The 71915-nt window shown below is 42.3% G+C and overlaps 2 protein-coding genes, 1 long non-coding RNA gene and 1 pseudogene across 4 annotated transcripts; 1 reads left to right on the plus strand and 3 right to left on the minus strand.

Annotated features, from left to right (window-relative positions):
• Positions 1–1885: 1885 nt before the first annotated feature.
• Positions 1886–21831, minus strand: CD53 (CD53 molecule). The gene is made up of 8 exons (XM_060622273.3): positions 21700–21831; positions 8755–8834; positions 7496–7672; positions 5958–6032; positions 5350–5445; positions 4742–4822; positions 3572–3655; positions 1886–2755 (listed from the first exon to the last, which is right to left on the minus strand). Exons 2-8 carry the CDS (start codon positions 8815–8817, stop codon positions 2684–2686), a joined length of 648 nt encoding a protein of 215 aa, XP_060478256.1. The 5' UTR covers positions 8818–8834; positions 21700–21831; the 3' UTR covers positions 1886–2683.
• Positions 21832–28140: 6309 nt separating this feature from the next.
• On the minus strand, positions 28141–30119 carry LOC132672931 (uncharacterized). Of its 2 annotated transcripts, XR_013557089.2 has the most exons (4): positions 29887–30119; positions 29629–29792; positions 29296–29352; positions 28141–28559 (listed from the first exon to the last, which is right to left on the minus strand). It is a non-coding gene; the product is annotated as an uncharacterized LOC132672931 (long non-coding RNA). The 2 variants fall into 2 exon arrangements; XR_009607784.3 differs by lacking the exon at positions 29296–29352.
• Positions 30120–32731: 2612 nt separating this feature from the next.
• On the plus strand, positions 32732–33158 carry LOC132673212 (small nuclear ribonucleoprotein G pseudogene; annotated as a pseudogene).
• Positions 33159–58613: 25455 nt separating this feature from the next.
• LOC132670916 (olfactory receptor 11A1-like) lies at positions 58614–59567 on the minus strand. Its single transcript, XM_060621338.1, has one exon. The coding sequence runs from the start codon at positions 59565–59567 to the stop codon at positions 58614–58616; it is 954 nt and encodes a 317-aa protein (XP_060477321.1).
• Between the last annotated feature and the right edge of the window lie 12348 nt (positions 59568–71915).

A 71915-nucleotide genomic window follows, 5' to 3' on the forward strand; every position in this document is an offset into this window, starting at 1 on the left:
AGATGGTTTCTATTATTTTAGACAAATGCTTATAGCAACTACATTTTTTTTCCCACAAAATGATTGGCCTAGATTTTTTTTAATTGTATAGTTTCATGGGCTTTAAAATCTGAACTCTATTTGTGGTTATGGCACAATTTTTATTTATAGTTAATTTTTGCCTTTTCTCTTTCTTTTTCTAACTTGATTAGGCCAATAATTAATAGAGACAAATAAAGAGGAGTTAAAATAGAATGTAATAAGATTTGTGAAGTTTCTATGAGTGCATTATGGAGGTACTCACAAAAGACATTTTGTCAATATTTAAATGGGGAGATGTACATAAAGCTCTTAGCAAGCAGTCTCATACTTGCAAAGACCTCGATAGATATTAAACTTGGTCATACTAGGGAAACCTACCTTAGACAGAGGGTAGGAATTATCCAGACAAAGGGATCATTGGATGAATGGGAGAAATCAGTTTGTATAGATAGAGCCCAGAGCAACTAAGTAAACTTTAATAGAACTAAAGTGTGGAATAAAAGGTAAGTCTGGAGAGCCAAGAGTGGGACATATGTAGGGCCTAGTAGACATAATAAGGAACTTTATCCTAAGAGAAACATAGTATTGGAGGGTTTCGAGCAGGAAAGTATCTTGTTTCTATTTATGTTTTAGAAATATTATTTTTGGCTGCTGTATGGAAGATATCTTAGATGGGGTCACTGATGGATACTAGGAGAACAGATGGTGGACTATTGAAGGAATACAGGCAAGAAATGAAATAGGAAAAACAGATGAATGGGGTATGTGGTAGGTGAACCGTTAGAACTTTATGAATGACTGGATGTTGGAGTGAAGGACAGGCTAGAGTTCAGGACAAAGCCCAGGTTTCTGGCTAGGGCACCTGGGTGGTTGGTGTTATCATTCACTGATATGGGGAACAAAAAAAGAGGAGCCGGTTTGGAAGGTACAATAAGTTTTGTTTTGTACATGTTGAACGTGGGATGCTTTTGATACTTGTGCTCAAAAGAACGTGTCCTCTGTTCCTGGTCTCCCTCAGGAAAGTGTAAAATATGTAGGTTTCCCTATAACTACCACGAAGATGACCAATTTTCCTTAAAGGGAGGCGGGAGATCTTACACAAAACTTCAAGAACAAAAACCCAATTCTTCTGTCCTTTTCTCTACCTTCTCTACATTCGGTTCTGTGCAAAATACGTTCTGATTTTATGCTTTGTAACATATGGTTATTAAATCATTTAATTTAGCTTCTAGACAATATAATTCAGCTTTTCCGGGACCAAAAGACATGATGTTGTTGGCAGCCTCTAAGAGGGCCCCCAGTGATTTCCACTCCCTGGTATTCACATCCTGTATAATCTCCTGCCCTTGAGTGTGGGCTGACCTTTTTGATTCACTTCTAAGGCATATAATATGGCAGGATTGATGCGATGGAACTTCTGAGTTAGATTATAAAGGATTATGGCTTGTTTGGGGTGCTGTATTTCATATTCTCTCATGGCTGTTTTGCAATGGGGGATACCAACTGCAATGTCGTAAAGTAGCCCTGTGGAAAGTTGCAAGTGGCAAAGAACTGAGGCCTACCAAGAGGCATGTGAAAGATCTTGAAAGTACATCCTCTTCCAGTCCAGCCTTCAGATAAATGCAGCCCTGGCTGACATAGTGATTGTAGTCATGTGAGAGACCACGAATCAGACTCACTCAGCTAAGCTGCTCCCAGGTTCACCACTCACCAAAAAGAACGTGAGATAATGTGTCTATGTTCTCAGCCACTAAGTTTGGGAATAATTTGTTATGCAACAATTGATAACTTATCGACTGCTGGGAGGACATTCAGACTGAGTCACAAAAAATATATTTCAGATATAAGAAAAAGAATGTAATGATTGAGATCACAAGCTATTTTGTTTATTGAAGAGTTAAAATAGTACATTAACAAAACCTTATTTGATAGAGAAATAACACCAGAATTCTTATGAATGTGATTATCAGCTAAACCACCAGAGATACTGGTCCTGCTGAGTTCCTCCACAGCTATGTAAATCAAAGGCTGAGATTGGCTGAAGTCAGGATACAAATCACTAGACAGTTTCTTCTGGAAGGACAAAATGAATCAATAAGGCCCGTAATAAGGAAGTTGAAAGAAACCTTACCCTTTGGAGAAAGAGTACTCTGTCATTCCTGTAGCCAAGGCCCAGGCCCAGCCAAAAGGAAGCAGGGGGTTGTAACAGTGATCCAGTGAGTCTGGCCCCAGAACTCCCTTCAGTGTGTCTTTTGCTTGACTTTGGAGAGTGGACAGGGCATCATTTGGAGGCTAGAGAGTTATTTGACAATAAGAAGATGCAAAGATTCAAGTCCCAGACTCATCCTTTGATCTTGAACCATTAGTGCCAGAGGTCTCTTGGCCTCTCGTGTCTGAAAAATGGTCGGTATTAGTGTCACCACCTTGAGGGACATAGGTGCGTCTCCATGAGTGGGTGAATGATTGTTCTGGTGCTTGAGATGGGAAATGACTAGCAAACACATCTCTTCTCTGGTTATATGAGACAGGGACCAAAACAGGGAAGAGATGAGAGGGGGACAAAGACACCAGGCCAAGAGGTGACCATTTAGGGCTTCATGCTATAAATGACTTTGGATTTCCAGAGATGAAATAAGCCTCTCCAGCACAAGGCAGTAGCGTGTCACAACCCTAGGGCCTGGCTGGTTTTATCAATCTGGCAGTTCAAGGTCAGCGCAAAGGACATCCCCAACACCTGAGAAAAGAGTTGGGAAAATATCAGGTCTTCATAGGAGGAGCCATCTCTCCCATAACCCCTGGGATTAGCCCTAGAGAAAAACAAAGTATTCCTCACACTGGAACCACCCTTCCTGCCATCACTTCCAATTCCTTCTCCGTTCCCTTAGTTAGCTTTAGAAAGGCGCGGGAGATGATGGTGCAAAAACAGTAGAGGATAGAGTGTTGGGACATCTTTGTCTCCTTAAGAAGTCACTTGTATAGTCAAGTTCTGCACAAGTCAACGCTGTGCAGTGAGCCATCTCTACACATGCCCTGGGACTCCTTGGTTTCCAAGCAGAGAAAAACTGTTTCCCCCTGAGCTTCTTGATCGATATCTTAGTTATTCTGTGACACACCCAAAACGCTTGTATATAAAAATAGTAGAAATGTCACATAATAAAAAATTTGCCCCTGACTTACCATGCTAAGCAGAGAAACAAGGAGGAAATTGATTGTAACTTTTATCAACTCCTGCTTAGCATACAAGGCCAAATTTTCATATAGAATGTTTATCTATTGCAAGCTTTTCCATCCCAGCTGAGTGAATGACCAAAGTAGGGGTCTGCTTGATGACCTTTAATTTGACTATGAAGCAATCATATCTCTTAGGGATAAGTTGACCTGATAGATCGGGATATTTTCTGTATGCCTCAAATTGGTAATGACATCATTTGCTACGTGACTGGGGAAGCTCATATTTATTGAGCATGTACTATGTACCTGGTAGTGTTTTAAAACCTTACATGGCTTAAATAATTTAATCTTCACGATAGTCCTGTGGTTAAGTTCTTACCTGGATCACACATACACAGATAGTGATGATTCCAACATGCAGGAAATTGGAATGAAACCACTGTTTTGCTTTTGCATAGCAACCCTAGAAAAAAATCACAAGTACAAATGATAACACTATATTATTTGACTTTATCAGGAGGCTAATTTCAGAAGATAGTTTCTATTTTGCCTTATGCCAAGAGACTTAGACCATTTTTATTTTCTTTCTATGGTTGAAGAAACAGGCTTCAAGCAGCAAACATTAAACAGAACCCTTTCTGGTGTTGTTATCATTACAGTGACACCTGATGCAGAAGTCCTAGATCTTTGCACACTGAGTCAAAGTAGCTCCTGAGAGGCACCTCAGCAATAGGTATCCTTAGGTTTTTTTGAACTCTCACTGCTGACTTGAGATTACTAAAAGTGAATATAGCCCGTGGAATTCTAGGTTTGGTTGCATCTCAGCTTCTGCTGAAATGTAAATCTATCATGGCCCTACCAAGCTCCAGGGCAGCTCTCGTTGGTGAGTGTTTCAGTCTTTCTTCACAGACCTAAAAATGTCTGGAGATTTTCAAAAAATCCCAAGGGTGCATAACATGGGGTAACAGGAATTTAGGAACTTGATCTTGAGGGAATATGACCTTGGCTTCTTCTCTGGGCTTAATCTGGAGGTCCGAATTCAGTGGACCGGTTGTTTCAATAGTTCCGCCAACTATCTCTCTCCCCAACTCCTCACTCCTTCACTTATGATTCATTTCACCAAGGGGCTGGGTGATGCCTTTTCCAAGAAAGAAGAGCAGAGAAAGAGGAAGAAGGATAAGGTTTTCTAGCTCACCTTTACAAATTTCTCTTTCAACAATAAGACCTAATTTTTGCTCAAGAAAAATGTAGATCTACCACTGTCATCACATAAACCTTCCCCCCTCTAATGTAATAGTTTAGAGTAGCAAGATTTGTGATGGCCTTCCTAGTCTAAATGAGGCTGTTCCTTTTTTGTTTCTTTTGTCTAGTTGTCTGGACAACTTTTGTCTAGTTTGTTTAGTTACCTGGGTTGTCTCCCTGGCCTCTGTTTTGTCCAAGGTTCCCTGTTTCTGGCGGGGACGATTAAGCTCAGTATGACTGGAGTTTCTAAGACAATTGAAAGTTTAACCAAAGAGATTAATAACAGAAATATTGCTTAAAAAATTACCTGAACTTGTGGACCTTGGGGGCAAGATGCTGGTGGGTGACCGTTCCAATCACTTGTTCCATTGACACCACAACATTGCAGCTAAAAGCCAAACCCCCAAGAATGTGATGGTTAGAAAGTCAACAGAAAGAAAATTGAACCTTGGAGAGAAGGTGGGCCCTTCATATCTGACTCTAGCCAAAAATCCAGAATTACCTGGGCTACTATGGCTCCTGAGAACAAAATACTTTCAAATCCATCATACCATTTCCATCACATAAGGTTGCTTGAAGCAGACAGGGCATATTTAATTTACTCACATTTTACACATGAAAAATTAAACACACAGCGGATTTAGTCTGACATGGTTGAGTCTTCCTTACGTCTCAGTAGGACTTAGATAATAAGCCTACCTGAGAATGGGAAGGATGAGAGAATGTAGACAATTTTGTACCAATCAAACTGATTCCTGTGCTCTCCAGTTTGTGACTGTTAAACATTATTCTGACTTAGGGACTGTGGACCTTAAATTCTGAAACTTTCAAGAAAGGAAGGTCCTTCTAGCTCCCAGGGACTGAGGTTGGAAAATCAAATCTGGTTGAGCTGAGGAGGATTTCATCTACACTCACCAATGACTGGATGGAATCCCACATCTCCCTGGTGCTGTTGTCCGAGCGGTATTTCTGGATGCTGGTAGTCAGGCTCTCAGACACATACTTATTCAGCTGGGCGGGCACATCCCAGCAGAGGAGACATTATAAAAAGCAGGTGAGTTCAAGGAATAAGCAATTTCTAGTATAGGCTAATGGTTCCATTTGCTCCTCCCTTCCAAATGATCTCCTCAGAGCTAAGGGTGTGACAAGAGGGAGTATATATACAGGAAGATGGTGCGTGGTGGTGATCTCTTGCCCTTCCAGAACTCTAGTTTTTCAGAGGAAGAGGGACAACCAAAGCATGGGCTCTCTTAGGCATGGAGACAGACATTTTCTACTGCCAAACATGGAGAAAAGTAAGTAGGAGGAAGATAAGCTTGTTTTTATAGCTCTTCCTATTCATGCTTCAAAGCATGACTCAACGGCAATCTCCTTTAAGAATTTTTTTCCTCTCCCCAATTACAGTTGATTTTTCTTCTTCCATCCCTTTTCCACTTTGCTTCTACCTCTATTATAGGATTTATTTGGGGCCAACTTCTTCCCTACAGCCAGAAATACAACGAGTTGTGCTCTTTGTAGCTTACCTTCTGTTCATACACGAAGAGCAGGATGGCCAAGGTCACCTCCGCAAGGAGGATAATCAGCAGCAGGATAAAGAACTGAAGCAAAGCAGAGAGATGCTCACAGTGCTGATTCCCATTCTTCCCTCACTCCCACGCCACGCTGGAAACATCTAGGTGTGTCTTTGCACATGTGCAGAGGCTCCTGTTCCTGCCCGCTCAGACATTCATAAACCTTCTCTTGCTTTATGAGGGCTGTGTGTCATTTTTCTACAACTAGACCCCAAGTCTCTGGAGGGCAGATCAACTGTCTTGTAACTTTGTTCTCCCCTTCCCATTGTGCCTACCCAATTCCAGGCGCATAATACATATGCAATACTAGTTGTTGAATCAATGAAGCAATTTTGGCATCGGCTTTTTGAAAGCTGAACAAAAGACCAGCAAACTAACCTATGTGCCTTTGGAGTTTGGGGCCTGGTCCTTTCTGCAAGATCAGGGCTAGTTTGGGGTGGGGGCAGGTGATAGTGGAAGTTGAGAGGAGCCCTGTACAGATGGGGAGAAGAGGTATTCTAGTCACCCTCCTAACCCTTATTTATCTCCAACTGGAGAAGCTTGCTCCCTCTATGCTAATCACACACCACGGAAAACACATTTTCACTTCTTCCCTCTCCTTCACCTTTTTATCCCAACACTAATCTTGGCGGCTTTACCTTTTCCCTGTGTCTATCATCTCCCATCTTTTGCCATTAATCTGAGAGCTATCTGAGAACAGGGACTTCTTAATTCTATCTCTTGGCTCCAGTTTGAGTTGATTCATAAAGGAAAAGAGATTGACCAATGACTTAAGGAAGAACCGAGGCAACTGGGAACACTTACTTATGGACGGAATGGCACTGTTACAGCAAGCACTATTCTGGGTCTACTAGAGCAACAAGGAGACTTCCTTCAGAGAGCTTACAAACAAAACCTGAGTCCAAGGGTTCTCCTCAGGATACTTAACTGACAGGGAGCAACTGAAAGGTTCTAGCATCTCTCATGTTAGATCACAATGGCTGCCACCTAGGCCTTCACCTAAGCTGAGTCATCACACTCTAGTGTGCCTTGTGCAGATCTGAGATAGAGAAGCATTTTCTGCCTCCTTTTAGGAAGGCCACAGTACTCAGAAGAATCTAGAGAGTAGATTTTCCACCACTTAGTGACTCTGACTCAGATCCTCAAAATACGTACCAATGTGAAGAGCACTTAGGCAGGTGGATGACACTCGATTTCAACCAGACATGAAGAAATAAAATGCCATAAAGGCAAATTATGATGCGGGTCATTAGTAACATTGTAAAATGAATCCCAAGGAGGATAGCAATGTCCTCTGCCACCCATCCCTGGGATCCCAGTCAGAAACAAAATACTAGTGGTCTAGACAGACTCAGATGGTCTAAAGTGCCAATCTTATGTTCCTATGATTTCCCTGTGACCATAGATTAGCCACCAAGAAATATCTTGCCTGGGGCTTAGGGCATCACGTCCCTCTACCTAGGGTACCACATCTGCTGCAAAGGACTCACCGACATAAGCAGGCACTTGTTCTCCTTGATGGAGCCCATGCATCCCAGGAAGGCAACCACCATGATAATGGAGCCCACGATGACAAGCACATTGCCCAGTGGGAGGAAGGGGAGCAACCAGAGGTTGTTGTGGATCAAGAGATAGATCCCAAAGCCCAAAATGCAGCAGCCACAAAACTGAAAGAAAGAATTCCGCAACACTCTTGAATATCTGCTCACATTCTCACTTCAAATTAGAATCAGCTCTTTCCATTGGTTCTATTTTTTTTTTAATTTTTTTTTAACGTTTATTTATTTTTGAGACAGAGAGAGACAGAGCATGAACGGGGGAAGGGCAGAGAGAGAGGGAGACACAGAATCAGAAGCAGGCTCCAGGCTCTGAGCCATCAGCCCAGAGCCTGACATGGGGCTCGAACTCACAGACTGCGAGATCGTGACCTGAGCTGAAGTCATACGCTCAACCGACTGAGCCACCCAGGCGCCCCTCCATTGCTTCTATTGAGACTGTCATGAGCAACCTCTTTCTCCAGCTTTCCCCATGCATCCAGAAAAGAGGTGACCCTAGCTTCTACCCGTGATGTCCTACTCATGCTTCATCCCACCCATATCAGATAGCAGGGGAAGCTCCTTCCTGTGAGTAATACAGTATCTTCGTGCTTCAGATCCCCCACTCCTCATTCCCACAACGGCTTACACGTGGTCTTCCCTTTGGAAACCACAACCGTTAGAGGGGAGGCCCTGGGTGAGAAGTTTATCTTGCTAGGCAGAAAGCTAGAGAAGCCAAACTTTTAAGAATCTTCTCATAGACACTTGAGTACAAACCGATTCTATATTTGAAGTTCAATTGCTGGATTTGGTACAGTGAAACTTTCCCGAGAAAGGGGACTTCCTTTTCAATCAGCTATTTGTCTAAGGGATTGGGGCGAGGGGAGAGCAAGAAAAAGAGTCATTTATACACAGAACGTAGAGTGTCAGGTTTCTCACCCGTAGATGTCAGCAGTGAGCAGTAGTCGCCTAAAGTCCCCAGAGAGAAACAGCCCGCCTATAAATAACTGCACTGGTACTTTTCAATTGTATAAGCATATCCTATGGCAGGATGGGAAAAGGGGAGGAAATTATTACTCCCTTGTTCTAAGCTGGTTATGTCATTCCAACACGCATCGGTTGCTCTTCGTAGCAGACTCTTCAGTAGAGGACAGAGAAATAGAGTGTAGCCGGGAGGAGGTGAGCTCAGTCATGCTCGGAAGAAACACACTTACCCAAAAGAGCAAGTTGAAGAAAAACAGAACGTACTTCAGCAATTTCAAGCCACTCATGCCCATGCTGGGATATTCTTGCCCTAAAAAGTGAAAGAAAAGAGGAGGTAAGTGACCTGGCACCAGAGAAGAGAGGACACAAATGTTCAGGGTTTAAAATCTCCAGCATCACCATGGGTTTGAGCTGCGACTCTCCTCTGGGAAGTTTCCCCAAACTCCCGGATCTCTCGATCTCTGCATTGAGGTACCAATCGGTTTATCTTGGACACTCACTTTGGCTCCAATTCTGCAAGCCAAGAATGCTTACCGCTGAATTAGATGCTGTAGAAGAAACCCATGGAGCTGCTCTCAGAGGAGAGTGAGTCACAGTGACACCCCTAGGCCAATTCTCAGAGACTAGAGCTTGGGCACTCGCTCAAGAAGGTGACCAGGGTTCAGGCATTAATCAGCTGATTCATCAGCTGTGGAGAAGGTCAGTGACTTGATCAGCCTGTTCCTTAAATGCCCTGAGATGCATGTACATACCACATGTGGTCTATAAACCTCTCCACATGAAAATGGGGGGGGGGGGGGAAACCTATATCTGATTCATTCTTTTATTGAAGCAACGTTTATGATGTTTTCTGTCCTAGATATAGTGAGAGATATAACCATGACTCTCCAGTACCTACCCTCCAGAAGATGTGAATCTTACAGCAGAGGTAAAACTGGCTAACCAATACCCAATGGAGGAATGAAAAGGGATAGAAATTGGAGCTTGATTTTTTTAAAAATATAATTTCATTTCCCAGCAAGGACATTAATGTGCAAAGCCTCATCCTCAGTTCTAGAGATCTGGATACACAGTTGTGAATTTTCTGTCAGACACAATTAGTTTCCCTAGAGTAACTCATATTTTAAAACTGCACATAAGACTGATCCATAAGGCAGAATGTCAATTTATTGGTTTTTTCCCATTAGAACTATGCCTTTTCTAGTATATAGATTGCGTGTATAATCCATTGCTTCTACCCTCTTAACAGCAGCCAGAAATCAGATGGTCTTGAGGGATAGGTCAGTAAGTGAAACCCATGATTATTTAGTCTTAAAGGAACTCTCTGGGAAGGGAGAAATGGAAATATACTATTATAAGGTTCTCATGTGTGTTGTGGTAATGTCACTTGAGGAAAGACTGTGGTGAGTTAGAGATGTAAAGTATAAACCATAAGGCAACCTCTAAAATAACAAAACAAAGAATTGTAATTAATAAGCAAGCAAGGGAAATAAAAAATTATTTTAAACTACTAGATTAATTGAAAGAAACCTAAAAAGAGGAAAAAGGAAACTGCTGTGGTCTGAATGTCTGTGTCCCCACAACATCCACATGTTGAAATCTTAATGCCCAATGTGATAGTGTTAGGAGGTGGAGCCTTTGGGAGGTAGTTAGGTCATGAGAGTAGAACCCTCCTGAATGGGATTAGAGCTCTTCTAAAAGAGACCCCAGAGTGCTTGCTAGCTCCTTCCACCTTGTGAGGACACAACAAAAGGTCTGCAACTCAAGAGTGGCCTCGCCTGACCATGTTAGCATCCTGATCTCAGACTTCCAGGGTTCAAAACTGTGAGAAGTAAATTTCTGTGGTTTGTAAATTACTCTGTCTGTAGTAGTGTGTTATAGCAACCTGCACAGACTAAAAGAAAAACAAAGAACAGATGGGGAAAATAGAAAGCAAATATTCTCAACTCTAGCCATATTAATAGCACAGTAAATGAAATGCTCTAAATATTCCAGGTATGACACAAGATAGCCAATTGGATTAAAGAACATTTAGTAATGAATTATCAGCAAGAGAAGTTAAGAAAACAATCTCATTTAAAATTTCATCAAAAAGAATAAAATGCTGGGGTGCCTGGGTGGCTCAGTCGGTTGAGTGTCCAACTTCCGCTCAGGTCATGATTTCACAGTTCATGGGTTCGAGCCCCACATCAGGCTCTGTGCTGACAGCTCAGAGCCTGGAGCCTGCTTTGGATTGTGTGTCTCCCTCTCTCTCTCTGCCCCTTCCCTGCTTGCACTCTCTCTCTCTCTCTCTCTCTTAAAAAATAAACATTAAAATAAAATAAAATAAAATAAAATGAATAAAATGCTTAGGAATAAGTTTAACCAAAGTGGTAAGAGATCCTGGACACTGAAAACAACAAGAAACTGATGAAAGAAATGTAAGAAGACACAAATAAATGGAAATATATTCTATGCTCTTGGATTGGAAGAATTAATATTGTTCAAATGTCCATACCACCCAGAGTAATCCATGGATTAAATGCAATCCCTATAAAAATTTCAATGGCATTTTTCTCAGATACAAAATAAACAATTCTAAAATTTTTGTGGAACCACAGAAGACCCTGAATAGCCAAAGAAATCTTGAGAAAGAAAAACAAAACTAGAAGCATTATATGTTTTAATTTCAAAATCTATTACAAAGCTATAGTAATTAAAACAGTATGATGTTGGCATAAAAAACAAACACATAAATCAATGGAACAGAATATAAAGCCCAGAAATAAACCCACGCATATGTGGTTAATTTATTTACAGCAAAGGAGCCAAGCACATACAATGGGAAAAGGCAGTCTCTTCAATAAATTGTGTTTGGAAACCTGGACAGCCACATTGCGAATGAATTGAACTGGACCCCTATCTTCCACCAATCACAAAAATAAAATAAAAATGGCATAAAGACTTGAATGTAAGACTTGGAACCACAAAACTCCTAGGAGAAAACATAAAAGGAAAGCTCCTTGACATTTAGTTTTGGCAAGGATTTTTCAGATATGACACCAGAAACAAAGGCAACAAATGCAAAAATAAGCAAATGGTCTGTATCAATCTAAAAAGCTTCTGCACAGTAAAAGAAACCATCAACAAAATGAACAGACAACCTACTTAATGGGAAATAATATTTGCATCATATATCTGGGAAGAGGTTAATATTCACAATATATAAAGAACTCCTACAACTGAATAGCAATAAACAAAAAGTAAAATCTGATTTTAAAATGAGGAGAAGGGGGTGCCTGGCTGGCTCAGTTGGTTAAGCATCTGACTTTAGATTTTGGCTCAGGTCATGATCTCACAATTTGTGAATTCAAGCCTGCCTCAGGCTCCATGCTGACAATGCAGGGCCTGCTTGGGATTCTCTCTCTCCCCCTCTCTCCTTGCTCCTTCCCCACTCTCTCTTTCTTTCTCTCTCTCTCACAGTAAATAAATAAATTTTTTTTAACAAATGGGCAGAGCAAGTGAATGGACATTTTTCTAAAAAAAACACACAGATGGACAACAGGTACAGAAAAAGATGCTCAACATCTAACCATCGGGTTGGGAAATGCAATTCAAAACTGCAATGAGGTATCACCTCATACCTGTTAGAATGGCTATCATCAAAAAAATAAGAGATAACAAGTAGTGAGAGGACATGGAGAAAGACAACCCTCGTTGCACTGTTGGTGGGACTGTAAATTGGTTACAGCCACTATGGAAAACAGTATGGAAGTTTCTAAAAAAAATAAAAAAAATTAAAAATAGAACTACCCTACGATCCAGCAATCCCGCTTCTGGGTATATATCCAAAGGAGAGGAAATCACGGTCTCAAATATCTGCAGCCCCATGTATATTGTAACATTATTGACAATAGCCAAGACAGGAAAACAACCTAGGTCCAAACTTCAATAAAGAAAATGTGGTATAAATATACAAAAGAACATTGTTCAGCCATGAGAAAGAAGAAAATCCTCCCATTTGTGACAACATATTCTCAAAACTCAGAAGACAAAGAGTCCCATTTAAAAATGGACAGGGCGCCTGGGCAGCTCAGTCAGTTAAGCATCCAACTCTTGATTTCGGCTTGGGTCATGATCTCACGGTTGTGAGATCTGAGACTGAGCCCCATGTTGGGCTCCCCACTCAGTGTGGAGCCTGCTTGGGATTCTCTCTCTCCCTCTTCTCTGCCCCTCCCCCTGCTTGCACGCGTGCTCTCTCTCAAAATAAACATTTTTTAAGAATAAAAAAATAAAAACATAAAAATGGACAGAAGTTATGAACAGATAGTTCACCAAAGAAGACACATGGATGGAGAATATGTTCATGAAAAAGTACTCTACTTCATTAATCATTAGGGAAATGTAAATTGGGGAAATGAGATACCCGTACCTCCTAGAGCGGCTAAAATTAAAACAAAAACAAACAAACAACAACAACAAAAACCAAAGACAAAAAACTGACCATACCAGGGACTGATAAGGCTATGGTTTTGGTGAAAATGTAAAATGGTATATCCACTTTGAAAAACATTTTGCCAGTTTTGTGAAAAGCTAAACATACACTTATCATATGATTCAGCCACACCACTCCAAAGAATTTACCAAGAGAACAAAAAGCATATGGTCATACAGACTTATCCAAGAATGTTCACTGCAGCTTTATCTGTAATAGCCCCAAACTGGAAACAACCCAAGGTCCATCAACAGATGAATAGAAAAACAAGTTGATATAGCTATGAAATGGTGCACCACTCTGGAGAAAATAAAAAGTCAACTGTTGATACACAACACAGCGCTGATGAATCTCCAAATAATTATGGTGGATGAACAAAGACAGAAAGAAGATCCATACTGTATGATTCCAGTTCTATACCATTCTGGAAATGAAAACTGATATATAGGAACAGAAAGCAAGCAGATCAGTCATTGGGGACGGACATAGAGGAAAGTGATGGTAGTGGCAGTGTTAGATAAATGAAAGGAGAATAGAGACAGGCAGGAGAAAGGGATTGCAAAAGACCACAAATAATCTTTTGGAAGTGATGAATATGTTACCTTGACTGTTGTGACAGTTTTAGGCATGTACGCATTCGTCAAAAGGCCCTTCCTAATTTGTTCCTGTCCATTTCTCCAAACTTATGGCAACATCTCCTGTCTAGAGAGCAACACTGAGTGCTTGTTTTAATGGCTCCTTCTTTACCTGTGCCCTTTGCTGGAATTTGTCCCTTTCTCTCCCTCTGACCCCTTACTTTGGTTAGCCACTATTCATCCTGACACTCGGCTCCAGTGTCACTCTTCCAGGAAGCCCTCTCTCCTTGTGTCTACCTCTCCACACCCCAGCCGACTCCCCACAAGGAGTGCCTGTAATACCTACACATCTCCATTATTGCCCTAGCCACTTTGTCTTATAATTATCTCTTTCCTCTCTGGAATGTGAGCTCCTTGAGGGTAGGAACTAGTTTATTCATCTTTGAATCCTCGAGATCTTACACAGTCCCCTGATCACACTAAAAAAAAGTGCGATTCTTCAATAAACCTTTGTCCATTAACCCCAAATAAGCTGATGGAGTGCAATAAACGTGACACGGCAGCATCCGAAGCCTTGGGCTTGAGATTTATGCACCAAGAAGCTAAACTTTTGGACGTGGGCCAATAACTTACACAGAAGGTTGGGCCAGATGCCTCCTAAGGTCACCGCTTCCCTAACATCCGGGGATTCTGTGAGACCTGCTTCAGGCCCCCGTAATTGAAGTGTCCACAGAGCACCAACTAATGAGGCAGCCAGAGACCTGCAAATGGCCCTCCTGATTCTTCCCTTCGACAGGAAGAAAAACCTCTTGTTTCTCTTTCCATGATTTTCCACTTGCTGAGACTCCCACCAGTTGAAGGAGAAAAGCTGCCTATTTGGTGGAGATGGTCACTACTTTCACCACACGCAGTGATGGCCCCACTTTTTGTATTAACCCAGATAGAACAGCACTCTGCTCCCCCACCCCCCCACCCCGCTTTCTTCCTTGTGACTGTGCCAGTTATCAGCTCCTGCCCCTTCCGACCCCACTGTCTGGAAGAACTGATATCTCTCTGCAGTCAGAATCTGCTGCCCAGCCCCATGACTCATGGTTCAGTGAAGAAAGTCCCTGACATCAGCTTCCAGGAAACTCCTGTGATGAAACTGCAGTTAGCTGTGGCCATCTCCCACGGCCCGCTGTGTAGGCCAGGGATGAAGCTCACTTTTTAGTTTCTGCCAAGCAATGATCTTGGGCTAGTAAACCATCGTGTGCATTCCTAGTTCTATCCCTCCCCCCTTTTTAAACCCATACTTGCGGGGTCATCAAATCTAGTCTTGAAGCAGTCAAGCTTAGGAATGGCTAAGGTTGGGGGGCACCTGTGTGGCTCAGTCAGTTAAGCGTTCGTCTCTTGGTTTTGGCTCAGGTCGTGATCTCTTGGTTTGTAAGTTTGAGCCCCACCTCGGGCTCTGTGCTGACAGCGTGGAGCCTGCTTGGGATTCTCTCTCTCCCTCTGTCTCTGCTCCTCCCCTGCTCTTGTGTACTCTCTCTCTCTCTCTCTGTCTCAAAAATAAATAAATAAATGAGTAAACAAACAAACTTAAAAAACAAAGAAGTGGCTAAAAACAAACTTAAAAAACAAAAAAGTGGCTAAGGTTGGGACAGAAGCTTCAAGAAGCTATCAATTCAATATAGCCTTATGTGATCCAGTCTTGGAACCACAGTAAGATAGCTTCGGTGTTATGCAGACTGTTATATTTATGAGATGTTAATAAGTGTTCCCCAAACAAAATCAAGCAAACAAAACCATAGGGACTGAAAGGAATCCATGGTCAAATAATTTTGGAAGTAAACAGGATTAAATAAAAATAAAAGAAAAAGCAATAAATAGTTCTTTTAATGAACGACTTCTGAGCAACTTGTCATACATTAATGTACATTGTTACCACACACCTGTTCTTACAAGATTACTTATAATAACTCAAAGGACATAGTGTTCCATGGAACACAGTTTGATAAACACTAGTTAATGGAATCAGATGGACCTCGTTTTGAATTCTGGTAGTGCTGCATGCCAGCAATGTGGCCTGGGGTAAGCTGTGTAACCTCTCTTTCACAACCGTCTCATCTTTAAAATAGTGATATTCACATACGGTTCACAGGGTGTTCAGGGGGTTAGATGAGATAACATTTCCTGGATGGCTCAGCATCAGAGTGCTTGGTTCAGTGAACACTGACTAAAAGATCGTTTATTTATTTATTTTTTGAGTGAAAATGTGTTTTATTTCTCTTTTTTGTGTATTTTATTGTATTTATATTAAATATAATTTATTGTCAAATTGGTTTCCATACAACACCAAGTGCTCATCCCAACAGGTGCCTTCCTCAATGCCCATCATCCACTTTCCTTTCTCCTCCAACCCCATCATTCCTCAGTTTGTTCTCAGTATTTAAGAGTCTGTATGGTTTGCCTCCTTCCCCCTCTGTAACTCCCCCACCCCCAACCACTTTCCTTCCCCCTGGTCTTCAGTTAAGTTTCTCAGGATCCACATATGAGTGAAAGCATATGGTATCTGTCTTTCTCTGCCTGACTTATTTCACTTAGTGTAACACTCTCCAGTTCCATCCACGTTGCTACAAATGGCCAGATTTCATTCTTTCTCATTGCCAAGTAGTATTCCATTGACTATATAAACCACATCTCCTTTATCCATTCGTCAGCTGATAGACATTTAAGCTCTTTACATAATTTGGCTGTTATTGAAAGTGCTGCTATAAACATTGGGGTACAAGTGCCCCTATGCATAAAAGATCAAGTTTAGAGCTTCCCTACCAGTCCATTCCTAAGGGCAACCCCAGGCTTCCTGCTAGATTTTCAGGAATAAAATACATCAGGGACCAGAAGGCCTTTAATAATCCTTTGCTTGATTCATTTTTGGGTAAACACTTAAAAAAAAATCTTTGTTCACCCTCTGCAAAAAAATTCAAACAATAAAGAAAGTACAAGTGTAAAGCATAAAAATCTTCTGAAACCCTATATCCAAAGATAACCACAACTGACATTTTTGGTGAACACCTTCCTAGACATTTTTCTCTATGTGGATCTATTTGACAATTTACACAGAAGGACAAGATATTCATCAAGGTGACTGTTGGCTTCCTATCCCTTTCTACACAGAGACTGTAGAGGTTTGTGGAAAGTGGGGCCTTGATTCACACAAGATTTTTCTAAATAGAAAGAAAATCTGTTCTCGAAGAGGGCCCCCGAGTTCAGGCCAAAATAAATTTAAATAGATGATGGAGTTCACTGAACCCTGTACAATGCCAAGTTCTTCACAAATAAATCTTATTTACTGGTGCAAGGTCACCCAGCTAATGAACAGCAAACATAGGGCACAAGGCAAGGTCTCGCAGCCTCCTAGCCCACCTTCTGCTGCTGCCCCAGGCTCCATGTTGTGTCTCTCACTTCCCAATCCAACTCACAGCCCTGCAGTGTGAGGAGCCCCAGGAGGACTCCTTCCATCCTTCAGCGTGAACCCCTGTGAGCAGTGGCTGCGGAGGAATGGGGGTTCTGCAAGTATGTCTCTTTGAGGAAGTAATAAGCAATTGCAGGGGGAGAGGTGATACTCAAATAAAACCACACCAAACCATCCACGTTGATGCATTAGTTTCCCCTCATTTCTCCGTCACTTTGTCCAAGGAATGTGTTTGTCATCTTAGTTCTCCCCAAAATTGTGGTCTGGTGAAAACTTTTTCCTTTTCAAAGCTGCGATCAGGGAGAGAAATTAGTGATCTGTAGAAGAGAGAAAGAAGGAAGAAGCGAAGAGGAGGGAAAAAATGAGGAAAGACAAATCCAGATGATCTTGGAGGCTCATTTCTTAGAGGTTGTGTTTCCCTTTGCTAAAAGTATGTGGAGGTTTCCTGTGAAGGGTCCCTGTCCTAGAGACCCATCTATGGTGCATTCAGGCAAGCTATGTCCAAAGCAAGCAAGTTTCTCTGTAGGATAATAAAAGCTGCTTATGTGGTATTCCCATCAAAAGTTTGAATAACCTGAATCCAGTAATGAAGAAACAGGAGACAAATATAAAATATAGAGACATTCTATAAAATAGCTTCAAGAATATCAATGTCATGAAATACAAGGAAAGACTCAGAAATTGTTCCAAGCAGAAGGAGACTGAAGAAACAGGACAGTTAAAAGCAATGTGTGATCAGAGATTTCCAGTCTCCATAAAGATACTAATGAGATACTAATTCAGATGCAATCTGAATAAAATCTATAGATTGTTAACAGTATTGCATCAGTGTAAATTGCCTATTTTGATGAATATAAAGTGGTTATGTAAGAAAATGCTTTTGTTTGTAGAAAATACACAGTAAAGTACTCTGTGGGAAAGGATATTAGGCCAGCAATTACCCCCAAAGAGAAAGTCAAGGAAGGATAAAGAAAATGTGATAAAAGGTTACTATTTGGGAAATCTAGGGGAAGGGGGATTCAGAAATTCTTGGTAGTGTTTTTGCAAGTTTTCTTTAAGTCTGAATTTAAAGAGACAGAGAAGGAGTGGAATATGAGTAAATAATCTAAGGAATTCTGATCTTTAAGTCATTACATCACATAATTCCCTAATGGTATAAATACTGAGATTCCACAGGAGCTGTTTTTAGAAGAACAAACCACGGGATGATTCTTTAGAGCCTCTGTTTGCTCCTGATATAGATTATTAAGCCATGAGTCCAAATTTAAAAGACATGAGGTATCAAAATAATTTCCCACCCCCATTCCTCAATCCAGTTCTCCTGAAATATAAAATGTCAAACAAAACTTTGACAAATTAAATATATTTTAAATATTTGATTTGTTAGCATCTTGATGTCAGATCAACTGGATTTATAATTAAGTCATGTTCTTTATGTTTGCTCATGTTAAAGTGTACTGGAGATTTCTTTATGTTTATGAGAAAGTTTATAAGGAAAGAGAGTATAGTGTAATGAGGAGGAAGGAGCATCCCATTGAGAATCAGGAATTACTATTTAATTGTACGATTTTGGACAAGTTTCACCCTACCTGGAAAATAACCAGTTTAGAATGTTACAAGAATAGCTAACATTTCCTGGGCTCTCACTATGAGTTGAACACTTTATTCGAACTTCAATAACCTCTAAATTCCACTGAAGTAACAACATTCTAACACTTGGAAAACAGTGCTCTATTTGGAATGATGACAGCTCTTGGCCATAGTTATGAGGTACTGATGTTACTGCTTGGGTAGGAAGCCTCCTGTGTGCTTGTGACGTGGGGACTGAATAGAGGACTTGCCTCTGTACCCCAACACAGAGGTCTGAACGCTCACCCAATGGCTTTGGAAATGGCTCCCTTCTTCTCAAAGAAGAAAGCTGTGTCCAGACAGCTTTCCCACAGTCACACTCCAGCTGCAATCCTTGCCTCCTCTGGCCCAGCAGCCACCCTGGAGGCCTACTGTGTGTAGCAGTCTTCTCTCTCTGTTTCTTTGCTTCAGGATTTTGTACCTGCAGGGGCTCTTGGGGCCCGGAGCTTCCTGAGTGCAGATACCCAGTCTGTGGGCCCGGGGTGATCTGCACACACTGGGTACTCAGTACAGGAAGTGCTGGGGGAGGACTAATATAAGAACACAAACCAAACCACTGTAACTAAATCAACATAGCGTTTCCTGGAACAGAAGCCAAGAGAGAGAGAGAGAGAGAGAGAGAGGCCATAACCTCGAAAAAAGCTCCTAGCTTCACCCTAATCTGGGGGAAATCGAGATTGAGGAGTAAAAAATCTGCCCCTTCACCCTCATTTCAGGCCACATCCTATCAATACTGACATCTCAGCGTACCCCTAGACCTACTACCCGCCCAGTTGTTTGGTCTTGCTTCTCACTTGCAGGTTCAAGGGTTCTAGATCCAAGGCAGAGAGGGAGATTTCCACTTCCTGTGCTCCTGCAGCCATGGCTTGCACTACAGCCTGACTTGCTTACTCTCATTTCAAATATGTCTGGGGGGTGGGAGGGTCACACTTCTTTAAGTGTGCATATACTGTGCCCTACCTGGAACGCTGTTTACCCCCAGTCTCCATAGCAAAGTCATACTTCTTTGAAAACGACCCAGAGCAGTCACTTCCTTCCCAAGGCACACTCCAACATGCCTACCACATTTTGTGCACTTACCCTCCATTATAGAAAAGATCACATTGTGCTGTATTTGTGTGTGGTCGTGTCTGTGCTCCATAACAGAATCTACAAATGCTTTGAGATTGATAAGCACCAGCTTTCCCTGTCTCCAGCACTTAGCACAACGCTTAGCTGTTCTTATGCTGTGGGCTGGGACTAAGGAAGGGGAACAGGTTTCAGATCTGGTGTCTGAAGCCCTCTGGGTGGTCAGAGGTCAACCAGAGGACACCAGGAATCAAAGACCAATGGAGCTTGATCTTGCCGGTTTGTGCCGGTCAATTACCAAAGGAGAAGTGGCTTAGCAGCCGCAAGTGCACAGGGATGGGCTTTGAATCATTCCCTGTGGGCATAAAGGCGCCCAATCCTTTCATTTAAAGGCTAAGTACTCTTAATTGGCTCACAGGGAAAACAACACAGGAAATCATGCTTCGCTCAGTCTCTGCTCCAAACCAACCGCAATTTCAAAACAGTGCAGATTCTGGTGGAGACTGAGAAGTAAAACTTCTTTGTTCAGCCAGCAGCTACGACTCTGCCTTTGCTCAGTGGTCTTTCCACAGCACTTACACATCTGATATCATACACATACACATACACATCTGATAACATACACATCTGATATCTCTTATCTTCCACAGGAGTTCCTAAAGGGCAGGACTATTTTCAGGACCAATCTCTACCTTGCTACTCTGCCTCCCCACCAGTATCTTCCAGAGCACAGTGCCTGGCTCCAGGAGGCACTGAACATATGATTATTAAATGAATTCATTAAGAAGTCTGGTCTTGGGTGCGTCAGTCAGTAGAGCATGCGACTCTTGATCTCGAGGTTGTAAGTTCGAGCCCCACGCTGGGTGTAGAGATTACTTAAAACAAAATCTTAAACAAATAAAATAAAAATTTTTAAATTTGTGGCTCAGTGGCCCCTGAGGTGCTTTGGGAATCTAAAGCCCTCGGTGGCATTGCTATCCCTCATTGTTAGGTGGGTGGGTATGGTCCTTGAGGACTTTTCTGTCTCCTCCCGGGTATGATCAGTTGAGATTCTTATGGGTCTTGGAAGGAGAAAGCTCTGATATTCAGTGTTTCCTGTGGTCACCTGACATCCAGTAACTATTATGGTGGTCACAGACCACCAGAACCAAAGCTTGGCCATGACTTTCCGAGTCCAGGAGGCCACAGTCATTCGTTACATGGCGTGAATTAGAAATGGTTACAATATCAAGTTTTGTTGGTTGATGCATGTCATATTATGTTTATCAATATTTACATTTTGTATACTGAATGTATACATTTGGCAGGGTTTGGCAGAACCCTGAGGATCACAATGTTCTTTCTGCTATTTGAAAACAATCAATCTAAGCATCTCTTAGGCACATTCAGTTTTTACCTCTTGATATACAGGCAGTGGGCATTCTCTGTGTTCCTGACTCTGAGCTGGGTGTTGTCATTTGTAGCTGTCCTTCTATTTAGTGGCTCTGAGGAATCACAGTGAGATTCATAAAAATTTGTAAAATTAAGAACTGCCATCTTCCGGCTGCCTTTCTTAAGGCTCTGGCTGTTGGCTCTCTCCTCACCTTAAAATCACAAGATCGGTCTTCTAAGAGACCTGAACATGTATGAAATCTCCACAATTTCATGTCACACAGAGGGCTCCAGACATCAGAAATGACTACACACAAAAATTCAAGTTCTGAAGCAACTTAAGCATATAAACGCCCTGACCCAAAGAGGTATCAGATAATGTGAACCAATTAATTGAAAAGTCTTTCTGGCCTGCTTGCCTTTTGAGGGGTGCTAGGATCTTGGTCTTTCTACCTTCATGCACTAAATATCTGTGAAATAGAAGTTGCAGGAGGTTTTAGGCTTACTAGAGAGATCTACGGAGACTCCTAAGAAGATACCTTATCCCACACAATATGGTTCAGGTCTTTGCTCTCAAGTCCAATGAAAATATCACCAATCTTACCTTTTGCAGGCACTTTCGCTCAGTTCTTCAGGCAGGATTGGTGATTACACTTGAAATGGCCACGACAAGGCTGGTAACATGGACGTCCGGGGCTATTTGTGTAAAAGGAGAAGTGAATGGAAAATAAATGTGCTCATGCTGTGACGACAGGAAGCCCAGTTGAAGAGAGGAGGAAGTGAGGCTCTGCCCACCTTCTTGAGCCTCAGAGGTACAGAGATACTCCTTCCCCCGTGGCCTGTTAAACACCTACTCCCACAACCCACACAAATAACTAAACTTGTTTCTATGAAACCCATGAAAAGTCAAAGATCGAGCTGGTCCAGGCACTAATTGGTGAGCACTTGTGGGTTCTAGGGTGATTTGGGCATTGATTTTTGTCTAGAAAAACTCAGTGCTTCTCAATCGAGGTGGCATCTCAGAATTACTTGTGGATCTGCTCAAGAATAAGTATGCCTGGCTCTCCATTTGGTAGACTGAGACTGGAGTAGAACCCAAGAATAATTATTTTTAAAAGTTCTCTAGGACTGAGACAGGAATGTGTCTTAAGGCCCTTGGCCTTCTCCCCACCCTCTCTCCAGCTGCCTTCCAGAAGATCTCTCATCTCCTGTTGAATTGGGCTGTCGTTTCCAGACTTCTGTGTCTCAGAAGTTGGATTTTCCTTGTATAAGGTTATTGTCAAAGGTAAACCCCAAGACACAATCCAAAGGACACTGGTAGAAATGATTTGGTTAGTAAAGGGAGCCACAGATTTAGGACCCAAAGCTCTGGGTTTCAATTCCAGCTTTATCTCTTCCAACTCTGTGGTACAACCTCAGCCTCTCCCCTTCAGTTTATTCATGGTAACATCTAATAATAATCCTTCTAGATATTTACTGTTATATCCCCACTAACAGATGAGAAAACAGAGGTTCAAAAAGTTTAGATATTCGGTTCAAGATTATACAACTAAGAAACACAAGAATTGGATGTTCTTTAACCTCCATGTATTTGTGGTCTTTCCAAATTCTTTCTTGTGGTTGACTTCAAGTTTCATAGCACTGTGATCTGAAAATATGCATGGTATATCCTGATCTTCATGCACTTGTTGAGGGCTGATTTGTGACCCAATATGTGATCTATTCTGGAGAATGTGCCATGTGCCCCCAGGAAGAACATGTATTCTGCTGCTTTAGGATGAGATGTTCTGAATATATTTGTTAAGTCAGTCTGGTCCAGTGTGTCATTTGAAGCCACTGTTTCCTTGTTGATTTTCTGCTTAGATGATCTATCCATTGATGTAAGTGAGGAAATAAAGTCCCCTACTATCATTGTATTATCAATGAGTTTCTTTATGTATATTATTAATTGATTTAGATATCTAGGTGTTTCAGGTTGGGGGCACAAATATTTATAATTGTTAGATCTTCTTGATGTATAGACTCCTTAATTATGATATAATGCCCTTCTTCGTGTTTTGTTCCAGTCTTTGTTTTAACATCTAGTTTCTTTGGTATACGTATGGCTACTCTGGCTTTCTTTCTTTCTTTTTTTTTTTTTTTATTTAAAAAAAATTTTTTAATGTTTATTTATTTTTGACAGAGAGAGAGAGAGAGAGACAGAGCATGAGAGGGGGAGAGGCAGAGAGAGAGGGAGACACAGAATCCGAAGCAGGCTCCAGGCTCTGAGCTGTCAATGCAGAGCCCAATGTGGGGCTCAAACTCACAGACTGCGGGATCATGGCCTGAGCCAAAGTCGGACGTTCAATTGACTGAGCCACCCAGGTGCCCCTCTTTCTTTTTTTTAATGTTTATTTATTGTTGGGAGGGGAGATAGGAGGGACAGAGAGAGAGGGAGACAGAGGATCGGAAGCTGGCTCTGCAGTGATAGCAGAGGGCCTGACTTAGGGCTCAAAGTCACGAACCATTAGATCATGACCTGAACCGAAGTTGGACACTTAACGGACTGAACCACCCAGGTGCCCCATACTCTGGCTTTCTTTTGATGTCCATTAGCATGATAGATCGTTCTCCATCCCCTCACTTTCAATCTGCAGGTGTCTTTAGGTCTAAAATAAGCCTCTTGCAGACAGCATATAGATGGATCTTGTTGTTGTTTTTTTTTAATCCATTTTGATACTCTATGTATTTTGGTTGGACCATTTAGTCCATTTACATTCAGAGTAATTATTGAAAGATACGAATTTAGTGCCATTGTGTTACCTGTAGAGTTGGTGTTTCTGGTGATGTTCTCTGGTCCTTTCTAGTCTTTGTTGCTTTGGTCTTTTTTTTTTTTTTTTTTTAACTCCATTCAGAGTCCGCCTTAAAATTTCTTGCAGAGCTGGTTTAGTGGTCATGAACTCTTAATTTTTGTCTAGAAAACTCTTTATCTCTCCTTCCATTCTGAAAGATGGCCTTGCTGGTTAAAGAAATAGCACAGTTGGGACTCAAATTCAAAGTCACAGAGAATGCTTTTTTAGAAACCCTATGACCGGTTCAGATTTTGAAAATTATACTGCCAGTTTTCCCTCTGCTGTGTCTACTGGGATTGTCTGAGACTGAAACCTTGAGGGACTAAGTGATAAGCCCAATGTATCCCAAGCTGTCAAATGTGTAACCTACCACTGAGATACAATTTTTTACTTTGATAAATGAAGGCGTGGACACTCTCCCTAGGGCTTGACTTAAAAACACGCATCTGGGAAAGGTTAGCTTTCTCTCTCTTCCTTCACCCTGACACATTCAGATTCTGTGAATGTGATTCACAGAATCACCTGTGACCAGGGCTGGCTTGTGAAGAATGCTGCATTAAAGAGGAAATGCATCTTTGCTGCAGAACTTGTCAGCCTTTAATAGTGTCTAGATGAACAGGTTTTTCCAAACTTATTTGATCACGAAATAACATGTATGTGTGCATGTGGCTGTGTGGTTTTTCTCAGGGAACAGATTTTCAGCATAACTGCCCCTTAAGAAATGCTGTCATAAATTCTCCTGTCCCCGTCTGACATCAGTCTGTGGAGGCAGTGCCCCTTACTCAGAGCTGCTGTCATGATGACAGGACCCTGAGGTGAAAGAGCTGAGAAAAGACTTCTTGCTTGACTCACACGTTTTCTGTGGCTTCCATTACTCTCTCTTTGTGCCAGAGATTCACAAAGCTATACGTGGAACCCGAGTTCTCGTTGAGCTCCACGCAAGTGCGTTAAATCTGGGATGCAACATTCAGCTTAGTAACCTGGGCATCCTCCTGCTGAACCTGCTCCTCTCCTGTATTCACCAGCTCGGGGAAAGGCCCACTAACCTCCATGTTGTTCAAGTCAGGCGTCCTAGGCTACCCTCTGTCCCACCTCACAGCATATTATCAACCCCCGTGTCCTATAAATTGTCCCTTTGCCTAAATATTTCTAAAATCAGGCAACTTCTCTCCTACTCCAGAGCCATACACTAGTCCTCATTTCTCACCTGTTTTACTGCATCCCAACCTCCTTCGAGATCAGCTGGGGGTGTTTTCTTGCTCACCCTAGCAAGGAAAGCCTTCTAAAGATGATAATTTAATCGTGTCATTCCCCAGCTTGCAACTCGTCAATGGTTTCCCCTTAGGTTTTTGGTTTGGTTTTGTTTTGGGTAAGTAAGCTCCACACCCAGTGTGGGTGGGGCTCAAACTCAGGACCCTGAGATCAAGAATGGCATGCTCCACTGACTGGGCCAGCCAGGCCCCCTTTAGGTTTTAAGCGGCCCCTATTAACTCTTAGAACTCTCAGCTGGCCTCTCCTCCTCCCCGACCCCCAACACCATGGCCCTGCCACACTTGATGCTGAATTCCTTTGAGTTGCTTGAAACAAGTCTTTATCTCTCTCTCTTTCCCGCTCTCCCTTCCTCTCTCTTTCTAGAATATCCTCTCACCTCTTCACCTAATTCCTACACATTCTCCATATCTCGGTTCCTCCAGGAAGCCCTCAAAGCAGGACTAGGTACTCCTGCTACACGCTCCCATTACCCACACGTATCCCCTTATCACTCATTGTTTTTATAATTGTCTGTCTTCGCTATGAACACAAAGCTCCATAGGTAGGTTCTGTGTTTCTCTAGTGGATGTTGGATGATTGCGTCTGGCAGGCCAGAGGTGTTCTATAAATATTCGAATCGCTTTAGGTAGTGTGAGGCCTGAAAGTTAGGGTAACTGAAGATTTGGGAAGGGAGGAACAAGTATGAGAAAGAGACGTCAGGAGAATGAACATCTGTGGAGGGAGAAGTGGTTATGAGAGAGGGCATTTTAGGATCATCAGAAAGAATGTCTCAAGAGTTGTTTGCAGCAGAAATGGACACTCATTTTAATGTAGAAAACTCTTCCTTTAATGTACCCCTCTCCGGATCCCACTGAGAAGATCTGGTCTAAGTGCCTGACAGTTAGACGTGGCTGTGGTCTGGGAATCAGGTAAGAGAGGAGAATTGTATGCCCACTTAGACCCAAACCTGTAAGATTTTATTGAGAACTAATACTATTTCTGACCATGAGATGTTTACAATCCATTTGGAGAGACAAGGAAAAACCCTGAGAATAAGACAATGTCAGGGCAGACTGTGTTGTTGAATAGTCCAGGAGAATGCTCAAACACTTTGAAAAATGAAATCAGGAAAGAGATAAGCAGAAACTTAGACTCACAGTTTGGTCTTCTCAGTGAGTGGTCTATTGATCAAGCTACATAGGTCACAGTGGTACCTGGGAGAAATCATTGGTCCTCATTTAAGCTCTTTGCTTTTTTTAAAACTTTCTAGGGGAGTGAATTTGTTCTTATTATTAGAAAAAAGTCATTATTGAAATATGAGCGGAAATAAAAAGCCCCAACTTGTTTTTCATCAAGTTACTGAAATACGCAAGAATAATCGAGTTTGGGAGGGGTAGATGCTTGAAAATTGCAAGCCCGTAAGCTCCAGTGGGCGATTGAAGTTAACGAGTAGCACAGTGGATTTTGCTTATGGACTCTGAGGTTAGAGTTTTGAGGAGAGCACAATAGAGTATCATTTGTAAAAAGAAAATTCGTTGTGCAATTTGATCGCTATTATATCTTAGAAATAAATATAGGGCGCTTAAAATTCTAACATTTGGCTTTGTATGTTTTGGATATTTCCAGGGTTCCAAAAAACCATCCATGTTGAGAAATAAATTACAAATCTGGGTTTCAGCAAGTGAGTATTTATTGTCTAGTGCCCATATCATTCTCAGGGTTTAAACTAAGTAGCTATATCACAGACATTATGTAACTGTTTGGCAGTATGGAACTTGGGACAATAGTATCAGTGGGGCACTGCCATAGATGTATGCTTGCCAATCTATGTCTTATTGGACTAAGCAAGGCAATATCATGGTTGGTTATTGTAGCTATGATAAAAAAAAAAAAAACATAGTGTCTTAATCCATTCCGGCTGCTATAACAAAAATACCGTAGACTGGGTGGTTTATAAACATAAACTTATTTCTTACAGCTCTGGAGACTGGGGAAGCTAGGATCAAGGCACCCGACTTGGTGTCTGGTGAGAGGGGGCTTCCTGATCAAGTTCTGTCAGCTAGATAGGAACTAAGCAGATATCACAATCATTAGCTCACTCACTGGTTAGGGAGACGGTCAGTCCCAGGAGGATGCAGAAGAAGTGGTCCCCTTGTGCTGAAGGCTCATGATTTCCACATGGAACTTATGACTCTCTCTTATTAGGGTTCTGTCGTCTTTGAGCTCAAATGGGTGTGGATAAGTAAGAAACCACCAAAATTGCATGACACCGTAGTGCCGACAAAATGGGCTTTCTTGCCCTCCTGCCTGAGCTCAGAGAGCAGAGTGACAGGTCTCTCTGCAAACACAGTTACTCTGTGATGTGGCTATGATCTCCTTTCCTGACCACCCCCCGACCCATCCAGTCTTGACTGTGTGTCTATATCCCCTCTCATTTATCAGCAAAAGACTGCACCACCCTAGGACAAGAATTAAGAACTTATAGGTCATTCTGTAGCATCCCCTTCATTTCTCCTCAAAAGAGATATAAATCTGAGTGACAAAGGGGTCCTTTTGCAGGCCAATTCACTCCTGAGGCTCAAAGAACACATATGTCAGGGTGCGGCCATGCTAACTTGAGGTATCCAGTGCCCCCCAAGGACAGGCATCCTCAGTAAGCCTGGGGATGTCCTTGGCAAGTGTTGCTTTGAGATTCAACTTGTAGACAAGTCAGTTACAGAGATATAGAGGCTTAAAAAATACAGTGCAGGTAAACATCCTTAGAAGGCTGGTAATCCCAGAAGCTGTGGCTCTCTCTAAATACTCTCTCCTTATTCTCCTCTCAGGGCACACCAATTGTCCTTGGCCTTACAGGGCATGAATTGATCCAAATGTGAGCCCCTCATTTTTGTATATCTGTCCAGCAGGGAAAGTAAGGGAAGCTAAAAGGAAAAGGTCTAGTTAAAAAAAAAAAAAAAAAAAAAAGGTCTAGCGTGTGTGAGAGTGTGTGTGTGTGTGTGTGAGTATTCATACATAGCAGCAAAACTCTTTATTCAAATGAAGCTTAAAATGGAACAGCGATAACTAAGAGAGATAAAAGCAGAACTGCTCAGAGAACACAGAGGTGGGGCTCCTCCTCTCCGGCCTTTGGTGGCTTCTTAGGCTTCTCTGCCCAACCCCAAGGAGAGAAAACCACTGGCCGCTAGTTGCCTTGCCAGTGGTGGGGTTTCTGTTCAGTTGTGGGACCAGGGGCTGTGGCTTCTCCCGTCCTTCAGCCCTCACTCGCTTGGAGAAAGACTCCCCAGGCTCCGAGTTTCATTGCCGTGGCTCAGTGGAAATAGGAAGCCAGTCCTACACCCCACAGCTCCTCTTCCCCATTTGGGAGGCTGAGAGTTGTGGCTTCCTGCAGAAAGAATAATGGGGAAATGCTTTTCTCAGCTGACAGCCACAAAACACCCAGAGGCTTCATTACCTCATTGGAGGCTGTGATCTCGTAGGAGGCACAATGTGGGGCTTGGGCCGTCAACAGGCCTGTGAACTGTGACACACTATGCTCTCTCCTAGCCAAGTATAACAAAATGGTAATCCTACCGGCAGTTCTGGCGTACCCAGGGGGAGCTCCTTCTGGTCCCTGGGCAAGGAGAAAAGCCACTGGGTTTTGATAAGTGGTGTGGTGTGGGGGAAAAAGGCCTGGACTCAGAAACAAAAATTCTGGATTCTCGTCATTCTATAATTACCCAGGGAAAGTCCACCCAATCCCCTAAGGGATCACTTCTCTGTGAAAGAAAATAGATAAGGTAATCTGCACATTCTCTCCGGACCTTAAAAATTCAGAACATCTATGACCTTATAATATCGAAAATGAATTCCTAAAAAATAGTAGTTTGGCTAGGATGTGGTGTAGGAGGTGGAGCCTAGAAGCAGAGGTACAACAGCTACCATTTACTGAGCTCTTCCTGTGGTCCAGACAGCACACTCCACATGTTCTTACCTAGTGGCAGTGTGGAATAGGCACGGCATCTCCTCCTTTGCTACAGAAAGGCTAAGACTAGCCTGTTCAGGTAACTTGCCCAAAGCACACTGCTAGAAAGCAGCAGAGCCCAAATGAAAAACTTGCCCATGACCAAAAGACTGCTCACCTTTCCAGCTATCCAGCTTCCTTGGGAGCTAATCTGACAGTCTAATACTTGCTGAACCTGTGGATAATTGAAAGCTGACCAGGTCTACTTTTCCCAGGAGTACCCTAAGGTGATCTCACAATACTTTCCAGGTTTACAGGACGAACAAGAAGAGTGAAATTCTCTCTTCAAAAAGCAAAGCCCAGAGCACTGGGTGGCTCAGTTAGTTAAGTGGTTAAGCACCGAACTTTGGCTCAGGTCATGATATCACGGTTCACGAGTTCGAGCCCAGCATCACTCTCTTTCTCTCTCTCTCTCTCAAAAATAAATAAACATTAAAAAAAGGGGGGGCACCTGGGTGGCTCAGTCGGTTAGGAGTCCAGCTTCAGTTCATGTCATGATGGGTTTGAGCCCCCCATTGGGCTCTGTGATGAACGCTTGCTCGGAGCCTGGAGCCTGCATCAGATTCTCTGTCTCCTTCTCTCTCTGCCCCTCCTCCTCTCGTGTTCTGTCTCACTCTGTCTCTCAAAAATAAATAAATGTTAAAAAAATAAATAAATAAAATAAAAAGCAAAGACTGAGAATGCTTTCAGACACCCAGCACAGACTCACATGTACTGTTTCCAGCCAGGGCTTTGAGTAACCTCCATGAATGAGAAACATAATCTCTTTACTTAACTTAGAAAAAAAAAAAAAAAAAAAAAAAAAAGGCAAGAAAAGTTTGGGCAAGACATATTTGTATCCCCGGCACTGGGGGAGCATAATCTGAGAAGCCAAAGAGGCAAGGAGCATCTGAGTGTGTGTTGCTGAACTCAGCTTTTCTACTCTGAAGTCAACTCAGCTCTTTAGAGTTGCATAGAGCAAAGAACAAACGCATGCCCACCACACCCTGTGTTCCAAGTACAGAGAGCACGTGACGTCAGAAAGGGAGTGACTAGGGGCAAGAGCCTGGCTGAGCGCCCGGGGGGGAGGAGGTGACACTCAACTACAAAGCCCCAGCTTCTAACTGAGCCTGCCCCTACAGCAGGAGGGGAGAAGGAGACCTGTGGATATTGTCGTGGGTCCTCTGCCTAGCCTCGCCTCCCCAAACCTTCACTTCCCACTGTGAAGTTCTCTAGTGCAAGGGATTAGAATATGCTCCGCCTAGACCAAATCCACTCCAGAGGAAGAAACCGGAAGCTCCAAATTCTTGATGGATAATTGATGTCTCATCGTTATTACTATGTTATTTTAAAATAAGTTTATTTTTGGAGCAAAAATGAGCGGAAGGTTCAGAGAGCTCTTATATCTATCTCCTGGCCGATGTGAAAATTAGTAAAAAGAAACCTTGTTTAGCGTGGAGTCGGGAGGCCAGCACGGGGAGCTCTCACACCTTACCGCGCTGTCAACTGCCTCCCCAAGAGGAAGAAATGGACCTGGAGCCTGGATACTATTTCACTATCCCAGCGGAAAGGGTACAGTCTCTCCCTTTTGCCTGGCAACAGCCCACCCAATGAGAGACTATCACAACTCAGCCAATGAAAAGTCACTACACTTCCAACTCCCAGTTTACCCCAATGAATTTTTGGTTTAGAACGTCCTCCCCACGTCCCACTTTTCCTCTACAAAAGAGCCCTCCTCTCCTTTGTTCCCTGGGCTTGCCTGTGGTTTTGCCGTAACCTGCTAGTTGGGAATTGCAATTCTGTGCTACTCTCAAACCCGTTTCTGTTAGCAAGACAGCTGGCGGTTTTATTTTTAAGGTTAACATTACTTGGCCGTCTGAAGCAGGAAGAAGACCCCCCAACTCTGAGGCTGGTGAGCAAACAGGTGTCTGTACCCACGGAGCCAGCTGAGCTCCCTGCTTTCTCGCCCACCCATGGGTTTGAGGGTAAGTTTTCTCCTCGATTGCAAGCTTCATTCTCTTTTGTGTTCAAGCTCTCCAGGCCTGTGGCGAGCACGCTACGAAGGCGTACACATGAGTTGTGTCTTTTTGACAGGGTCCGCTTTATTCAATCATAGAGCAAGGTTAGTATAACTGAAAGCAGGTGCAGGGTTCCAGACTCCATGAGATAATACTATGCATGTAACGTGGCTTCATACATGCCAAACAAAGCAAAGCATAATACAAAGGCACACAACAAACGAGATACAAAAAGGGGTAAGAGTTAACAAATCAAGTGTGAAGTCCGTCTGTGAGCTCGCAGTTGAGATGAGGCCAAGGTAGGGTCCTGGTCAGTTCTCGGTACTTACGGCTTATTATTTTCAGGCTGTTGGAGGATCTGTGTTATGTTCAGAGATCAATAGGGCAGAGCCTTTGGCGGCACTTGTCTTTCTGATGCAGCCAGACGTGGAAGAGTCAGCGTCAGAGTCTGACAGTTTGCTGCAGAAGGTCCTTCCTTTTTAAAAGGGGTTTAATCAGTCTTGGGACTTTGCAGGTCTCTTCTGATTCTAGTGATGATCAGCTCTGGGTTCTTCCAGGCTCTCTTGGCTTTGCTGGTTATCGGTTCTGGATGCCATCAGCCTGTGCTGGTTTTAGTGATATCTGGTCTTAGCTGCAATACCTTGGCTGCTTATGTCACTGCTTGACACGAGTGATTGCTTGACAGGAGTGACTCCATCTTGTTCTCTACATCGCACCCAGAGATTCCTCATGACTAATCTTAAGGATCATTCAGGAATCAACTACATCTTTAACCAGATCAGCACTGTGTTTTTATTCTGCTAACTTGGATGAAGGCAAATCTAAGTCACCCAACCATAGTTCCAATGAAAATCAAACAAAATCAAATCAATCTCAGATCCTATGAAATGTCAATTGACATCATAAAATGAACATCACACTAAATAAAACAAGTTCAATTGTTTACAGTAAAGCAAAATTAAGGATTAAATCAGATATCAGTCAAATCAGGTTATAAAGTCAAATCAGAATCAAAACTAAAACCCAAAGTCACATTTAATAAGAATTAAGTCAAGTAAGAAAAGCCAAACTAAATCTGAATTTAGTATTAAGGTAAGTGAAATTATCTTAGTAAGTAAGTCCATTAAGGTAAGCTAAGAAATCAACAAAACAACCAAATGAAAATCATATTGTCAAGTACAGGTAGGTAGAAGTCCACAAATACATATGAGATCTTCATTATAGGCTCACAGAAAAGAATGGCAAAGGTGTGGTTAATCAGTCTTTTTGTAATTTTCCCTTCTTAAGCCTCAGGGTGCATAACATTATAATAGCATCTTCAATAAGATATGGAGCAAAGATAATAGCTAAAAGCAATGAGAAAGATTTCCTTAATGGATTTCCAAATATGGGTAGAGAAATAATTCCTGCCCACCTGTAAGTATTTTTAAGGGTTATACCCAGACCAGAACAAATATAGCCAGAACAAATCACATGTTGAAAAGGTTTTGTTAGCAATTCCAGGAAGGAATATTTAATATGTAAATTTTGGATCTTTGAGCTTGCCGAGTAGACACCATGAGCAAAGCTCACCCTCCTGAGTTGAAAAAATTTACGGACAAGAAATTACCATTGAAATTAAATGGTGGCAGACGTGGCCAAGGAATATTGCGGGGCTTCCATCCCTTTATGAATCTTGTGATGGATGAATGTGTGGAGATGGCAACTAGTGGGCAAGAGAACAATATTGGAATGGTGGTAATTCCAGGAAATCGTATCATCCTGTTAGAAACCTTGGAACGAGTATAAACAATGGGTGTGTTCACCGGAAGAAACCAACCGCTTTCACATGTCCCCTCCATAGCATCTGTTTTACTACAGTATAAAAATCAGGTCGTGCATTTTCATATTGAACTTTTATGCTAAATAAACTTTCTTAATAGTCCAAAAATGCTTTCTCAGGCATTCTGAACATGAAAAATTGAATGGTAGCTCTTACTCTAGTTTTTTCTAACACGGCTGTTCCTGGTTGAGACTGATTTGTTCCAAAGCTTTAATGCATTAATACGGAAGAATCTGATTAAATGTGAGGCGTGACTAGGATGGCTTTTTTTCATCTTTTAATGGAAAGATCAAGAACCTGCAAACCTGAGCAGATTTCTTCTGAAACATTAACTGTAATTTTCAAAAGTCTTGTAATAGTTTTGATGTACTCTGACTTTTCCAAATACATCTACATTCCAAGTATAGTGCAATTGAAATAAAACACAGGAAGTAACGATACAGTTGTTTATTTTGAACATAAACGGGGAAAATTTTTTTGAAGACAAGAACAGAAATAGAACTCCAGAGAAAAACAAAACAAAACAAATAATATGTAAATTTTGTGTATCTCTGTTTAATGCAGCTATGTTGGTGTTGATGAGTTTTGAGGGCGCATGAATGGCCTGTGCAGGGTGTTCAGAGTGGGTTAGCTTGTTTTATGGGCTGCTAGGTTTTATGGGATCTTCTAAGCTTCCATCTAAAAGCTGGTCAATTTTGTCAGTTTTACCCAAGGTATTTCTGTTACTTTAGTATGCTAGGATGTTGGAAAATCTTTATATGAATGTTCTGAGATAAAAATACCCATCATAGTAACATTATTCAATGTCACATTAATAGCATACAGTATTTTAATGTACTCATTGTCCACGGTGATGACAGTATCATTCATCATAGAGTGATTACAGAATATGACCTCTGAGTTCTTAACACCAGGTGTCCAGTTAAAATGTCCCATGTCTAGGAATACATTTTCCTTGGATGTTCTTGGAAAAGGATACAGATTAGCACTGATTTCTTTTTTTAAAATTTTTTTTAAATGTTCTATTTATTTTTGAGAGAGAGACAGAGTGTGAATGGGAGAGGCAGAGAGAGAGAGAGGGATACACAGAATCTGAAGCAGGCTCCAGGCTCTAAGCTGTCAGCACAGAGCCTGACTAGGGGCTCAAACCCACGAACTGTGAGATCATGACCCTAGCTGAAGTAGGACACTTAACTGACTGAGCCACCCAGGTGCCCCAGATTAGCATTGATTTCTAATTCACACTAGGTATAATACATGCCATTAGACCATTGAAATATCATCTCTTTGGGTAGTAAATAGCCATCAATCCAGAAGGGTACATGGGTTGCCAAAAGAGCTGTGTTACCATGTACTTTCATATGTGTATGTGTCAAATGCTAATAGACTTTGACCCCCTAATAGTCTCAACAATGAAAGTTTACATTGTCTTGTATTGTCACAACCCGATGGTCTGGAGGTGTCCAACTGTAAGAGAGACTCCATCCAGCCCAAAGAACACATTTTACCTGTTATAATAATGTTTCTGATATTATTCCGTACTCTCTCCAGTAGGTTACTGATTCTACAGTAATTTTTTAATTGTTCTCTTAGGTAGAGATTTCTAAGATTGAGTAAATTCTGTTGGAAGGTTTGGAGCTTATGGCCAGTGTTATAGTTAAGCTCCAGGTGCTAGGCATGGTAATCATGCATAAGCAAAATAATAGAATGTAGATCTCTGAACACTGAGGAGATTTTGGAACCTAAATTTCCTACTGCAGTAAGTAGGGGGTTTACGTGTTTTTTAAACACAAAATAGTTCCTGCTCAATAGTCTGGATTTCTCCTTCTTGAATTCCAGAGATAATTAAGTTAAAGATGATGTCTAGTCCTACCTGCATTGTTAGAGATATTCTAATCTAATTCTCTTGATGGGTGGCAAGTCGGGCAGTTCGTGGTGGCTCTTCCCAGCTCTGTTGCATAAATTTCACATGCAGGTTGTATATACAACAGTTTGAATTGTTTCTTTTGGAAGGTTACTTCAACTCTATGCCACGTAATTTGTATGCAATTCTCACAGGGTTAAGTAATATAGGTTCAAACATAGTTGGTCTGAGAATTTTTGGTGTTGGGTCAGTAATGCCATGTGTCCATTATGGCTCCCAATGGAAAGTTCTCATACAATGTGTAGTATTCCAATGTCCCCTCTCAATAATACATTATACTATTGTGTGATACATCACATTTGCCAACGGTAACTTCTTTAGCTATACAAATTGGTATTGATCCATCAGTTCTGGTTATATTCTCAGAGATGGGGTGCTGTGCTGACCATGTGTGTTCTACCCCATTGTGCCTCTGATGGTTGGATCAATGAAGAGAAATATTGCTGCATACCTGGATCGATCTGTGTCACTAGATCTGCATTAAAATCAATTCCTAATGTTTCCCATCATGCTTGTGGATCTTCCTTGTGTAATTGAAGCTTTATTAACCAAGGGATAGTAAAAAATATATTGCATCTAATTGTTCTAATGGACATGGAGGTATGATTACTTCCTTTGTTATATAGGTTGACTTTAGATTTTGATATTAAGATAGCATTATAGTATTGGCAACTGAGTTGTGTCTTATTCTATGTAGGTGTGAAAGGACCTAAGGTGACTGGACCTCAGAGGTGCAAGGCTATTAAAATTATCTAGAGTATGATCACACGTAAACACTGTATTACCCCATTTACCTCTCATGTGCCAAAACTCATTTAGGTTTGATTGTAAAAGTGTCATAGACTGTTCTGAGAACCATTTTGCCTTAACTACAGAGTGACCAAATTTCCAACAGTTAGTGATATTTACTGGTAATTTGTTAGGTTGTGATGTTAGCTTGTAGTAGGAAACTCCATAACAGGTAATCCCTAAAGCCATAAACGTTATCTCTCAAAATATTCCACTATTTAATATTGCATTCAATTTTTGATAAGCTTGGATCATATCCAAAAGTGTTATCACTGGAAGATATGTCAACTCCATGAGGGTGTGGCACAATAATGATATATTCCATGGGGATGTCTTCAGTGATTGAGGTGTTGTGTGGCATCCATAGATACAACCTTTTGTGTCTTCATTCCATTATATACTATATCCTGTGTTATTGAGGTATAACTTAAATGCAGCTATCCCATTAGGTGGGAGTTGTCCATTCATGGTATTATTCAAGAATTTTGATTCCATTCCATTATGACGTGGTATGGAGAAAATTTCAAAGACTGACTTTGAGGTTATCTTTCCTGCTCTAGGGAAATTTACTAGCCCTTCAGGGTGATGTCCATGCCCTCTAAACCAAAGTGTGAATTGGTCCAAATGGATACTTTAGGTGCTGGTTTTCTGAATATTCTGCATGAAAGTGCCCCATAGGGTGTGATGCTATAAGGTTCAGTTGAAATCATAGAAGAATTGGTTTTAAAAGCATTGGTCTGGGGCGCCTGTGTGGCTCAGTTGGCTGAGCGTCCGACTTCAGCTCAGGTCACGATCTCACAGTCTGTGAGTTCGAGGCCCCCGTCGGGCTCTGTGCTGACAGCTCAGAGCCTGGAGCCTGCTTCGGATTCCGTGTTTCCCTCTCTCTCTGCCTCTCCCCTGCTCATGCTCTGTCACTCTCTCTGTCAAAAATAAATAAACATTAAAAATAAATAAAATAAATAAATAAATGACAGCATTGGTCTTGTAACATCGTCCCTGTGTAAGTATGCGGTAAAATTACCTTTAAAGTCCCTGAGGCATGCCAATGTCCAATTATGGCATAATGGTTTCATCTAGTAATGTGTGTTTTTTGGTACATGTAAATAAGGTCTACTTGATGTGTGAAGTGATGGTCTGGGTGCGTAAGCAATGTTGGTCCTATTTTTAACTTCCAGGCTAATCCTGTGGGTGCAAATGTTCCATTTCCTCTTTTCTAAATGTTGAGTAGGTTGATGAAACCTTGGGGTACCAAGTGTCATGTGTGTTGTCACATTATATATCTTTATGTCTCGCACAAAAATTGCCAAAAAATGGAAAGTTTGGAAAATCTGTTAAATAATAGTTACAGTATGTATTGTTTTCATCTGTGGATATGATGTTGTATTCCTTTGGGTATCACATTGACATTGGAAGCTTATCTAGGGGTGGGTTAAAGTATGGAAAGTGGTAATCATGAGGGTTGAGTAGTAACAGTACTTTCAGGCTATTCGTATTTGTCACATTCTATTTTCATGATATTTATATTCATCCTACATTCTATCTATCTATCTATCTATCTATCTATCTATCTATCTATCTATCATCTATCTATCTATCATATATATCCTTTTGTTCCATACCCACTTGGTACCAAAATTCATACCATGTGTCGATGGAGGATTTGTACAAGTGTATTATAAGGTTTATGCATGTGATTGATATGTGGACATACTGAAGTGTGTATTGCTCTATGTTGGGTATATATGCTTGTGTGCTGAGATTATGTAGGACGGTAGTAATGTTTTTATTTTTAATTTTTTTTTCTGATTTCTGAAAATGTTATTTTCTTTCAAAGATACATTATATATTATCAAAATTATTGTTTTTTAAACAGGGTATGTCCATCCCTTTTTGTTTCCAGTAAGAATTTTCTTTCTTTAAAAGTTTTTATATAAATTTTTTTAAAATGTTTATTTATTTTTGAGAGAGAGAGAGAGAGCGGGGGAGGGTCAGGGAGAGAGGCAGACACAGCATCCGAAGCAGCTTCAGGCTCTGAGCTGTCAGCACAGAGCCCAATGTGGGGCTTGAACCCACGAACCGTGAGATCATGACCCGAGCTGAAGTCCGGCTTTCAACTGACTGAGCCATCCAGGCGCCCTGGAAAGTTTTTATTTAAATTCCAGTGGATTAACATACAACGTAATATTAGTTTCAGGTATACAGTTTAGTGATTCAACACTTAAATACAACACCCAGTGCTCATGCAAGTACACTCCTTAATCCTCATCAGGTATTTGACCCACCTTACTTCTGGTAACCATTAGTATGTTTTCTAAAGTTTTCTAAAGTTAGAAGTCTGTTTCTTGGTTTGCCTCTCTCTTTTATTCCCTTTGCTTGTTTTTTTTGTTTGTTTGTTTCTTAAATTCCGCATATGAGTGAAGTCATATGATATTTGTCTTTCTCTGACTTATTTTGCTTAGAATAATACTCTCTAGCTTCATCCACATCATTGCAGATGTCAAGATTTCATTCTTTTTTATGACTTAGTAATATTTCACTGTGTATATCATATCTTTTTTTTTGTACTTAAATCAAAACAATTTGGAACTCTATTCAATATATTATATGAATGGAGTCTCAAATTCTTCCATAGAAGCCAACAAAAATAAATGAAATTTATCACACAAAATCAAGAATCTAAATTTGTTAAATATTAAGCTTGAAGACAGTGTCCAAAATTTAGTTTTTATGTTATATAATTGCATTTTGTATTATCTCAACTTTGGGTAATGCTTTTTTGTTGGAACTTCTATTTGTAATTGGATACATTTTTCTTTTTTTTTTTTTTTTTTAATTCGTTGTCAGGGTGCCTGGGTGGCTCAGTCGGTTAAGTGACCGACTTTAGCTCAGGTCATGATCTCACAGTTCATGAGTTCCAGCCCTGCATCGGGCTGTGTGCTGACAGCTCAGAGCCTGGAGCCTGCTTCAGATTCTGTGTCTGTCTCTGCCCCTCCCCTGCTTACACTCTGTCTCTCTCTGTTTCTCAAAAATAAATAAATATTAAAAAAATAAAATTTATTGTCATGTTAGCTAATATACAGTGTAGTCTTGGCTTCAGGAGTAGATTCCTGTGATTTATCACTTAACAAGTGCCCTCTTCAATGCCCATCACCCATTTTCACAACCCTCCCCCCCAAGCCCTCACCCCCATCAACCCCTCAGTTTGTTCTCTGTGTTTAAGAGTCCCTTATAGTTTGCCTCCTTCTCTGTTTGTATCTTATTTTTCCTTCCCTTCCCCTATGGTCATCTGTTAAGTTTCTCAAATTCCACATATGAGTGACATCATTTGGTATCTGTCTTTCTCTGACTGACTTATTTCACATAGCATAATACCCTTCAGTTCCATCCACATTGTTGCAAATGGCAAGATTTCATTCTTTTTCATCACCAAGTAGTATTCCATGTTATATGTAAACCACATTTTCTTTATCCGTTCATCAGTCAATGAACATTTGGGCTCTTTCCATACTTCGGCTATCATTGATAGTGTTGCTATAAACATTGGAGTGCGTGTGTCCCTTGAATCAGCACTCCTGTCTCCTTCAGATAAATTCCTAGTAGTGCTATTGCTGGATTGTAGGGTAATTCTATTTTTAACTTTTTGAGGAACCTCCACACTGTTTTCCAGAGTGGCTGAACCAGTTTGCATTCCCACCAATAGGGCAAGAGGGTTCCCCTTCCCACATCCTCGCCAACATCTCTTGTTTCCTGAGTTGATAATTTTAGCCATTCTGACAAGTATGAGATGGTATCTTAATGTGGTTTTTGATTTGTATTTCCCTGATGATGAGCGATGTTGAGCATCTTTTCATATGTCTGTTTGCCATCTGGATGTCTTCTTTGGAAAAGTGTCTATTCATATCTGTTGCCCATTTCTTCACTGGATTATTTGTTTTTCAGGTGTTGAGTTTGGTAAGTTCTTTATAAATTTTTGATAATGACCCTTTACCTGATTTGTCATTTGCAATTATTTTCTCCCATTCCATCAGTTGGCATTTTAGTTTTATTGATTGTTTCCTTTGCTCTTCAAAGAGGTTGTTGCCTGTTTTCTCCTCTAGTATTTTGATGGTTTCCTGCTTCACATGTAGGTGTTTCATCCATTTTGAATTTATTTTTGTGTATGGTGTAAGAAAGTGGTCCAGTTTCATTCTTCTGCATGTTGCTGTCCAGTTCTCCCAGAACCATTTGCTAAAGAGACTTATATTGTTTTCCATTGGAATCTCTTTCCTGCTTTGTCAAAGATTAGTTGGCCATCTATTAGTGCATCCATTTCTGGGTTCCCTATCCTATTCTATTGGTCTATGTGTCTGTTTTTGTGCCAAATACCATACTGTGTTGATGATTACAGCTTTATAATACAGCTTAAAGTCTGGGATTGTTATGCCTCCAGCTTTGGTTTTCTTTTTCAACATTACTTTGGCTATTTGGGGTCTTTTGTGGTTCCATAAAATATTTAGGATTGTTTGTTCTAGCTCTGTGAAGGATGTTCATGCTATTTTGATTGGGATTGCATTGAATGTGTAGATTGCTTTGGGTATTATCAACTTTTTAACAATATTTGTTCTTCCAATTTATGAGCATTGCATTTTTTTTCAGTTTCTTTGTGTCTTCTTCAGTTTCTTTCATAAGCTTTCTATAGTTTTCAGTATACAGATCTTTTACCTCTTTGGTTAGGTTTATTCCTAGGTATTTTATGGTTTTGGGGTACAATTGTAAATGAGATCAATTCCTTGATATCTCTTTCTGCTGCTTCATTATTGGTGTATAGAAATGCAACTGATTTCTGTACATTGATTTTATATTTTGTTACTTTGCTGAATTCATGTATCAGCTATAGCAGTTTTTGGGTGGAGTCTTTTGGGTTTTCCATGTAGAAGATCACGTCATCTGTAAAGAGTGAAAGTTGGTCTTCTTCTTTGTCAATTTGGATGCCTTTTGTTTCATTTTGTTGTCTGATAGCTGTAGCTAGGACTTCCAACACTATGTTAAAAAAAAAAACAGTGGTGAGATTGAACATCCCTGCCATGTTCCTGATCTCGGGGGAAAGCCCTCTGCATTAAGGATGATATTGCCTGTGGGTCTTTCTTATATGGCCTTTATGATGTTAAGGTATGTTCCTTCTATCCTAACTTTCTTGAGGGTTTTTATTAAGAAAGGGTGCTGTATTTTGTCAAATCCTTTTTCTGCATTTGTTGACAGCATCGTATGGTTCTTATCCTTTCTTCTATTAATCTGATGTATCACGTTGATTGAACTGTGAATATTGAACCAGCCCTGCAGCCCAGGAATGAATCCCAGTTGATCATGTGAATAATTCTTTTAATACACTGTGAATTCAATTTGCTGGTATCTTGTTGAGAATTTTTGCAACCATAGTCATCAGGGATATTGGCCTCTAATTCTCCTTTTTAGTGGGGTCTTTATCTGGTTTTAGAGTCAAGGTAATGCTGTCCTCCTTGAATGAGTCTAGAAGCTTTCTTTCCATTTCTAGTTTTTGGAACAGCTTGAGAAGAATATGTATTAACTCTTCTTTAAATGTATGGTAGAATTTCCCTGAGCCATCTGACCCAAGACTCTTACTTGCTGGGAGATTTTTGATAACCAATTCCATTTCTTCGCTGGTTATGGGTCTGTTCAAATTTTCTATTTCTTCCCGTTTGAGTTTTGGTAGTGTGTGAGTATCTAGGAATTGTCCATTTCTTCCAGATTGTCCAGTTTGTTGGTATGTAATTTTTCATTATTTTCTCTGATAATTGTTTGTATTACTGTGGCGTTGGTTGTGATCTCTCCTCTTTCATTCATGATTTTATCTATTTGGGTCCTCTCTCTTTTCTTTTGAGAAGTCTGGTTAGGGGTTTATCAATTTTGGTTATTCTTTTAAAAAACCAGCTCTTAAATTCATTGATCTGTTCTACTGATATTTTTTTCTCTTTCTTTCTTTCTTTCTTGGATTCTATATTGTTTGTTTCTGCTCTAATCTTTATTATTTCTCTTCTTCTGCTGGCTTTGGGATTTCTTTGCTGCTGCCTTTCTGGTTCCTTTAGGTGTGAGGTTAGGTTGTGTATTTGGGACCTTTCTTGCTTCTTGACATGGGCTGATGCAATGTATTTTCCTCTTAAGACTGCCTTTGTTGCATCCTAAAGAGTTCGAATTGTCGTATTTTCCTTTTAATTGGCTTCCATATATTTTTTTAATTTCTTCTTTAATTTCCTGGTTGACCCATTCATTCTTTAGTAGGATGTTCTTTAACCTTCATGTATTTGAGGGTTTTCCAAATTTTTTCTTGTGATTCATTTTGAGTTTCATAGCATTGTGATATGAAAAAATGCATGGTATGATCTCAATCTTTTTATATTTGTTGAGAGCTGTTTTCTCACCCAGTATGTGATGTATTTTGGAGAATGTTCTATGTGTATTCGAGAAGAATGTGTATTCTGCTGCTGTTGGATGAAAAGTTCTGAATATATCTGTTAAGTCCATCTGGTCCAATGTGTCATTCAGAGTCATTGTTTCCTTATTGACTTTCTGCCTAGATGATCTGTCTCTTGCTGTAAGTGGAGGATTAAAGTCCCCTACAATCACTGTATTATTATGTATACATTTATATATGTTTGTGATTAATTTATTTATATATTTGGGTGCTCTCACACTGGCAGCATAAACATTTACAATTGTTAGGTCTTCTTGATGAATAAATCCCTTAATTATGATATAATGCCTTTCTTCATCTCTTGTTACAGTCTTTGTTTTAAAATCTAGTTCGTCTGCTATAAGTATGGCTACTCCAGCTTTCTTTTGCCATCCAGTTGCATGATAGATGGTTCTCCATACCCTCACTTTCAATCTGCAGGTGTCCTCAGGTATAAAATGTGTCTCTTGTAGGAAGCATATAGATGGATTTTGGTTTTTTATCCATTCTGATATACCCAGTGTCTTTTGATTGGGGCATTTAGCCCATTTACATTCAGAGTGATTATTGAAAGACACGGATTTAGTGTCATTGTGTTATCTCTAGGTTTCGTGCTTGTGGTGATGTCTCTGGTCCTTTGTAGTCTTTGCTGCTTTCCACTCATGGAGTCCCCCTTAAGATCTCCTGCAGAGCTGGTTTAGTGGTCATGAACTCCTTTTTGTTTGTCTGGGAAAACCTTTCTCTCTCCTTCTATTCTGAATGGAGAATAGCCATTCTATTCTGAATGGAGAATATACAGCCTTGCTGGATAAAGGATTCTTGGCTGCATATTTTTCCTATTCAGAACATTGAATACTTCCTGCCACTCGCTTCTGCCCTGCCAAGTTTCAGTGGACAGGTTTGCAACTACCCTTATGTGTCTACCCTTGTAGTGTTAGGGAAAAATCTGATATATCATGGCCGACAGTACTGATGAGAGAATTTCAGTCCCTGTCTGAAGACTTCCCTTCCAGGTTCTTGTTCACACCCTGCTTGCCTCAGGCACCAGATTACTACCAATGAGGGATGTGGAAGTAACAGACTATAAATTATCCCCTCTGTTGCCGCTCTGGACTCAGACCTCTGAGCCCACTGGTGTAAAATAAACCTCCTGGCTTCCAAGATCTCCGAGTGCCGCTTGGTTCTTCTGCCGGGTGATCCAGACCAGTTTCCGTAACATTTAGTTCCCTGACCGGGAAACCCAACCGCACTGGCCCATTGTTGCCACCAGTTTGGGAAAACGGCAAGGCGGTGACAGAATGAGGAATCGCAGTGGAGAAGGCGCTCCCTGCCTGAATTTTGGCAGTCTCCCGCTGGGTCACCTTGGGCCGGCCCTGCTCCACCATTCCTACCAGACTCAAGACTGGGAAATGGAGGATCTGGATCCAACGTCGGAGATTGGTAAGACCTGGGACCCAATTCTGTCCTGTCCTGTCCACCCATAGTGGTGGAAGGGGAACCTGATCACTCCCTGCAGACCTCAGTGGTCTCATCTGTAGACCTGTATTCTGTGGGAGGGAATGTCATAACCTCTGGTGTGTATGTGAGTGTGAATGTGCGACTCGGTCTGGCTTGCTTGCTGAGTTTGATTCTATGGCTCCACGAGCGGGTACCCTTAAGGTCCCCAGAAGCATATGGAGTCTGAGTGGGCCTGTCTACAATTCTGTGGTGAATGGCATACAGTCTATGGTGGCCTCGGAATAGTTTCCTATCATAAGTCACAAAGCTGAGACTGCTACGGCTAAGTGTCACCTAAGTTCCTTTTGGACACGGACAAATGGGGATCTGACTGGTCTCCTCATTAGAGGGGGCACCCCATCCCTCTGTCTGTCTTTGCGACTCTGCCTCATGGGAACATTATGGGGTCAGGACAGAGCAAAGAAGGGATTTTGGGGAGACTATGGAATTAAGATAACCCCCGGCACGCTAAGGACCCTATGTGAGTTAGAATGGCTCACTTTTGGTGTAGGAAGGCCCTCTGAGGGAACCTTGGTTGTCCCAATGGTTTGCTACATCTGGCATGTTGTCACCAGAGACCCAGGTTACCCTGATCAGCTCCTGTATAAGTCCTGACCTCCACAAATTCTCACCGGTGAACTGGAGAAAGAACCAATCTTTGCCCGCCCCCCCCCCCCCCCCCCCCACCGTATGAACTTCTGGTTCCTGATACTCTGCCACCTTTGGTCTCCCCACCACGTCTGGAATTGGCAGATTCTCTCTCCCCTGGAACCAGTGGCCAGATTGCGCCCTCCACCAGGCACAGACACTCTCCAGATGCCGGTCCACAGCACCGGTACCAAGAGGCTCTCTTCCGTGGGGATTTGAGCAGAAGCGAAGAAGCCCATGAATATGTCCAGCCCAAGGGGAATCCCCCAGGGATTATTATGAGAGACTATGCAAGGCTTACACCCTGTTTGACCCTGAGGCACAAGAGAGCCATGACAAAACGATGGGGAAGATCCAGCTTCAAAAAGGGAGGAGGCCCACAACCTCCTCAGCAAGGGATCATTGTGCCTGCTGCAAGGAGAAAGGATATTAAAGCAAGAATAGTTTCAGGTTGAGGGGAACCTGGCTCACTTCTTGGCCTCCATGAGCCCACAGTCAAAATAAAAGTAGGGGGCCAAACTATGACCTTTATGTGGATTCGGGGGCCACACAGTACGGCATGACCTACCTGAGTGCCCTATCCTTCTCCTTGGCTGGGATATACTCTCAAAGCTAGGGGCCCAAATAACCTTTGATCCAAGGGGATGCACCAGCCTCAGATTCGATCCAAATGGAGACTATTCTGTGCCCATTCCCAACCAAGCGACCTGTCCGAATTCAGGACTGCCTTCCCCACTTCATGGCCTAAGTACAACCCCCCTGGACTTGCCCACAGCCATGCCCCCATCATTGTAGAGTTAATCCCAGGGGCTCAACTGCAGAGACCGTGGCAATGCCCTCCTCCCACCCCCCACAGGAGACAAGGGCAGGCATCCAACAAATCAGGCATTCTGGTTGAATGCCAGTCATCCTGGAACACCCCACTCTTGCCAGTGAGGAAGCCGGGAGGAGGGTACCAACCAGTTCAAGTCTTGCTCTCAGTGGTCCTGAACCCATACACCCTCCTTAGCTAGATCCCAGGGTCTGCCAGCTGGTTTACCTGCCTAGATTGAAAGGATGCCTTCTTCTGCCTCCACTTGGCCCCGGGAGCCAACCCTTTTTTTTGCCTTCAACCCTGTTCTTTGCCTTCAAATGGACCAAATCAGATACAGAGCATCAAATGCAATGGACTTGGACGCACCTCCGACAGGGGTTTTAAAACTTGCCTTCCCTCTTTGGGGAGGCACTGGCCGGAGGGCTTGCCAGCTTTCCAAGGGAGGCCACATGCTGCACCCTTCTCCAGCGTGTGGATGACCTCCTCTTTGCCAGCAATACCGGAGAGAATTTTACAGAGGGCCCAAGGGCCCTCCTCCAACTCCTGTCAGACTCAGGGTATCGGGTCTCATGGAAAGAGAGCACTAGAGCTGGAGAAGAAGGTCATCACCTCCCTACCCTAGCCCCAAACCAAGATGGGGCTATGAAATTCCTGGAGGCTGCAGGGTTCTGCCAAATCTGGATTCCCAGATTCTCAGCAACAGCAAGACCCCTCTATAATCTTTGGTAGGGCCAGATGGAGAACCCCCTGGCTGGACAGAGGCCAAAGCCACCTTCCTAGAGATAAAGCTGCCCCGGGGCAGGTATCAGCCCTTGGCCTGCCGAATACAGAAAAGCCTTTTGAAGTGACTTTCAGAAAAGGTGGTACAGCCACTTCCGTCTTTGCCCCCTGCCCCTCACTCCTGAATTTTCCTACATCTCCAGCTACAGCCGGGGGTGTGGATGCCTCTCTGCCCACAGGAGCACGGTGTTATGGAGGGCTGAGAGGTTGATTCATTCTGTGAAGTCATCTCTCAGTACCTGCTCGGGTCGGAGAGATGCTTGTTTCAGAAGCCCAAGGAGGGGGCCGAGACTGTGCGCTGGGGTGACTCTTGATGGTGGAGTGGATTTATGCTTTGGTGCTCATTTGGGGGAGAACTTTGCTATGTCTCAGCCTGGGAGAGGTGGCAGCTCTCAGCCCTGGGTGAAAAAGGAAGGCCGCAGAGGCCCAGGGATTGTCACCCTTCACTGCCAATGTCTGCAGAGCCAGAACTGGGCTCGTACTGGGGGAGAAGGAGAGTTGATAGACAGTTGTGTGGTAGCTTGGTGGGGGGCTTGTTGCTCTCAGATTCCAGGTGATAAGGTCGATGTACCACTGGGCATCCTTGAGGGTCCCTTGCCGGCAAGTTTTGGCTGGTCACAGACTGTTTCAGTGTGGAATCTTTCTGCGCATGAGAAGAAACTCTCATGCCTCTCCAACTCGCAGTTAGCACAATACCAGGGGCTCCTCTGCGAGAATCCACTGGTCACTCTTAAAACAGTGCACACGCTGAACCCTGCAGCTTTCCTACCTTCTGAGGAAGGGAAACCAGACCATGAATGTTATGAGGTGACTGATAAAGTATTCGCAAGCTGCCCAGATCTGCATGACCAGGCTGGACAGAACCCAGACCTCACCTCGTTCAGTGATGGTAGCAGTTTCATCACGGAGGACGTTCAAAAGGCAGGGCATGCAATGACGTGCCCTCACTGAGTCCTCACCATTCAAAAGGACAAGCGAGTCAATCGACTCCCAGTTTGCTTTTGCTACTCTACATAAACATGGGGCAATCTACAAAGAGAGGGGCCTCACCATGGTGGGGAAGAAAGCTCCTTGAGGCCGTCTGGCTTCCAAAAGAAGTTACGGTTTCACACTGCAAAGGACACCAGAATGGAGACAACCCTACAGCACGAGGAAATCGTCTAGCAGACAAAGCAGCCAAGAAAGCAGCTAATAAGGAGGTGCTGGACATGATGATTGGGGCTGGAGTAGCGGTGCTGGTGACAGCCGTATTCCTCCTGCCGCTGGTATGCAGACTGCGAGTGAGTGCAGAAAACCCCAGCCCCAGATGGCCCCAGGTGTTGAAGATCCTGCGCATCCAGAAAGAGGCACCAACACCGCAACAGAAGAAGCCCCCACCCACGATGTTTGAAGCTGACTCAATGAGGGTGACCTGGGTAACTCCCACCTGCCCCCCAAGGTGCTCTATACACTCAAGAATGTCTGGGTGCTGGGCCACTTTGAGAAGCTGCTCTTCCTGGAGCTCTGCTGACTCATGTTCTCCCAGTGGCCCAGCCAGGGTGACTATGTCTTCTGGCCAGGCCAGCCGGATGCCAGTATCTATGTGGTGCAGGATGGGCTGCTGGAGATCTGTCTGCCAGGGCCTGATGGGAAGGAGTGTGTGGTGAAGGAAGTGGTCCCTGGGGACAGTGTCAACAGCCTCCTGAGCATCTTGGATGTCATCACTGGCCACCAGCACCCCCAGGGTACCGTGTCTGCCCAGGTGGCCCAAGACTCCACGGTGCTGCAGCTGCCAATGGAGGCCTTTTCTGCCGTGTTCACCAAGTACCTCGAGAGCTTGGTGGGGGTGGGGGGGGGCAGATCAAGATGGTGAGGCTGCAGTGGGACACCTTTCTGGCACTTCACAACTACTTGGGTCTGGCCAATGAGCTCTTCAGCCATGGGATCCAGCCCCTGCGCCTCTTCCCCAGCCCCAGCCTCCCGGACCACAGCAGCCCCATGCGTGGCTCCAAGAGGGTGGTCAGTGCCTCAGCTACCGAGGAGCCAAGGGAGGCTCTTGGCCAGCCACCTGACCACACTGGGGCCCCACTACCTGGACTTGCAGGGGACCCGGTGACCACTCCCTCCTGAACAGCCGGGTCTTGCCCCATCATGCCAAAGCTGGCCCCATCATCACCCACCCAGGTGACCAGGATGTAAGCCTGCATTTTGTGCCGTGGGGCTGCCTGCACATCTACCCCCCTTCTCACCAGGGGACTTGGTCGAGGTCAAAGACTGGAAAAAGACCCTCTCAAACCACAGTGGACTGGGCCTCATAGAGGTCTCACTCCAGGGGTCCACCACTCCAGAGTCAAGAGGGCCAGTCCTGAGGAACCCCAGACTTGGAAGACTGACCCAGATCCTATCTTCAGCCCTGCTCCAGCCACACCCCGGAAGCTGGCTGGTCTACGCATGGCAGAAGCTTGAGGAATCACCCTTCCGATAAAGTAGACTGTCTTTACTCCTTGCTATCGGGTTGACAGAGGTTACCCCAGGAAGCTGGGGAAATAGGGAGAGGTTCCTGGTCGCACTCCTCTTCCTCTTATGGATAGGATATTTTGTTGGTATTGATTTCCTCTAATCTGGGCCCCATTTGTAAGTGTGGGGCACATTGAATGGAAGACTCTGGGGGGTTTAAAAGCTTAAACATGTTGTAACCTCTTTCGGTCTGCTGGTTTGCCTGCCAGTAAGGAGGTTGCCAGTGCCATTTTGGGGAAGTGTTTACACTGATGTATGTGCCTCAAGATTCAGGAAAAAGAGATTAAATGATTCTCAGGATAAAAGTTGATGCTTAAAATTGTTATGGAACCAGGCTGGAACGCTGGTGGAAAAAGCAAGCAGCACTCGGAGATCTTGGTGGATCGGAGAGTTATTTAATACCGACGGGCTCAGAGGAGACCATTTCTCCAAAGATCTGAGTGCCGAATGCAAGGGGGGAGGGTAGTTTATAGTCGTCAGCTTCCATATCTGTGGGGTTTTTGAGCGCGCAGCAAACAAAGGAAGAAGAACCCAGAGGAAGGGGTCTCTGAGCCAGAGACCAAAGTCTGTTTTAGCCTCGTCTCCCATCTTTGTCATATTTGATTCACTTCTCCAACATTCCCCCCTTTGATGCCTTAAAAAAAAACTTTTATTAGGCATCACCTTTCAGTTTTACAGGTTGGTACTTTCAAAAGGCTAAGATACGTGCAGTAGTTTGGTGAACAACAGCGTTTTCAATAAAATGTATCACGGCATTCAGTATACAGGCGCCGATGGATACAAGTAAAATTATGGAGAGGAGGGGCTGCACCAGAGCAGGAAGCCAGGATGCCCAATCTGTGAGATCCCATCCTTTTCATTGATTGATACTTTCCTGTCGTCTATGTTGAATTCTTTCCCTGAATTCCTTAACCTTAGTTGTAACTGTTCCTGACTGGTTTACGAAATAGCAACATTCCTCCCCCAGAAAGATTCAAGTCCCTCCTTTTTCTGAAGTGAGGACGTCAAGAGCTCGCTTATTTTGGAGGGTCACTGCCGCCAGGGAGTTTATTTGGTTTTGTAAGGTTAACAGAGAATCTGCCACCCGTTCCATGTCTTCACTTATCTCTTGAGCTAGTCTGTGGTATAGTCCTACAGATGAACCTATGCCCCCTATTCCGGTTCCTACTCCTGTCACAATTCCTGCTCCTATCAGAACAGGTAGCAAGACTGCCTGTTTAGCCCAGGACTTGGGGCTAATGGCTGTTAGGAGCTGATCTTCAGTGTAAACGTATATCTCTGGGGTTAGGAAAACGGAATAACATATCTGAGTCCAGTTGATCTCTAAGCATCAGTTGGCCGAATTAGAACACAGCTAGAATACCCCAGGGGTTGAACATAGGGTTGAATTCTTTAAGGTTATATTTCTTCTGCTTAGAGAGGTACCGTTCATACCTTCAGGGACTGTACAGATTAGATTGTCAGCATTTGTGAGATGGACCCCAGTGGCCAGGCATCCAATTAAGACAGAGGTGTTGGTTTTGAGATTTTCAGGAGCTTCCCAGGTCAAAGGGATGGGAGTGGCTAAGTAAGCCCTCTGGCCGAGGGGCAAGCACATCCAGCAGGTTTGGGTGTGATTTTCTATTTTATGGAGGACTTGTAGAGTAGCGTTGGCCCAACGCTGGAGTGGGGAATTGGTAAGCATCTGATTGAGGGCTGAAAGGTTCAGACCCTGGTAGGCTGCCAGGGGAGTGGTCGCCTTTATGGCTTGTATTACCCTATCCTGGGTATCCTTTATAACTTTTTGAAGGGCCCTGTCTTGCACCCCTCCCCCATCCGAGATCCCCCATTGAGGAAGGTAAGTGTAACAAGCTCACATCCCTCTCTGGAGGCCCTTGTTATGACATAGGTTCCTGACATTCTAGGTTATCTCTACAGTCTAATACTTAGTCCTTGGGGCACCGGATGACTGACAGAGAATGGGTGTTTTTCCCTTGTAGCAATCTTTGTGGAGGGAGGTGAAGGCACTGAACACCCTTGACCCCCTTATTGTCATATAACAATCCTGGGGGCAAAGTGGGTAAGTGGCAGTTGTGAGAGTGAGAGAGGTTATCATAATATACAGGCAATACTTAATAATCATCCCATCCAGAGGAGGTATGTGAGACCCAGCATGCATCTTTTGTCCCATGTCCAGCTTCTCTATCAACCCAATAGTAAGAAGTAAGATCAGGGCTATGACACCAGTAAGGGATAAGGACTGGCAGAATTGCATCCATACCCTGGGGCTAGGTTCACTCGTTGATTCCTCAAGCTTCTGCCATGCGCAGGACAACCAGCTTCCAAGGCATGGCTGGAACAGGGCTGGAGGTCTCAGGGGCCAGTTTCCCTTTTGAGGGTCAGTTTAAGTGGGTTGACTAGATCTGGATCACTTCACCCGTTTGTGGGTTCTCCTGAGTTGGCCTTCTTAACTCTGGAGTGATGGACCCATGGGGTTATACCTGAAACTTTAAGGGCTTGTTAGAGTTGTTAGAATAACAGTATGAGGCCCAGTCCACCATGGTCTAAGAGGTTCCCTCTTCCAATCTTTGACCCACACAGAATCTCCTGGCTGAAAGGGGTGAATGGGGGTCCCTAAGGAAATTGGGGCCCTCTCTGTGGTGTATCTTTGTAACTTGTTTAGGACTGCCCCCAAGGTCTGGAGCTGTTCTCTTATTCCCTTGTCTCCAATCTGGTGTAGGTCTCCTAGGAGTTTTCCTAAACATGGGGAGGGGGGTCTCCCATATAATAACTCAAAAGGGGAGAATCCTAGTGTTCCAGGCATGCATCGGGCACGCAGGAGGGCCAGCAGTAGTAAATCTGGCCATGGGAGATTAGTCTCTTGGTGGAACTTAGCCAGGGTTTCCTTGAGGGTGCGATTCATCTGTTCTACTTTCCCTGAGCTCTGGGGTCAGTAAGCAGTGTGCAGTTTCCAAGTAATGTTGAGGGACTTTGTTAGGGTTTGTATAATGTCTGCCACAAATGCAGGTCTGTTATCACCGTGTATGGTTAAGGGTGGACCAAACCGAGGCACAATCTCCCGTAGAAGAGCTTTGGCCACCTCGCGACTTCGTTCCGTTCTTGTCGGGAATGCTTCGACCCATCCCAAATATGTGCAGATTATTACAAGAAGGTACCTGAATCCTTTATTTGGTTGTATGTCGGTAAAGTCTGCCTCTAAGTCTTCAAAAGGGGCAGCCTCCGTCCTTTGTGTGCCGGGCAGGGGCCGTGGGGCAGACCGAGCATTGTTTTTGGCACACGTTATACACGGCTCACTGACAGCTCGGCATAATGCCGGCAGCTGGCAGATATAGTAGTTCTTTTTGAGGAGGGCTCCAGTGCAGTTTTCCCTAGGTGAGTGAGTTAGTGATATTCCTTCACTAGGAGTCGCTAGGAGACAAAGATGTGTCCATTTGGCATGACCCACCATCCCTCTTTGCTTAGTGTGTCCCTTTCTGTTGAGGTCCATCTTCTTTCTTCATTTGTGTACAGAAGTGGAGAGGCTTCCCTCTGGGGCACAAGAGTCATAGCATAGGTAGGAGCTTCGCCTGGGTCACCACAGGTGACTGCTGTGGCTGTTTTGTCGCCCAGGCGATTTCCTTGAGTTACGGGGTCGTCTCCTTTCTGATGTCCCTTACAGTGTAGAATAGCTACCTTGTCTGGCAGCCATATGGCCTCAAGAAGCTTTAGTATTTCTTCCTTATTTTTGATAGTTTTCCCTGCAGCAGTGAGGAGGTCTCTTTCCTTATAGATAGCCCCATGTACGTGCACAATAGCGAAGGCATACCGGGAATCAGTGTAGATGTTAACTCATTTACCTTTGCTCGGGATGAGGGCTCGGGTTAAGGCGTATAGCTCACTTCATTGTGCTGACCATCCTTCCGGCAAGGCCTTGGCTTCCAGAACTTCGGTGGTTGTGGTTACCATGTATCTTGCTCTTCGGCTGCCCTCTTGTAAATAGCTGCTCCCATCGCTGAACAGGGTGATCTCTGGGCTTGTTATAGCCTGGTCTTGGAGGCTGGTGTGGACTTCATCCACTACTTTGGAACAGCCGTGGTCGGGTTCTCCCTCCTCCGTGGGAGGGAAGGTGGCTGGATTTACTGTTCTTACTGTTTTGAGAGTGACCCTTGGGTTTTCGTAGAGAAGGCCTTGGTATTGTGTCAGCCAAGAATTGGAGAGGAAACGATGTCCTTGGCTGCCCATGAGGGACATGATCATGTGTGGGACCTTAAGTGTTAGTCCCAGTGTGTTTGTCTGCCTCCTTGATGAGCAGGACTGTGGCTGCCAGTGCTCTGAGGCAGGGTGGCCATCCTGCAGCCACAGGATCAAGTTTTTTTGACAGGTAGGCTACTGGCCATTGCCAAGGCCCCATGCTCTGAGTGAGCACTCCAAGGGTTATTTTGTCCTTTTCATGTACGAAGAGGTTAAAGGGCCTTTCTATGTCAGGCAAACCTAGGGCTGGGGCTTGTCCCAGAGCCGACTTTATTTCTGTGAAAGCAGCCCTTGCCTCCTCAGTCCATGCGAGGGGCTCCCGGGCTGGCCCTCCCAACAGGTCATAGAGGGGCCTTGCTGTGGCTGAGAATCCTGGAATCCAAATGCGACAGAACCCGGTGGTCCCTGAAAATTCACACAAGCCCCGTTTTGTTTGGGGCTGTGGCAGTGTGGTGATAACTTTCTTCCTTTCCGGTCCTAGTTCTCTTTTTCCTTTTGTGAGGAGGAAGCCTAAGTATCAGACCTGCTGCTGACAAATCTGTGCCTTTTTCCAAGAGGCCCGGTACTCCGAGGAGGACAGGAGCTGCAGGAGGGCCTTGGTACCTTTCGTACAGTCTTCTTGGGTGTCGCTGGCAAGGAGGAGGTCGTCTACATATTGGAGGAGGACACACCCTGTGGTTTTCGTCAGAAAGTCGGGGAGGTCTGCAGGTAGGGCTTCCCCTCAAAAGAGTGGGCGAGTTCTTGAAACCTTGGGGAAGTTGTGTCCAGGTCAGCTGCATCTGGCGCCCTGTAATGGGCTCAGTCCATTCAAAGGCAAACAGTGGTTGACTTTGAGGAGCCAGGTGGAGGCAGAAGAAAGCATCCTTTAGGTCGAGGCACATAAACCATCTGGCTGACCCAAGAATTTGGCTGAGGAGAGTCTATGGGTTTGGAACCACTGGGTGTAAAGAAACAGTCATTTTGTTAATGGCCCTCAAATTCTGTACTGATCGGTATCATCCTCCTGGCTTCTTGACTGGCAAGAGCGGGGCATTCCAAGCCGATTGGCACTCAGTTAGAATACCTGCTTCTCTGAATTTGGTCAGGTGCTCTTGTGTACCCATTCTAACCTCGAGTGGAAGGGGGTACTGCCTTTGTCTCTGAAGTTGGGCTCCAGGGATCAGGTCAACAATGATGGGGGCCCAACTCAAGCTAGTCCAGGTGGGTTATCTTGGGGCTGAATTCTGAGGGGCTACAGGGTAGGGCCTGGGCACAGAATAGTCTCCATTCTTCTTCCCTTGACAGGGTAATTGCCAAGACCAGGGTTTCCTTCTGCCATGGGTTTAATTGGAGGCTAGTGTGTCCAGTGGGTTCAAAAGTTATTTGGGCCCCAAGTTTGGAGAGCAGATCCTACCCCAGGAGAGGAATCAGGCAGTCAGATAAGTAGAGGAACTCATGCTGGACCTCGTGACCCCCAAGTTCACATTGTCAAGCTTGACAGAAGGGCTGCTGCATTGCCTGTGTCCCAGTAGCCCCAAGTATGGTTGCCATCTTTTGGTTGTAGTGACCGGGGAAGTTACAATGGAAATAAAATTAAAAATGCGGTGCCTGGGTGGCTGAGTCAGTTAAGTGTCCAACTCATGATTCTCCCTCTCTCTCCCTCTCTCTCTCCCTTTCTTCTCTCTGTCTCTCTCTCCCACTCCCCCCTCTACCCCTGTCCGGCTCATGCTGTCTCTTACTCTTTAAAATGAAAAACAGTCTCCCATATTCAAAATGTATTACATGCCATACTTTTGTCAGCTGCTTTGGCTATTAAGGTTCCTAGGCATTCCAGTCTCAGTTCCCTGGAGGCCAAAGTAGTCTATCCCACTGGTATTTCCACCAAAATTACTACCTTCATGGAAACCAATAGCCAAACCTCTGTCGTGGCCCAAAGGGATATTCTCTCGAATGATAAATTTCAGAAACATTGACAAGAGATACCCAACAGTTGGCCCCAGGGAGGGGGAAACAATATGGAAAATCTGGTAATTGTTAGCTTGATTGAAAGAGAACTCTGGTTTGGACCAAACAACAATCTGGCCCAACTAGAAATTCTAAAACTCCCACTATTTACCACTGGATGTACATTAAACCATTGGTCTCCTGAACATGATAGCATTCATGAACCAGTATTGGTGAGAAACAGTTGATAAGGCTGTTAATAAGGCTGTAAAAAGTGCCCACCTGTCCAAAGTAAATTTCAGGGAAACCTGTTCACACAAATGGATTTCATACAACTCCCTCCCTTCGTGGATATTTTTTAGTCCTGGTTTGTATGTTTTCCCACTGGACCAAAGCTTTCTGTTATAGACACGCCAATGCTTCTTCTGGTAGAAAAGATGATCCTTATTTGAAGCACCTCTCTCAAACCTCATAGTGATCAGGGAACCCATTTTACTCGTCAGGTGCTTTGACAATTCTGTTGTTGCTTGGTCGGTTTTACATTTTCCTCGTGCATATCATCCTCAATCCTCAGAGTTAGTCACACGTGCACTAAGTCAAGCACTAAGACTTAATCGGCAAAATTTATAGAGACCCTCCAAATACCTTGGCTGGAAGCTTTGCCATTGGACATTTTAAGTCTCAGATCCATCCCCTTGGGAACTCATAGACTCCTCCTTTGAGAGAGTCACAGAATGTCCAATGTACCTGGCCCCTGCCTTCTTTGACCCACAGTTGATAAAAGGAGATAGAGATACTTCAACCGTGTGAGAGCCTAATTGCTTCTATTAAAAATAGCCATGCTTGGTGGAGTAATCTTTCCATAGTGCACTCCTAGGAGACAATGACCTTAAGCACCTTGCAACCTATAGATTTCATCTGTTGGAAAAGACACCTCCAGAAAGACTCTTGAACCTCACTGGAGAGGTCCTTATCAGAAACTGCTAGCCAACCCATGTGTGACCAAACTCCAGGGAATAGATTCTTGGATTCATATCTAAGAAAGCACCAAAGTCTGACTGGAACTGCACGCTATCTGGTGATCTGAAAGTAAAGACTTCCAGTAATAGAAGAAGACATATAATGAGAGCTTTGCCAAGGTGTCCTGACCAGGCTTGTATATCTTTTTCTCACTGTTGTTTCTTCTCTCTCTTTTATGGGAAGACAATACTCGGTCTACATTTCCCAAGCCCGTGCAAAAGGGGGAAACCTCTTCTTTTGATTATGGCCTTTTGGAAACAGCTTCATGATCTTGGTGCACATTAATTTTTCACTTGATTTTTCTGAAGGATTAGAAAGTTCAGAATTCACAAAAGCTTTGTTTCCTTTAAACTATTAATTGACTTAAGATTGTTTTCCAAATTCATGGTCTCTCAATTTTCACTCTTACTATTGTTGATAATACATTTGGTTCTAAACAGTTCTTTTGAGATAACAACATTCTTTTAAAATGTCTTTGAAGTTTTTCAAAAAGTTCATCAGCTACTGCTTTTAAATTTTTTTTAAATGTTTATTTTTGAGAGAGAGAGAGCATGAGTGGGGGTGGGTCAGAGAGAGAGGGAGACATAGAATCCAAAGCAGGCACCAGGATCTGAGCTGTCAGCACAGATCCCAACGCGGGGTTCAAACCCACAAACTGTGAGATCAGGACCTGAGCTGAAGTCTGACGTTTAACCGACTGAGCCACCCAGGCACCCCTCATCAGCTACTGCTTTAAGTTTGTACCTACACTGTATCTTCCCAAATGTACTTGGTTAACTTTTTCAGTGATTTCTCAAAATATTTAGTATTCTACTTTTGTGACGGGTTTAAGTGGAGACTTCCAGGAAGCATGTATGACAATTATGGGTGTTTCCTTCATAGGTAGAACCTTTCTCCCATACGTCAGAACAAATGCCAATAAGTATTTCAGATGGCTCCTTTCAGACCTAGAGTCCTGGTTTAGAAGCATCACACAATTTGGGTTTGTTATGTTACTTCCTCTATTTTTATAATTATTTTAAGTTTTATATTCTGTTGCCTAGCAAACTTTTTAAAAAATGATACACCCAATAAGGTGATGCTAGCTCATTGCTCTGAGATGATATCCAACACACATGACCTTGACATAATACGGGCTTTAAGTTGGAGTACTTGAGGGTTTTTCCCTCCTAACCTTCCTTATTACTCAAATGTGGCTGTAAACAGTTTCCAAATGCTATGCACTTTCCCTCCAATGTAGGCTGTGACAGCCAGGAAAGGTCCTTCCTGGTACTGAGGGGCAAAACCACTAAATATGGAAAACCTGACTCCTGATCAGCAATGCTTTCAAAGAAAGATCTTAACCAAAACGGGGAAACATGAAAATTAATAAAAGGAAATCTCATTTAGAATGGAGTTGAGAAACCAGCAGAGGGAGCTCTCAATGCCCTCTCACTCGTCAATTACACACCCAACCAGGAGAGAGGAATCCTGCACATGGATACTACTTTACTACCCCAGCAGGAAAGGAAGAGACCCTTTATTCACAGTCCAGCCAATGAAAAGCCACTATACTTTGAACTCCCAGTTTACTGCAATGGACATTTTGTTTGTAACAGCCTTCCCAACTTTCCCTTCCACTGTAAAGGAGCGTTCCTCTTCTTTGTTCTGCAGACTTGCCTATGGTTCTGTCATAGCTTGCTTGATCTGGATTGCAATTCTCTACGATTCCCCAATAAATCCACTTTTGCTGGTATGATAACTGGCAGTTTTATTTTTAGGGCTAATACCCTACCCTTTCAGTCTCCCCCCATTATCAACATTTCCCACCAGAGTGGTACATTTGTTACAATCAGTGAGCCTACACTGACACATCATTATCCCCCAAAGTCCATAATTTCATTCGAGTGCACTCTTGACATTGTACATTCTGTTGGTTCTGCCAAATGTATAATGGCATGTATCCACTTTGTAGTATCATACAGAATAGTTTCACTGCCCTAAAATCTTATGCTCTCTATTTATCTCTCCTGCAGCCCTAACCTCTGGCAACTACTGATCTTTTTACTATCTCCACCTTTTGCCTTTTTTCAGAATGCCCTACAGCTGGGATCATATAGTATGTAGCCTTTTCAGATTGGCTTCTTTCACTTAATTATACCTACTTACAGTTTCCTCCAAGTCTTTCAGATATTGATAGCCCATTATTTTTTAGCATTGAATACTATTTCATTGTCTGCATGCACCATGGTTTATTTTTCCATTTTCCATTGAAGGACATCTTGGTTACTTCAAAATTTGGGCAATTATGAATAAAGCTTCTATAAACATCCATGTAAAGTGTTTTGTGTAGACACAAGTTTTAAGCTCGTTTCGGTAAATACCAAGGAGTGTGATTACTGGATTGTATGACAAAAGTGTACTTAGTTTTGTAAGAAACTTCCAAACTGTCTTTTAAAGTGGCTGTACCATTTTGCACTCTCACCAGCAGTGAATCAGAGTTCCGGTTGCTCCACATATTCACCAGCATTTGATGTTGTCAGTGTCCCAGATTTTGGCCATCTAATAAGTACATAGTAATCATCTTATTATTTTTCATTTTGAATCACAAGTGTAATTTTATATTTATATATGTAGCTTTATGTTAGTTATTTGATTAATGTTTGTCATCCCCTTATAGCCTGTGGGTTCAGTGGAAGCAGGGACTGCCTCTGCTTTTGTTCATTTTATCACCTATATGTAGTACAGTGCCTCGAGCATAGTAGACCTCAATGAATATTTGAATAATGAACAACCAGCCTTAGCAGCTCATTTTGAGGTTGAGCTTTTACACAAAAGATGCAGGTCTACTGAAGATAATGGAGCAGAACCTGACCTATGTAGATCATTCATGGGACACCAGTTCACCTGAGGCTGTCAGAACTCAGCAGCATCCATAGCCATGCTCAGAGGTATCTGATCATCTGGCTTTAATAACTCCTGGGGTAGTTATTGCCTTTTATGTAGAATCTAAATTACTCAATCCAATTCATCATCCCTTGGACAAATATAGAACTTTTCCTTTTTGCATCATCCAAGGAGGAAACTTGGCTTCTTACTCAAGCACATCTTCAGGGCTTCGCGGATGTCTCTGTTTCTCAGGCTGTAGATGATGGGGTTGAACATGGGTGTCAGGATGGTGTAGAGCAGAGAGAATCCTTTGCGCAAGAGCTGTGAAGAATTGGCTGAAGGCACGAGGTACGTGGCAATCAGTGTCCCATAAAACACCGTGACCACAGTGAGGTGGGAGGAGCAGGTGGAGAAAGCCTTTCTCCGCCCTGTGCCAGATGGAATTCTTAGGATGGCAACAAGAATGCAGGAGTAGGAGGCTGTGATGAGGAGAAATGGAACCAGAGTCACTGCAGAAGAGGTGGCATAAGCAATGGTCTCGGTCAGTGAAGTGTCCATGCAGGAAAGATGGACCAGAGGCGTGAAGTCGCAGAAGAAGTGATCGATTTCATTGGGTCCACAGAAGGTTAGTCTAGACAGTAGGACCATAGTAATTGCTGTGAGGAGGAAGCAGCAGAGCCAAGAACTGGAAGCCAGCTTAATGCAAAGGGGGCCAGTCATGAGGATGGGATAGTGGAGAGGTTGGCAGATGGCCAGATACCGGTCATAGGACATCACAGCAAGCAAGAGACACTCTGTTGCAGCCAGGGATCCAAAGAAGTAGAACTGTGCCAGACACCCAGCCACAGAGATAGTCTTCTGCTCAGCTATGATGATCAGCAACATCTTGGGGACGATGTTGGAGGTATACCAGATCTCTAGAAAGGACAAGTTCACCAGGAAGAAGTACATGGGGGTGTGGAGGTGATGGCTGAAAAAAACTAGCAGAACAATGAGGATGTTTCCAGAAACGATTAAGATGTAGAAAACTAAAAACGTCATAAAGAGGAAAATATTTAGCTGTTGGATGGAGGAAAATCCTCGAAGCACAAATTCTGCTATGGTTGTTTGGTTTTCCCAGGGTGGGATCACCATGCCTTTGCTTCCCTAGAGCACCCAGCGATAAGACATGCAAAGCACAGAAAGTTCTAGCTTACACATAGACCATGGGTTGACAGTGGATGATTTTCATTCCCCACTCAGGTTTTTGGAAGATTTTTTATTTGGGAGGAGGAGTATCTTCTTTTTTCCCCCAAAACCTGAAATGGGAAAGAAAAGAATTTGCAATAAGCACTTGTGACTGCTTCAATCCCCCTTCTTCTCCTACCTATCTAGATCTTTTTTTATTAAATTTTTTTTAACTTTTATTCATTTTTGAGAGAGAAAGAGTGTGAGTGGGGGAGGGGCAGAAAGAGGGAGACCCAGAATCTGAAGCAGGCTCCAGGCTCTGAGCTGTCAGCACAGAGCCCAACGCGGGGCTCGAACTCACAAACTGTGAGATCATGACTTGAGCTGAAGTCGGACGCTCAACTGACTGAGCTACTCAGACACTCCTCCTCCCTATACATATCTTCATTTCATCAAGAGCAATGTCAGGCTTCGGGGAAAGCAGGACATGGAATAAAGGGGAAGAAGAATACAAAGGGGAGGAAGGACAAAGTAAAAAGAAAGGAAAGGAGAATTATATGCTCTGTCATCCTGAATGCACTATGGTGGCTTGGGGAGTTATGTAAAGAAAAGAAGATCTAAAAGGAAGGTAGAAGTAGTAGAGAGTTTGTGAACTCTCAAACATTCCAGAGTTTGTGAACTCTCAGATGGACCTAGAGAATCAAGGACTCAGGACAAAGAACACTTTCCTCCCTCAAGTACTGGTTATGTGCAGAGAAACAGCCCCTATCATACCTACTATGAATTTTTCTCCTTTTCAGCTTCTTAGTGACTTGAGAGATGAATTTCTTATTTCTGTTACCGTTTCCATAGCCTGAGCAAGAGAAAATCATGTGAGTGTGAGGTTTGAGATTCTCTTGATTCTGAGGTCAGTGCTTGTGCTGGTGTAATGCAGAGGCAGGAGTGTTTTTCACTCACAATTTGAAAAAGATAAAATCAGGTCATTAAAAAGATTTTATGTCGGGCAGCAGTAAATGGGAAAAGAAGATTCAGAACCAGGGGGGCCTAACGCATGGTGTGCGACCAGCCAATTGAGTGTAAGGTAGCCTCAGGTTCTTCTTTTGAATGAGATACAAAGGCCCAGGTCTCCTCCTCAATTCCATCTTGGTCTAAGTCATAGGCCCTCCCCCGAAGTTCAAGATAGATAGAGAACCTGCTCAAGAAAGTCTGTTATCCTCAGAGCCTGAGGCTGAAACCATGTGACTATTCCCAACACCCTTGTACTGGATGTGTTACATTCTTAACGTAGTTGTGGAAGGACCCTCCTGCTGCAGGTGGAGATGGGAAACCCCACATGCAGGGACAGAAAGTACTATGTGAGGGTAATAATGAAGTTATCAGAGTAGCCGGAGAGTCCTATACAAAGTCCAGGGTGCTGCTCTGTAAGGGTCACATTTGAACAAGTTGTTTAACTTCTCTGAGACACAGTTTCTCATCTGTGAAATGGGATACCAGGAAGGAGAAAAACTGAACATGTGCCTAGCATGGGAAAAAACATAAATACAGAGATTGTGAAATCACTAGCTATTCCAGGCTGCCAACATTACTGAAGTTTACCAAGAAATTGCCTCTGCTTTGAAGAAAGCATTGGCAACAAATCCCAGTTTGTTTTGCCACATACTGCAGTGTTTGTGCATGTAATTTTGTGAGTAATTAAGCTCTTCCAGTGATCTCATATCATACTAACAGCTTTTGGCAGTACACGAGTCCCATTTTAAAATCGACCCAGTGTCCTACCATTCTGTGGGGCCCTAGTTTTCTAGCTTTCCACGTGGCTCACAGAACTAACCTGGAACTTGCGGTGAGCGGTCGCCAGGACTGGTGATGCGCACTCTGAGCCCATTGAGTCTAGCACGGGGAAGGCACAGAGACAAGTTCTCTCCATCCCCTGCAAAGCACAAATAAGGATCTGAGATGTCAGAGGGAGGGCTTCGATTCTGAGAGCACAGCCAGACTCCTGGATGTTGCTGCTATTGCTGCGGATGAGGACGTTATTACTCGATCCCAGGCACTGTCCTAAGTGCTGAAAAATGTAACTGTCATCACAACAACCCTCTGTGGTGGGTTATTATCCTTACTTATTATTCGCAGAGAAGTGAAATAACTTACCCATGGTCATCAGCTAGAAAACGGCAGAGATGAGATTCAGATTTGCTCTCAATCCCTCACTCCTAACCATGAGCACTGCTGCTCACGGGGCTGGAGTACATCGGCTAGTTTGCATAGTTTCACAGAGGCGGGAAGAGGAATGTTTCCATGAAGCAGCCTATCATACAGGTTTTGACTTCAGGGAGAGTGAGTTTGCCTTTGTTGTTGATGAGGGAGCCGTTCCAGAAAGGGTCACAAACTGACAACCTTTTCTACCTGTCTCCTGGACTTGCTTTCACACTGCTACTTTTATGCCCTTTCTCTATAATCTTAAAAAATCCGGTCAGCTTATTACCTTAAAAAAATCCAAGAACACTTTTGAGAATGTGCCTAGAGAATTATCACTTCCCTTCCACCAGTCAGTTGCATTTATGCTGCAGGACTGCTGCACCAGCTGGATGCAATGCAGAGGCATGACGAAGGAGGGAAAGCCAGTGAAAGATAGGACAGAACTAACTAGCAAAGCCTTGTTGAGAGCACAGGCTCTAACGCTAAATAAATAGGCCTGGATTCCAATCCCTGCTCAACCACGAAGATATGTAGGCAAAGGCATTTTATAACCTTTAAGGGGAGAGGAACTCTGCTACCTCCAGGGGATGAAAATGAGGATTTATAGGGCAGCAGAGAGGTCGATGACACTGGCCTCCCTCCTCTAACATGCAGCCACTATCTCTTGCTCTGTCTCCTTAGCAGGGTGAGGAAATCGTGCCCCTATGTTAACTCTGCTTCTCTATGCTGCTGGACTCCATAGCCACAGGCCCAAACAACACAGTATGTCTGTAATTCATGTTGGTACAGGGCTGGGTCCAGAGTAAGTGCTCAGTAAGTGGTAGAGCTTTCTTCCTTTCCCCTCCTCTCCTCTTCACCTCTTCCTCTTCCATTCCCTCTTTTTTTCCCAGTTATGTCAGCACAGTTAATGCTATCTGAACATAGAAGATATCTGCTTCCCTTCACTAGAAGTGTTCAACAAGAATAAATTATGAGGGCAATTAAAGAAGATGTAAGCATTGGAGAATTATTTGGATTTGATGAGTTTTCATGTCCCTTCCAAATGTGTTTCTAATTGGGAAACATTTCATTCCCCCAAGACACACACATACAGAAAATTTGTAGGAAAGAGAAGAGGCTTATCACAAAGCAAAGTAAAAACAATCAGTGAATAATCACAGATTTTGCTGCCTTCACTAACAACAACAACAAAAAAAACCCAAAAACATGGGAGGGCAGGAAGTGACTCGGGTGCTCTCTGAATGAGATCCTTTCTCTTAGCTGAATTCAGGTGTCAATCAACTAACCAATTAATTCAGCCAACATTTGGCTTATTGATAAGGGCTCTTGACTCTTGCTAGCTGCTCGTTAATTCAGGTGAACAGTTGGCCAACCAGATAGACAAATAGTTTGATTCTGTTACTAACCTGATAATTGATTTAGTGTGCTAGGGAATTGTACCCCTGGCCTTAGGTAGCAAAGAACAGACCCAAAACAGGAATCACTGAAGCGTATGCCAGCAGAATAGATGAGTTTTACCTGTCAGTGCCTCAGAGTGTTCCCCTCCTACTTTGGGCAGCCAGGCCATAGAGACAATGACATGTCTCTCTCCCTTGGATTCAAAGAATTGGGCTAAATATCTGGAATCCTGCTTTTATCCAGAAAGCTACCTCCCTGTGCACTTGCCAGAAACCTAAATTGGGGTTGTCTTTCCACATGAACCAATGAGGCCAGTTGAATTTTGTCCCCATCTTTCAACCTTCCTCTGTGTAAACTTGAATTCCCTTTGTGGGCAAAGCCATCACCTCCCCTGATCCTGGTGCTCATGGCATTTCCCAAACGACTCTGCTGGGGAATTGCTGTTTATTTTGCAAATTATGTGAAACCAAGTTACCTTCACCTTAGAGGAAATCTCCTTTTTTCCTTTGCTTTATATTAATCTTCTACTTTTTAAAAAAAAATTTATTTAAATTTTAGTTGGTTAACATACAGTGCAATATTGGTTTCAAGTTAATCTTCTACTTTAATGATGACTATTTGTATTTATGTTACCTGTATAAAGAGCTTTAATTTAGTGATGAAAAATGCATGATTATGTTAGGCTTGGGGATAATGGATTAAAATAGTATTTTGAAAGGAATATTCAATTTTTTTCTACCTCCTGGAAAAAAAACATTACTGTGCATTTCCTCATTGTATAGGCTTGGTAGAGAACTTAAGCCAATATCTATGATAGTAAACATTTATTGTCAAAACCATTAATTAAGATTCTAAAGAACTTGTGTCCTCCTTGATTCCTGTCATTTATTAAAAATTGTAACTGAGGCTAGCCCTGTTCTAAGAAATGTAAGTTTGTGATTGGCAACCTTCTGGAATTAAAGTGATCATCTACTGACAGTATTAACAGGCTAAAGAGAGATTTGCTCAAGCTAACAAATTAATGCAGCTCGTTCAATAAGCGTAACAAATAAAACAGTAAAATAATCAATGAATTGAAATGACCTCATTTCTGCTTCAGAACTGAAGTATTTTCTCTATGATATAGTACCCAAACTTCCTGAAACCTTGGTATCCACCACAGTTTGAACTCATGAATGAATACCTGTCTGAATGTATGAGGCTTCTGGGTAGGATGTCCTCATTGAAATCTACTAAGTAACCACTGTATGCCGGGCTTTGTGCTAAGCCTCTAGTATCTGTAATCGTCACAATCCTTGTGCATATTGCCCATCATACAAATAAGGAAATCCAGGTTTTGAGAGATGAGGTGACTTGTTCAAAATTACCCAAGCAGAAGAATGTGAGGAGACTGGGATTGGACCAAAAGCTCCGTGAGGACAAAGCATGTCTATTTTCATCACTATTCTATCTGCCTGAGAGACTGGCACATAGTAAAATTTATAATAAATATATTAATACTTATAAATATTATAAATGTTTTATTAATACTTGTGAAATTTTGGGGGCGCCTGGGTGGCTTGGTTCATTAAGGGACCTACTTTGACTCAGGTCATGATCTGATGGTTCGAGAGTTTGAGCTGACAGCTCAGAGTCTGGCTCCTGCTTCAGATTCTGTGCCTCCCTCTTTCTCTACCCCTCCTTCTCTCTCTGTCTCTCTGTCTCTCTGTCTCTCTCTCTATCAAAAATAAATAAACATTAAAAAATTACAAAATATATTTATAAAATTTTAATATAAAATATAAATAATATTTATAAATCAAATGAATAAATAGGTGAGCAAATGTCTGCCTTCAGATGCAGTGTTGTTTTTATTTTAGCAAGCCCCTTCCTCCAAATTTCACAGGAGGTGAAATTTCATGGTACCATTACCCTGTCAAGTTAAAAAGGGGGTCTAGAGCAGGCAGTCTTTCCCTTGCTGTCCTGCCTGCTGCTCCCTTGCAGTGTATTCGATAAACTTCTATCTCTTTTAAAAAAGGCAGGCGTAAGGGGCTCTAGTACCTGAATTGAGACTGAATAGGTAATGGAAGCAGTTCTTGGCGCCAACATTTTTTTAATGTTAATTATTTTCAGAGAGAAAGAGAGCATGTGAAGCAGGGGCAGAGAGCAAGAGAGAGAGAGAGAGAGAGAATCCCAAGCAGCCTCCACGCTGTCAGCACAGAGCCCCACGCAGGGCTCCATCCCACCAACTGTGAGTTCACGACCTGAGCCGAAATCAAGTGCTGAACACTTAACCAACTGATCCACCCAGGCACCCCTAAAATTTTTCTTAAATGGAAAATTATACCTTAAAAAGTAAAAGACCACTGATAAAAACAGCAAAGATTACTTTATTTAGAACAAGACCATTTAGAATCCCATTTCAGTATTTAAGTCAATTAGTTATTTTGCAGAAAGCCCACTTTACAATTTCTAAGAGGTTTTGAACCCATTTTCTACTTTTTAAAAGAAAAGATATTTATTTTTTGGCCATCAAGACACTGATCCAAAATTAGTCAACAATACAAGCTTCGTAATAAATGAATTCAGTAAATTTACAGGACAAAAAGTTAACACACAGCAATTGGTTATGTTTCTATACACTAATAATGAAGTAGAAGTAAGAGAAATTAAGAAAACAGTTCCATTTACAATTGCAACAAAAAGCATAAAATACTTAGGAACAGGAATAAACTCAGCTTAGGGAGTGAAAGACCTGTAATCTGAAAACTGCAAGCATTGATGAAAGAAACTGGAGATGACACAAACAAATGGGAAGATATTTCATGCTCCTGGATTGGAATAATTAGTATTGTTAAAATGTCCATACTACCCAAAGCAATTTATAGATTCAATGCTAGCCCTATCAAAACACCAACAGCATTTTTCACAGAACCAGAGCAAATAATACTAAAAGTTTTATGGAAACACAAAAGGCCCTGAGAAAGAAGAACAAAGCTGGAGGTATCACAATCCCAGATTTTAAGACATACTCTAAAACTATAGTAATCAAAACAATATGGAACTTGCACAAAAATAGAAACAGATCAATGGAACAGAATAGAGAGCCCAGGAATAAACTGACACTTACATTGTCAACTAATCAACAACAAAAGAGGCAATATACAATGGGGAAAAGATAGTCTCTTCAGTAAAGGGTTTTGGGAAAACTGAACAGTTACATGCAAAAGAATGAAACTGGGCCACTTTCTCACACCATACATGAAAATAAACTTAAAATGGATTGAAGACCTAAAGGTGAGACCTGAAACCATAAAACCCTTGAAGAAAACAGGCGTTAATCTCTTGGATGTTAGCCTTGGCAACATTTTTCTAGATCTGTCTTCTCAGATAAGGAAAACAAAAGCAAAAATAAAACTATTGGGACTACTCTAAAATAAGAGCTTTTGCACAGCAAAGCAAATCATCAACAAAATGAAAAGGTAACATACTGGATGGGAGAAGATATTCACAAATGATATATCCAATAATGGGTTAATATCCAAAATATGTAAAGAACCTACACAACTCAACACCAAAAAAGCAAATAATGCAATTAAAAATGAGAAGAGGACCTGAATAGATATTTTTCCAAAGAAGATATATAGATGACCAACAGACATGAAAGATGCTCAATGTCAGTAATTATCAGGGAAATACAAATCAAAATCATGAGATATCACATTACATCTGTCAGAATGGCTAGAGTCAGAAACAAAACAAAACAAAGAAAAAATAGGAAATGACAAGTGTTGGCAAGAGTGTAAAGAAAAGGGATTCTTGTGCACTGTGGTGGAAATGTAAATTGGTGCATCCATTGTGGAAAACAGTATGGAGATCTCTCAAAACATTAAAAATAAGAATACCAGGATACCTGGGTGGCTCAGTCGGTTAAGCATCTAACTCTTGATTTTAGCTCTGGTCATGAGCCAAATGAGTCACACAGTTTGTGAGTTTGAGCCCCACATCCAGCTCTACATTGACAGTGTAAAGCAATAAAGACTACAAAGCATCAGAGAACATCATCAGAAACACCAACTCTACAGGTAACACAGTGGCACTAACTTCATATCTTTCAATAATCACTCTGAATGTAAATGGACTAAATGCTCCAATCAAAAGACATAGGGGATAAGAATGGATGAAGAAAAAAATACATCTATATACTGCCTCCAAGAGACTCATTATAGACCTGTAGATTGAAAGTGAAGGGATGCAGAACCATCTATCATACTGATGGACATGAAAAGAAAGCCAGAGCAGCCATACTTATATCAGACAAACTAGATTTTAAAACAAAGACTGTAACAAGAGACGAAGAGGGGCATTATATCTTAATTAAGGGGTCTATCCATCAAGAAGATATAACAAATGTAAATATTTATTCCCCCAACTTGTGACACCCAAATATATAAATCAATAACAAACATGAGGAAACTCATTGATAATAATACTACAATAGTAGGGGGCTTTAATTCCCCACTTACAGTAACGGACAGATCATCTAGGCAGAAAATCAACATGGAAGCAATGGTTTTGAATGACACACTGGACCAGATTGACTTAACAGATATATTCAGAAAATTTCACCCTAAAACAGCAGAATACACATTCTTCTCGAGTGCACATGGAACCTTCTCCAGAATAGATCACATACTTGGTCACAAATCAACCCTCAACAGGTGAAAAAGATCGAGATTATACCATGCATATTTTCAGATCACAACGCTATGAAACTTGAGACCACAAGAAAAAAATTGGAAAGCCCTCACATACATGAAGGTTAAAGAACATCCTACTACAGAATGAAGGGTTAACCGGGAAATTAAAGACATAATAAAAAATACATGGAAGTCAGTGAAAAGTAAAACACGATAGTCCAAACACGTTGGATGAAGCAAGGGCAGTCCTAAGAGGAAAGTATATAAGCAATTCAGGCCTGTCTCAAGAAGCAAGAAGCGTCCCAAATACACAATCTAACCTTTCACCTAAGGGAGATGGAAAAGAAACAGCAAATAAAGGCTAAAGCCAACAGAAGAAGGGAAATAATAAAGATTAGAACAGGAATAAATGATACAGAAACAACAACAACAAAACCCAGTAAAACAGATCATTAAACTAATTTGAGAGAATTAACAAAATTGATAAGCCCCTAGCTAGACTTCTCAAAAAGAAAAGACAAAGGACGTAAAAGGATAAAATCATGAACAAAAGAGGAGATATAGCAACCAATACCACAGAAATACTAACAATTTTAAGAGAGTACTATGAAAAGTTATATGCCAACAAACTGGACAATCTGGAGGAAATGGACAAATTCCTAGAAACATACAAATTACCAAAGCTGAAACAGAAGAAATAGAAAATTTGAAGAGACTCATAACCAGCAAAGAAATAGAATCAGTAATAAAAAATCACCCAACTAACAAGAGTCCTGGGCCAGATGATTCCCAGGGGAATTCTACCAGATGTTTAAAGAAGAGTTAATACCTATTCTTCTTAAACTGTTCCAAAAACTAGAATGGAAGGACAGCTTCCAAACTCATTCTATGAAGCCGGCATTACCTTGATTCCAAAACCAGACAAAGAACCCACTAAAGAGTAGAATTACAGGCCAATATCCCTGATGAACATGGTTGCAAAAATTCTTAACAAGATACTAGCAAATCAAATTCAACAGTACATTAAAAGATTTATTCACCACAATCAAGTGGATTTATTCCTGGACTGCAAGGCTGGTCCAATATTTGCGAATCAGTCAATGTGCTACACCATATTAATGAAAAGCCAAGACCTCTATGACACTCAATAGATGCAGAAAAAGCATTTGACAACATATAGCAAACTTTCGTGATAAAAACTCTCAAGAAAGTAGGGATAGAAGGAACATACCTCAACATTATAAAGTCCATGTACAAAAGACCCACAGCTAATATCCTCAATGGGGAAAAACAGAGCTTTCCCCCTAAGATCAGGAACATGACAGGGATGTCCACTCTCACCACTATTGTTCGAATAGTACTGGAAATCCTAGCCTTAGCAATCAGACAACAAAAAGATACAAAAGGCATACAAATTGGCAAAGAAGAAGTCAAACTTTCACTCTTGGCAGATGACATCATACTCTGCAAAATCCAAAAGACTCCCCCAAAATCCCGCTAGAACTGACAACATGAATTCGGCAAAGTCGCAGGATATAAAATCATCGTAAAGAAATCAGTTGCATTTCTGTACACCAATAATGAAGCAGTAGAAAGAGAAATCAAAGAATCTATCCCATTTACAATTGCATCAAAAACCGTAAGACACCTAGGAATAAACCTAACTAAAAAAGTAAAAGAGATCTGTATGCTGAAAACTATAGAAAGCTTATGAAAGAAATTGAATAAAGCACAAAGAAATGGAAAGACATTCCATGCTTATAGATTAGAAGAATATATAATAAAACATCTATACAACCCAAAGCAATCTACACATTCAGTGCAATCCCTATCAAAATAACACTAGTATTCTTCACAGAGCTAGAACAAACAATTCTAAAATTTGTATGTGACCAGAAAAGACCCCGAATAGACAATGTTCAAAAAGGAAACCAAAGCTGGAGGCATCACAATTCCAGACTTCAAGCTGTATTACAAAGCTATAATCCTCAAGACACTATGGTACTGGCACAAAAACAGACACATAGATCTTAGAACAGAACAGAACAGAGAACCCAAAAGTGGAACCACAAATGTATAGCCAACAACAAAGCAGAAAAGACAGAAAAGATGGTCTCTTCAGGAAACGGTGCTGGGAAAACTGGACCATTTTCTTATTCCATACACAAAAATAAACTCAAAATGGATGAAAGACCTAAATGTAAGTCAGGAAACCATCAAAATCCTGGAAGAGAATACAGGCAGCAACCTCTTTGACCTTTCCTGCAACAACTTCTTACTAGACATGTCTCCTGGGGGCAAGAGAAACAAAAGCAAAATTGAACTATTGGGAACTCATCAAGATAAAAATCTGCACAGTGAGGAAACAATCAAGAAAACTAACATGCAGTCTATGGAATGGGAGAAGATATTTGCAAACAACATACCTGATAAAGGGTTAGTATACAAAATTTATAAAGAACTTACAAACTCCACACCCATAAGACAAATAATCCAGTGAAGAAATGGGCAGAAGTTCGGCATGAATAGGCACTTCTCCAAAGAAGACATCCAGGTGAAGGACACATGGAAAGATGCTCAACATCACTCATCAGCAGGGAAATACAAATCAAAACCACAATGAGATACCACCTCACACCTGTCAGAATGGCTAACATTAGCAACTCAGGCAACGACAGATGTTGGCGAGGATGCGGAGAAAGAGGATCTCTTTTCCATTGTTGGTGGGAATGCCAGCTGGTGCAGCCACTCTGAAAAACAGTATGGAGGTTCCTCAAAAAATTAAAAATAGATCTTTCCTACAACCCAGCATTTGCACTACTAGTTATTCATCCAAAGGATACAAAAATGCTTATTCAAAGGGGCACATGCACCCCAATGATACAGCAGCATTATCAACAATAGCTAAATCATGGAAAGAGCCTAACTGTATATCAACTGATGAATGGATAAAGAAGATGTGGTGTGTATATACACACAATGGAAAATTACTTGGCAACCCAAAAAAAAAAAAAAAAAAATGAAATCTTGCCATTTGCAACAACGTGGATGGAACTAGCATGTATTAATTATGCTAAACAAAATAAGTCAGAGAAAGACAAATATCACACGATTTCACTCATATGTGGAATTTAAGAAACAAAACATGAATATAGGGGGAAGGAAGGAAAAATAAGATAGAAACATAGAGTCAAACCAGAAGAGACTCTTAAATACAGAGAAAAACTGAGGGTCAATGGAGGTATGTGGGTGGGGGGATGGAGTAAATGGGTGATGGGCATTAAGGAAGTCACTTGTTGGGATGAGCGCTGGGTGTTAAAATAAGTGATGAATCACTGCGTTCTACTCCTGAAGCCAATACTAAACAGTATGTTATGTAACTTGAATTTTAAAAAGTAAAAATAAAATAAAATAAAATAAAATAAAATAAAATAAAATAAAATAAAATAAAATAAAATAAAATAAAAAGAATACCATCTTCCCATTTCAGCAACATGGATGGACCTAGAGGGTATTATGATAAGTGAAATATGTCAGACAGAGAAAGATAAATGCCATATGATGTCACTTATATGTGGAATCTGAAAAACAAAAAGCAGAAACAGACCCATAAATACAAAGGACAAACGTGTGGTTACCAGGGGAGTGAGGGTATAGGCAAAATTGTGAAGGAGTGTGGGAGATAACAGGCTTCCGATTATGGAATGAATAAGTCATGGGGAGAAAAGATACAACATAGGGCATATAGTCAATTGTATTGCAATAGTGTTGCATGGTGACAGATCACAGCTACACTTGTGGTTAGCATAGCATATATTTATAGACTTGTGGAATCACTATGTTGTATATATGAAACTGATGTGACATTGTCAACTTTAGTTCAATAAATAAAAAGGAATACAAGCTTTAAGTATGTTCTGCAGCTGGTACAGATTCAGCTAAATACTTCAGACTTTCAACTTGTATAGCATGGCATAAGAATTATAACTCTAATCCTTTGACTTCAAAAGGACTTAAATTATAATTTCTATATACTGTAAGT

The sequence above is a fragment of the Panthera onca genome, chromosome C1, assembly GCF_046562875.1.
Source record: "Panthera onca isolate mPanOnc1 chromosome C1, mPanOnc1 haplotype 2, whole genome shotgun sequence".
NCBI lineage: Eukaryota > Metazoa > Chordata > Mammalia > Carnivora > Felidae > Panthera > Panthera onca.

Bases quoted from the DNA above. Each gene is read 5' to 3' on its own strand.
- CD53 (XM_060622273.3), bottom strand. From the start codon at position 8,817: ATGGGCATGAGTGGCTTGAAATTGCTGAAGTACGTTCTGTTTTTCTTC. The intron at 6,033-7,495 runs GTGAGTCCTTTG...GCTTTGCTTCAG, and splicing joins ACAAGTGCCTGCTTATGTCG to TTCTTTATCCTGCTGCTGAT. The intron at 2,756-3,571 runs GTAAGAACTTAA...CTCTTTTCTCAG, and splicing joins TCTGTGTATGTGTGATCCAG to GTGTTGGGGATGTCCTTTGC.
- LOC132670916 (XM_060621338.1), bottom strand. From the start codon at position 59,567: ATGGTGATCCCACCCTGGGAAAACCAAACAACCATAGCAGAATTTGTG.